Genomic DNA, 71,672 nt, shown 5'->3' with positions numbered 1-71,672 from the left:
ACATGTATTTTCTCACAGCTATAAAGGTCAGAAGTCAGAAATGACTCTTAAGGGTTGAAATTAAGCTGTTCCCAGGGCTGGTTCTTTTTGGAGGTTGCTGAGAAGAATCCAATGCTTCCCCCTTCCAGCTTTCAGAGGCTGCCAGCATTCTTTGGCTCATGGCGGCATCACTCCAATCTCTACTTCCATCATCACATTACTTTCTCCTCCTCACTCTCACTGCCCTGTCTTCCTCTTATGAGGACTCTTGTGATTACTTTGGACCCACCTGAATAATGCAGAATACTCTCCCATCTTAAGATCCTTAATTAAATCACATCTGCAAAGTCCATTTCCTATGTAAATAACATATTTATAGGTCCCAGGATTTAGGGTGGACACCTTTGGGGAGCCATCCCTGTGCCTATCACAGAAGTCAAGAGAGCAATGACTTCAAATGACATTTGAATTTCAAGTGGTAGCAATAGCTAACATTTATTGGGTCTTCACTCTGTGCCAGGTACCACTAAGTATAACACATGTACTATCTTATTCAATCTTTACACTAGCCCTTGGAGGTGGTAGTTATTATCTCCATTTTATAGATGAGAAAAGTGAAGCTTGAGAGGTTGAATAACTTGCTCAACATCCTAGTTAACAGGCAGAAGACTCAGGATTCAAATGAAGGTGTCTGACCTAGAGCCTTTGTTCCAAAGCACTATGTTGTCCTGATAAAAAGAGGAATGAAGAAGGGCATTCCAGGACAAAAAACAAACAAGCAATATATTTAAAAGCATGGAAGCTTGAAAGAGCACAGAGCCTGCAAGTTATAACTGGCATGAGGGTGTGAGGGGGGAAATGATGGGAAGGGAGATAGGGATTTGATGGTGTGGACGCCATAGGGGAGGGGATTTTTTTTTCTGTCAACAATGGTGAATCATTAAAAGATGTTAAAAAGGAGAATAACCTAATCAGATGGTTGTTTGACCAGAAATATAACAGGCAGCAGCAAATAAATTAGGAGCAGCAAGGAGACCTACTATGAAGTTATGAAGATCCAGATAAGAGATGATGGAAACCTGAACTAAAGCCTGGAGTGGAAGGAGAACCCATCATGGAAGAGGAAGAATCTACTGGTCTTGCTGACAATATTAATATAAGTGTGAGGGAAGCAAAGGAAGAAGAGTTAAGGATGTTCCAAGCTTCTGGCATGGCAACTGGGTGTTAGTAATTGAGATGAGTAACAGAAATTTCACATATTAGACTGCATGGAAAGCCCTGTTTTGATTGATAAAGTAATTAAGGGCTTTCCACCTTCTGAGAAACTGAACTCATGATGCAAGGAGGCAACTCACACACAGTGGTCAGTCACAGTTACACAGATCCAACCGCCCAATCAAAATGTCCCTACATCCTAGTCACCTGGCCTGAACCTGTTACCACAACCTAATGGAACTGAAAACAGTGATGGCAACAAACCCAACTGCCTACACACTATTACATTCAAAACCTGTGTGGTGTTGCTCTATGGGCCAGTGGATATTCAAAGAGACTAAAGCCTTTTCTCTCTCCCCTTGGAGGGTTTAGGCTAACTGAGGATATAAGACAGGGGTCCTCAAACTACGCCCCTCGGGCCACATGCAAATACAAATATTGTATTTGTTCCCATTTTGTTTTTTTACTTCAAAATAAGATATGTGCAGTGTGCATAGGAATTTGTTCATAGTTTTTTTTTTTAAACTATAGTCCAGCCCTCCAACAGTCTGAGGGACAGTGAACTGGCCCCCTGTTTAAAAAGTTTGAGGACCCCTGATCTAAGACAACCACCACATGAAACCATGAGAAAAAATACAAGAGAGTCTGTAAGTGCTAAATTGTGACATGCATTTCATTCAGAGGAAAGGGAATGGGATTTTTACTCTCCTAAATAGCCAAGAACAACATTAATTTTTATTAAGCATGTAATGCCAAACCACCACCCTGAGAAGTATTGTTGCGTTTCTGGAGAAGGTAAAGGAACTTCCCTGAGTCACACAGTTGGTTAAGGGGCAGAACCAGGGCGTGAACTCAGGAGCGATTGCCTCAGAGCTGGAGCTCCCTGCCCACCCACCCCCAGGCACAGCAGGAGCCAAGACTGGGAGGTGCATGGGGTCTGGTTTGGTCAGGCCACCTCTGCAGCATGGAGTGGGGAGAATCACGTGAGGAAAAGCAGGGAGGACGGACTTGGCATAAGTTGTTAATTATTGCAGAAAAGAGACATTTTGACTTGAGATTTTCAGATTGCCTATCACTGCTGGGTGTTTTAAGCATTTCTGTTTGGCAATAAACACTGTAAGCTTAGTAACACAGTTGTTACTAAACCAGGAATATTCAGTGACTGCTCACTGCCATGAGTAATAATTATTACAAAATACAATGTGAGAAGATCATGAGGCAGCGGGCCCCACGTCAGTGCACTTGTCCTAGCTAAGAGCTTTCCATAATCTGTAGAAACCAGGCCAGCTGAGCATTCCAATTGCTGCTCCAGTCACACTCCAGATATGTAGATTCATTGGTGGGAACATTGACCTAACTAGCAGACTGATTTACACGCAAGTTCTTACTTGGCCTTTTCCCTGTCAGCAAAATTTACATCTCCTAGCTATCTTCCCACTGTAGTGTTAAAAATTGTTAGACTTCTGGCAGTAAAACACACCCAGCAAAGAAATTTGAAGAGAAGCAGAGAGGGGGGAAGGAGGCTGACAATAAGGTAGATGCAGAAGAGGAGGAAGGTGGGAGGGAGAGGCTGGAGATGGAGATGAGGAAACTGAGGCAGCTAAGGGCAAACAGGCAGCTGAAGATGATGAGGATGGTGATGTTGACACCAAGAAGCAGCAGACTGATGAGGATGACTGGACAGCACAAACCAAAGAGTTCAATTTAAAAAAAACACAAAAGGCCACTGTGACCTATTCACTCTCCACTTCCCTTCTTAGAATCTGGTCATTTTCACGTAGGAAGTCTCCCCACTCCCCTCCCCCATCAAAGGCAGCGTCACCCACAGATGACATGCTCTCTCCCCACCCATCCAAAACCACAATATGAATTTACAAGAGGAGGAAAAGACCAAAACTTCCAAGGTCTTGCTTTTTTAATTCTTAAAAATACTTTCAAAAGAAAAGTCTTGTTTGTGTTTTTTACTTACATTCTATATTTTTGTACAAATTGTTAGGGGATCAGCGATTTTTAATGATCTTGGATGATCAAACTAGCCTTTGGAGCCTCCTCTGTCCTACTTTACCTGTGTGCAACCATGTTCATTATAATCTGAAAGGAGAAAAAAAAGCCAACCTTGTAAAAAAAGCAAAAACAACAACAGCAAAAGTTTTATTCCAAGCATTCCAGTAACATTTTGTATGTGTGCACCTAGTTGTACTATAAGTAGTTGGTTTGTGTGAGATGGTTGAATAGGCCAAAGATAAAAGCACCCCCCTACCCGCCCCATTTTTAGTCTATGAAGTTGCTGTTTGTTTGTTTTGGGCCTGTTTGACATCTGTGTAAAATAATGTTGTCCAACAAACAAAACAAAAGTTTATTTTGTTGAGTTGTTCTGAGAGAGAGAAGTACGTAGACAATATGGACTGGACTTTGCCAGGAAAAACAAGAGCGCATACTGGCCAAGGAGTGTTGCAAGGAAGGGATTTCTAAGCCTTACACAAACCCCTGTTGTTATCCTGGGCACTGTTGCAGTTTCACTTCTGGTTTATGTTAACTCATAATGAGTGACCTAATTCTTTTCCAATGGATTTTTCTTTTATCAGAACAGTGGCTTGGTTGGCTGCTTAATTTAATACGTTTAAAAATCAACACTGTGAACTTACAGAAAGAGAGACTTTAAAAAATCCTATTTACCGTCGCACCAAAAAAAATTAAGCTACCTATGAATAAGTTTATCTAAGGAGGTAAAAGACCTGTACTCGGAAAACTACAGGACACTGAAAAAAGAGATAGAAGAAGACACAAACAGATGGAAGAACATACCGTGTTCATGGGTTGGTAGAATCAACATCATTAAAATGTCCATACTACCCAAAGCATTTTATAGATTCAATGCACTCCCCATTAAAATACCAACAGCATATTTCACAGACCTAGAACAAACTCTCCAAAAATTCATCTGGAATGAAAAAAAGACCCCGAATAGCTGCAACAATCCTGAGAAAGAACAAAGTAGGAGAGATCTCAATACCAGATATCAAGCTGTATTACAAAGCCACTGTTCTCAAAACTGCCTGGTACTGGCACAAGAACAGACATATAGACAGACCAATGGAATAGAATAGAGAACCCAGAAATCGATGCAAACCACTATGCTCAATTAATATTTTACAAAGGAGGCAAGAACATACAATGGAGTCAAGACAGTCTCTTCAATAAATGGTGTTGGGAAAATTGGACAGATACATGCAAAAAAAATGAAACTAGACCACCAACTTACACCATATACAAAAATAAACTCAAAATGGATAAAGGACTTAAGCATAAGATGGGAAACCATAAAAATATTAGAGGAATACACAGGCAGCAAAATCTCAGACATATGCGAAGCAATATCTTCACTGATACAGCTCCTAGGGCAAAGGAAACTAAAGAGAAAATAAACAAATGGGACTACATCAAAATAAAAAGCTTCTGCACATCAAAAGAAACCATCAACAAAACAACAAGAAAGCCCACTGCATGGGATAACATATTTGCCCATGTTATCATCGATAAGGGTTTAATCTCCAACATTTACAGGAACTCATACTACTTAACAAAAGGAAGATAAACAACCCAATCAAAAGATGGGCAACAGACCTAAATAGATACTTTTTGAAAGAGGACATTCAGAAAGCCAAGAGACATATGAAAACACGCTCAAAGTCACTAATCATCCGAGAGATGCAAATCAAAACGACAATGAGGTACCATCTCACACCTGTCAGAATGGCTATCATCAACAAATCAACAAACAACAAGTACTGGAGAGGATGCGGAGAAAAAGGAACACTCGTGCACTGCTGGTGGGAATGCAGACTAGTGCAGCCACTGTGGAGAACAGTATGGAGTTTCCTCAAAACACTAAAAATGGAACTCCCATTCGACCCAATGATCCCACTTCTAGGAATATATCCCAAGAAATGGATACCAATCAGAAAGGATATATGTACCCCTATGGTCATAGCAGCACAATTTACCATAGCTAAGATTTGGAAACAGCCTAAGTGCCCATCAGCAGATGAGTGGATTAAAAAACTGTGGTACATCTACACAATGGAATACTATGCTGCAGTAAAAAAGAAGGAACTCTTACCATTTGCAACAGCATGAATGGACCTGGAGAGCATTATGCTAAGCGAAATAAGCCAGTCAGAGAAAGATAAATATCACATGATCTCACTCATTTATGGCATATAATGAACAACATAAACTGATGAACCCAAACAGATCCAGAGACAGAGAAGCATCGATCAGACTGTCAAACCTCAGAGGGAAGGTAGGGGAGGGTGGGGGTAAAGGGGAGAGATCAACCAAAGGACTTGTATGCATGCATATAGGCCTAACCAATGGACACAGACACCAGGGTGGTGAGGGCATGAGTGAAGGTGGGGCGGGGGGGGAGCAAGGAGGAGGTAAGAACACATAGGTAATACCTTATCAATAAAGAAAAAAATAAATATTTAGAAAAAAATAAAAAGAAAAATCAACACTGAGTACTATGTTAAGTGTGACCCTGACTTAAATTTTCAAATATGGCATTCCAATATTTAACAAATATAAGTTTAGTTTTTAAAAGTTTTTTGAGGTGTCATATTTTATTCCATGAAAATCACCCATTTTAAGTGTACAATTCAATAACTTTTAGTATAGTTATAGTATAACCATCACCACAATAAGAATTTATTTTTAGCTTATTTTCTAATTTGAAATTTTCTATAGATGATTATTTTCAGGATTAAATGATAAGGTCTGCAAGTCTAAGTAACTGAATTTTTATTGAGTTTTATTTGAGTAGCCAGAGAAGTTTCCTACACTGCACTTTCAGATTCCTGTGTTTGGAGAGAAACACTGTGTCCAGATAATGTGGTTTATTATTCCAGTTCATCCTGTGGTTCCACTGTTACTGGATGTCCCCCAAAATGAATGACTACTCAGTAGTCATTGTCCTCTCTAGGAAACCTGCATCTCCTCATCACACATGGCAGCCCGTTAGCAAACATCTCCCAGCTTTCTCCCCCTTCAGGTAGTTTTCCTATGTTTCCTCCTTAATTCCAAAGGCATAAAAGAAACTGTAAAACTGTCATTCTTGGAGCATGTGATATCTTGCTTCCCTACAATGTCATCAGTTTGGCTCAAATAAACGCATAAAAATTCTCTACCGATTCTGAATTTTCTTACATTGATAAAGGCATTCAATAAATATTTATTGAATAGCTACTGTGTCCTATTTTAGACACTGACAACATAAGAGTAAACAAAAAATGACAAGGTCAAACAAATATTTGATAAATGAACATAATATACTAGTATAATGACCAGTAGTGATAAGTGCTGTGGAGAAAATAAACCATTTAAAGGGATAGGGAGTTTGGGAATGCCATTTTAAGTGGCATGTGAAGGGAATCTTTCTGAACCACTTGACAAGAGTCTTGAATATAAAGTACAAGAGTGAGCCCTGCAAAGGCCCAGAGGGGAGTATTGTCAGGTACAGAGTCCAGCAAATACAAAGCTCCCAAGGCCAGGCCAGCATGGCACGATCAAGGAAAAGCAAAGCCAGTGTGTGGGGCTAAGAAAGAGTGAGAGAGGGTACAAATGGTGAGAGAGGGTGTCAGAGGCCATGGTGAGCACTTGGCATTTTTCTCTGAGAATCTGGGAAGCCATTAGAGGGTTTTGAGTAGGGCAGTACTGTTGGGGGCCAGATGTAAGCTGGCAAGGTCCTTGCACCTGTAGGGGCTAGCAAGGCTGGGATCCTTACCCACACAGTTTTCCCAGACTTGTTTGGATGGCATTTATCAGTAGAATAAGAGCAACATTTGTAGAATGAGAACAGCCTTTCATAGCTTACCAAGAAGTCTATAACTATTTACTGATATGCTGTACTGAGAACTTGTCCTTCTGCTGTGTCCCTCCCTTAGAGATTAAGAGGAACAAAGAATACATTCCTCTTGATAGACCTCCTATTCAGTGTGTTGTGTATAAATAGTATTGTGTGGCTAATAAAGTTGCTTCAGTTCATCAAGAGAACTGGGGTCCTCCCGACCCCGCTTTCCTGTCTTTCTTTCTTTTCTCAATTCCCACCTCCCTGCCTCAGCCCGGCTCAACCCTGTCAGGCTGGCCCTGACACAGTAATAGGATCTAATTAATAATTTTTTAAGGATCTATGTGTAGAATAGAATGTTGGAAGGGTGGACATGGCAGAGGGAGCCCGATTAGGAGTCTACTAAAGTATTAGATGAGAATTGAACTTAGGTAGTAGCAATGAAGATGGGATAAATGGTCAGACTTGAAAACACATATATCTCAGATTTGCTGATGAATTAAATAGGACATTGTGAAGAACAAGATTAAAGGACTGTCCAAGGTTTTGGCCCGAGCCAACGAAAGAGTGTCATTTAGTGAAATGGGGAACATGCAGGGATGAACCAATTTGAGGAAGGTGATATTTAAATTAAGATCACCTAAGAAGTGGGATATAGATAGAGAAATCCAAGGATTGAACACTGGAATGCTAAGAAAATGAAGAGGATTAGGCAAAAAAAATGACTAAGAGAGGTAGGACAAGGTGGGGAACTAGAGACCAAAGCAGGAATAAGGAGAGGTGTTTAAGGAAAAGGGAGTGGTCAATTTCAGTAGTCCCCTTACCCACAGCTTCCCATTCTATGGTTTCAGTTACCCAGGGGCAACCAAGGTCCAAAAATATTAAATGGAAAATTCCAGAAATAAACAATGCATACATCATAAATGGCATGCCATTCTGAGTAGCATGGTAAAATCTCTTGCCATCCCAATCAGAATGTGAGTCGTCCCTTTGTGCAGTATCTCCATGCTGTATGTGCTTCGTTACTTAGTAGCAGTTTGGGTTATCAGAGTGACTACTGTGGTATCCCAGCGCTTGTGTTCAAGTAACCCTTATTTGACTCTTACAATAATGCCCCCAAAGCACAATGAGTTATCCTCCGAATCTACTCTTTTCTCCTCTGCCACAGCCTCAGAGGAATCCGCCATCATTATGCTTTCCCCATATCTATGCTTTTGTGTCCTCAAGGACAGCAAGAACTTAACAGCACTCCTAGTTCACATTTTTCACACAGGGACATGAAAGCCCGAGATGAACACATGAGGTGCTGATCAGAAGCCATGAAGGTCCAGTCCAGTGAGGCTGGAATGAGGAACTGGATCACTTGGTCTCCAGGCCAGTTCACTTCCACCACTCTGTGCAACTGTGCAAGGCTGCAATCAGTCCACCCCCAGCATGTCTGGTTTCCCACCTCTAAAACCACCCTATCTGAGAGGGTGACTCTATGACTCTAAAGAGAAAGTGTCACCAAGTCATGGAAGGGTTTTGGACAAGGAAGAGAGATGTCCAGAAGCAGTGGGAAGAGAAGGTTTAGCATTTGTGCTCAAAAGGGTACTTTCTGGAACAAAAGTATACATTTGTACTCAAAAGTTCTGAAACAGTCTTTAGATCCTAGTTCTTGGTGGAAATCCCCTGTCCAGTTTGAGGTAGCTTACTTCCCCCATCTGTGTGAGAAAAAGCTGTTCCTTAAAAATAAAGCACAGCCTGTGAACCACGAGATGGTTTTGAAAGATAAGTCTGCGTTGGGCTGGTGGGTCACTTCCTCTCAGAAAAGACAGGGGAGAAGGCCCCGAGGTTGAGGAAGGAGCTAATGTTCAAAGACTTTCACTAGAAAACAGTATTACAAAGTGCCAGGGTAGAACCTACAGAACCACAGAGCAACTATACAAGTTGTACAAATTGGTACCAGAGTAGTGTGTGCACCTGGATAGATTGGTTAACATGTCTTTGACAGAAACCCTATCTTGATCTTTTTAAAAAAACAAAAAAAACAAAAACTCCCAAAAGGTCATCTTATCTAAAAATGTTACAAAGTGAGTGTTGACTTTCTCTAAAATACATATTTAAGATCTAGATTGCAGTCAGACATAAATCCTTTTAGAAAGATTCTAAGAGCACTGATTTTACCAATAATAACAAAAGTGAAAGGTTCAGAATCACATATGGAAAGTTAAATGAGTTATTTCCTTTTCTAGTTCTATCTGGTTTTTTATATTAGGTTCTATCTTTTTAAAGAAAAGGTGATGTTGAGTATCTTTTCATACATCTGTTGACCATCTGTATGTCCTCTTTGGAGAAATGTCTATTCAGGTTCTCTGCACATATATTTGGTTGGATTGTTTGATTTTTGATGTGGGGTTTGGGGGAGTTGGGTTTGTGGGGTTTTTTTGGTGTTAAGTTGTATGAGTTCCTTGCATATTTTTGATATTATCCCTTTATCAAATGTATTATTTGTGAGTATCTTCCCCCATTCAGTAGGTTGTCTTTTCATTTTGTTGATAGTTTCTTTCACTGTGCAAAAACTTTTCAGTTTGATGTAGCCCCATTTGTTTATTTTTCCTTTCATTTCCCTTGCCTAAGGTGACATAACCAAAAAGATATTGCTAAGAATGATGCAAAGAGCTTACTGCCTATGTTTTCTCCTAGGAGTTTTATCATTTCAGGTCTTACATTTAAGTCTTTAATCCATTTTTAGTTTATTTTTGTATATGGTGTAAGGAAGTGGTCTGATTTCATTTTCTGGCATGTATCTGTCCAGTTTTCCAACACCACTCATTGAAGATATTGTCTTTACCCCATTATACTAGTATATCCTTTGACATACACTACTTGACCATATAAGCAAGGATTTATTTCTGGACTCTATTCTCTTCCATTGAGCTACATACCTATTATGCCAATGCCATACTGTTTTGATTATTGTAGCTTTATAATACAGTGACCTCTTTCTCATAAAACTGTTAAAGAATAAAAATTAATTGAGTAAATTTGTCCATCCTGTTCTCTTAGCCTTCTGGCATCTCTTTTCACTAGCCCCCTATCTCCATTTGGCCAACTGCGAGTAACATTTATCTCTAGAAGGAAGGTCTGATTGAGCCATTCTTTCCAGAGTTCCCTCCTCAAAAGGTTTCACACACAAGCCCAACAACAATAAAATGTTAATGCAGCCAGATTGAAATTGTATCACACAACATCACTGATGTGCAAAGAAAGTGTTGGAAATGAAACTCAAAGTGACCAATTAAAGTATGTCACTCTCCTAACTTAAGACAGTCTCATTCCAGGTAATTGCTCCCTATTAGAGCTGTTTCTCTTCCTGTTTTGTCGTAAGAGATGGTATCTGGAAGGTGGTGCTTAGGTGACCTCATGGTGGCTCAGAGCCCGTGCTCTTCTCTGGATTGTCACAAACCTGTGCTGCAAGTATGCTAGTGCGGTCTTGTCCTGGAGCTGCCAATCCCAAGGTGTGCTCCCCTGGGTCTCTTCCTCCCCCCACTCCTGTGGTTGACAGGAACTTTTCTTGCATCATATTTGCCTCCTTACCAAGATGAAATCTGTAAACTCCTACTTCCCGGAGGCCTACCAGCAGAATGGCTAATGGACAACATAATTTCTAGGCACATACAGTCACACACACAATCTTTGTCACATTATTTTGCTTTCCTTTTTCATTGTCCATTGTCTGAATAACACCTTTGGAAACCTTGTGGGAAAAGGATCCTGGAATTTGGGGTTATCCCAAATACTTTCTAAAGCCAAGCTCTTACAGATAATTTCTTATAATACTTCTACATATGGCTTTATTTCTCATTATACTTTACTAGTAGCCCTGTGCACGAATCCGTGCACCAGTAGCTCACTGCTGCCCTCCTGTAGCTCTCCACCTGCTGCCCCGCCCTCCTGTAGCTCCCCCCACCACCACCCCTCATAGCTTGCTGCCCTGCCCCCTCCTGTAGCTCTCTGCTGCCTGCTTGTAGCTCGCTGCCCCACCCACCTGCTGATCCATGATCCGGTCGTTATTCGGTCAGTCATTACGTAACAACCACTTGCATATTACATCTTTATTATATAGGATTATACTCTCCCAACAATACCCCAGTAGAATGTTCGGGAATTTTCTGTTTTGCTTATTCCAGTAAGCCCAGTGTCTACAATAGTACATGGCACAGGGAAGGCGCTCAATAAATATTTGTTGAATGAGTGAAAGGCTGATCACATCTGCAGTGTAGGGATTTATCCAGTTCAACTCTCAGGAGCAGTCTTGATTGCCTTACCTCCAGGTGCTTGCAGAGCGGCCCACAGAAATTCAGGTGCTGCCCTCAGCTTGGAGGTGGTAGTTGAAGCAATGGATCATGGGGTGGTATCTTGGGAAGAGCAAGAAAGAGAACAAATGGGGGCCAAGAGCAGACCTAGAGCAGCAGTTCCCAAATTTTTAAATATCAGAATCCCTTTATACTTTAAAAATTGTTGAGGACTCCAAGGAGTTCTCTTTATATGAGCATGTCAATATTTATTGCATTAAAATTCAAACAAAACTTAAAAATATTAATTTACTTAAAAATAGCAACAAAAAATACATTACATGTTAGCATAAATAACATTTTTATTTAAAATGTAGCCGTATTTTCTAAAAAAAAAGTTAACAAGAGGAGTGGGATTTGCTTTTTTTCAAATCTCTTGTGTCTGGCTTAATAGAAGGCAGCTGGATTCTCTCATCAGCTTCTGCACTCAATCTGTGGAGATATGTTTTGGTTGAAAACATGTATTTGAAAAAGGGAGGATCCTGGGGACTCAAATGTACTCTGACCATAGGGAAAAAAGTTCTCTGACCACACTCTGAAAACTGCTTTCCTACAGCGACAGTTCTTACAGAGCCTCCAGCCCTCCAGAGACCCCAGGCCCTGATATTAGAACAGGATTCCTGTTTCTCTCTTTCTACCTCCAGCCTCTTTGCTTAGGATTGTGCAAGTCACCACTAACGGATGAAACAGCTGGTAGCCCTGAGCAGGAAAACTGGGTAAGTTCCTGAGGGAGTGTGCTGGTCTTGGGTAGAAGGGAGTGGACTAGCCCTCCTAGAGAGGGGCTGAGGGAAAGAAATCACATCATGCGTTTTCAGGAAGGAGAAGAGGTTACAAAGTTCAGGCACATTTATGAACAAACATGTCTCAGTGCCAGGGCTGCAAAAAGGAAACAAACAAAGAAGCTCAACCTGCTGGGGTGAGTCCAAGGAGCGGGTTCTCAGAGGGGGAGGAGCTGGTGCACGTAATTATATCTCTGCCTCTGCATCTCCTCAGGCCTAACTGGCAGGGTCACAGCTTTGTCAACATTGAGAAACTGATGGAAAGATGGCAGAACCCACCAGGTGCAGCTCTAAGACTTGTACATTCTCAGCAGGTTGGAGTGGCCTTGCTACCATGGTGGGAAGGCTTCAGGTAAACACCTGTTTATAAACACTTCCCCATGAGCCAGCACCACTACTAACACCTTCACTGTGTACCTTGCTTACTACCTGCTTTATAGAGGGAAGGTACAGGCAGCCAACTGTCAGTAGCCCTGGCCTGGCCCCAGATAACACTCATCTTCCATCACAAGCGGCCCAGCTCTACCTGAAAAAGTGTATGTATATATAGACATGAGTGATCTCATGGTCATCAGTGAGTGGACTGTGAGCTGTTGTAATTAAAGGCAAGAGCCACACCCTTGAATCTTTTAATAAACAGATAACAAGTCCAAACTTTGTGCTTACAACTTCCCAATGCTATTTCTCAAATACTAAGGAGTAACTTACCATTTCTACTGCACTTAGTGACTGTGACATCTTTTGCATTATTGCTCTGTGTTGCTATTTAGGTGGCCTGGGACCACTATCTTGTTTAGCACAGTAATCTCCATGTTTCAAATAGCATGTGGTACCTAGAAAGCACTTTAATAGTTTTTAGTGAATTAATTCTGGTGGTCTTATTTAATATGTGCCAAAATCATGTGCTTTTCATATTATATCATTTAATTAAACAGTTCATGTAATGCTTATCTTTCCAAGAAAGTATACAAACTTTTTGAAAGCAAGGAAATGAATGCTTGTGGTTATTTTTAGACATTCTACACAGCACCCTATGTCAACCTACTTATGGGAATGTTCCTCAAATTCATCTAAAAGACATGTTTTACAGTTTTAAAAGATATATCTATTTATCATATTGCTACAAGGTGGGACTGGCTTATTTTTTTTTCTTTTAAACCCCACTAATGGTTTTAGGGTAGAGAAAAGTATTAGTTTATGGTCTAATAATGGCCCCTATTATTCAGCAAAGGTCCCAGCTAAAAGGTGTATTTCACTATCTATTATGTAACAAAATTGGGCTACATATAAAAGTATGTGTTTAGCATACTAGGTCTCCACATCATTTCCAACCAGAAAAACTCTGCTTTTATCTGTTTACAATGTAAAGGGTGCCACAGATTTTTACCTAAGTCAGGGCAGCAATGCCCACCAAGGAAGATGTGGTATTTCAATGAAAACCTTGACAGACATTAAAATAGCAGATGAGTTCATTAATGGAGAACCAGACAGAGAAATTTCCTACCTAGAAACAGAAGAATTCTATGTCTTTCCAAGAACTCACTTTACCTATCAGCTCAAAGGAAAAGTATAAGTTTTTTTTAATACAGCAGCTTTACTGAAGTGAATTCACACTCCATAAAATTTACACTTTTAAAGTTTGCAATTCAGTGGATTTTAGTATATTTATAGAATTATGTAACCATCATCTAATTTTAAAACATTTTTATCAAAACAAAAACTTAGTTTTTAATCCCCAAAAGAAACCCCATGCTCATTAGTAGTCACTCTCTATTTCCTATTCCCCCCAGGCCTTGGTAACTACTAATCTACTTCTTTCTCTAGGAATTTGCCTTTTCTGGACATTTAATATAAATGAAATTATACAATATGTGGACTTTTACATCTGGCTTCTTTCACTGAGCATGTTTTCTTTTTTAAAAATATTTTTTTATTGATTTCAGAGAGGGAGAGGGAGATAGAGACATCAATGATGAGAGAGAATCATTCATTGGCTGCCTCCTGCACACCCCCTACTGGGGATCGAGGCTGCAACCCCAGCATGTGCCCTTGACCGGAATCGAACCTGGGACCCTTCAGTCTACAGGCTAATGTTCTATCCATTGAGCCAAACCAGCCAGGGCTGAGCATAACGTTTTTAAGGTTCATCCATTTATTGCTTATATTAGTATTTTATTCCTTTTTACAGACAAACACTATTTCATTGTATGGATATGCCAAATCTTGTTTATCCATCCATTAATTGATGGACATTTGGCTATTATAAATAATGCTACTCTAAACATTTATGCGTCAGTTTGTGTGTATAGATATGCTTTCAATTCTCTTGGTTGTGTACTTAGGTGTGGTGTTGTTGGGTCATAAAAAACTCTATGTTTAACAAGTTGAGGAATTAATAAACTGTTTTCCAAAGCAGCAGCACCATTTTTTGACCCCACCAGCAGTATATAAGAGCTCTGATTTCTCCACACCCTCACCAGCACCTGCCATTCTCTTCTTTAGTCTAGCAAGCCTAGTGAATGTGAAATGCTATCTCTTACTGGTTTTTATTTGTATTTCACTAATAACTAATGACGTTGAACATCTTTTCATGTACTGATTGACCACTTGTATATCTTCTTTGGAGAAATGTGTATTAAAATCCTTTCCCCATTTTAAAGTGGGGTTATTTGTCTTTTTATTGTAGAGTTGTAAGAGTTTTTTATACATTCTGGATATGAATGCCTTTTCAGATATGTAATTCACAAATAATTTCTCCATTCAGTGCATTGGGTTCTATCCTTAACTCTAAACCTTGGCAAATTATTTCATTTTTGTCATCTGGAAAATGAATGGGTTCAGAAGATTGCAGGATTTACAAATTAGGGTGCATGTACACTGGGAGCAGACATCTGTAACCCAGCAGTAGAAGACACCAAGGATTCATGTAGTTCATCTTCTAAAATGCCAATATTATTTAAAGATTTTAGGGTATGCAGAATCTTGATTTTTCCATATGTGAAAATATAGAGAGAAGAAAAACTGTGCTGAGCAAACAGAAATGTTGATATTTTTAGAACCCGGTGGCATGATATTGCAGTATGTCAAAGTAATCTGGGAGAGTGGACTTTAGAAAGATAAATTGTGCTTGATCATTGGAACCTGAGAGCTGAGCCTTCAAAGGTTTTTAAACGTTATTTTATGGCTTTTAACTTTTGATCACTTAAAAATCATTAACTCACAGCCTTGGCCAGTGTTCTCAATGGTTAGAATGTCAGCCTTCACACCAAAAGGTTGCAGGTTCGCTCCCCACTCCTGGTAGGAGTGCATGCAGGGTGCATGTAGGAGGCACCCCTCCCTTCTTTCCACTCTCTCTGAAAAAGCAATGGGAAAAATATCCTTATGTGAGGATTAACAAAAAAATTTTTTTTAATCATTAACTCACACAAATGAGCTTAACTTCCTGCTGCCATTATTTTTTTTTAATTTTATTTACTAGATTGTGTTTAGTTCCACTTCCTATCATGATCAGTTCCCTGAAAATACAAATAGGTTAAAGATCATGGTTTTCTTTATTGCTAGTATCATTTTTTTAAATTTACTTCTCAGAGTAGAATAATTTTGTAAAACTAAACGATCTAGAGTGAACATTTAATCTACACCAAACATGAATAGGTAGTTAAAAACAGGAAGTTGAAGTAAAACAATTAAAAGGAAAAAACAGGCAAAATAATAAGGGAATTTCAGAATTACCTGAAATGACAGACAGTTGAAACAAACATTGCATTGGTTGTCTGGGGCACCCCGAGATGAATTTGAGGGGACAGATGATGATAATAAATACCACCTCTACAGCCACAACTACTGAATCATTAGGAAGGAGTATAGGTTTTTCTCAGCTATTTATTTAAAATATGGGTTTTAACCTGTGGTTAATGTGTACAAAGCAAAATCTTATTTATTTTCTGCCCTAATACTTTAAATTTTCAATAGCCTTTTATATATTCTTTTCTTTTTTTTAATAGCATCTTGATTTGTTTCATGAATGTACTGTCCTCCTAATGTCCTGAGGCTATTAGAGGTTTTTAAAACTTTCCATTCTGTCTCCGAGTCCTGAAAATTCTTTTTATTCCTGTTTGTTTTGAGCCTCAAAAATCTGGTGATCCTTGCCTGACTGCAGACACTTTAGTATAGCAATAAGAATCTGATTGTAAGCTCTGTGTGCATGCATGTGTTATTGGCTAGTGAGCATCAATATTGGATGATATGGCTGGGTTATGTCTTAAAGAATCCTGGTGTCAGTATTTAACCTAATCACATTATATGCACTTGTTGTACATGTGAAGAATAACTGTAATATGTTTATTAGTTAAGCTAAAATATCACCTTTTTTTCTCCCCTGAAACTCAAAAAACTAATTATATCATTTTAGATATAACACTTATAGCAATGAGTCATATTTGGCTGCAAGTCATAATCAATATCTCAGAGAAAATTTGGCAAAACATCAACATCAAAACTTCATTTTGAGCTTCTCTGTGAAGGTGGTTGCAGTTGTTCTTTAGCTGTGCATTTCAAATATTCTTTTGGCCTTTCTCTGTATGTTCAGGAATATTTTAAAATGACATAGCTCAGGGAATATTAGTTTTATCTTCTTGTACAAATCTTAAGTTTTTAAGGATAAAATAAGAACATGGTAAAGATAACTCAGGCAATGTTGATTTGATTGTTTTGTAAAAATCCTCAATCTTTCTGGGTGTTATAAGGACATGGAAATGTTCTTTCTTAAGAAGAATTAAGAGAAAATCATCAGCCAAATCTTTCATTTTTATGTTCTGGGGTTTTAATCTACCAAAAAAAAAAATCTCTACACAATTTTACTTGGGCTTGAAAATTATAATTACTTCTCGAAAACAAGTATTCATTTTGTAACCTGTTAACATCATATAGTAGAAAGAGCCCATAGTGGCTTAAATTTTACTTTATTATATCACCCTAAGTCCAAATACTGTAAAAATTGGAGGACTTCTTTTGAGTGGCTAAGTGGTTGAGCATCGACCCAAGCACCAAAAGGTCACCAGTTTGCTTCCTGGTCACTGCACATACCAGACTGCAGGTTCGTCCCCTATACCAAACAGGAGGGATCCCCAGTTTCCATAGGTTATCTCCCAACTCTTGGATTCCTGGAATTGCAAGGACAAAAAGAAGAATGCTTTAAAAATTATGCAATGTACTGGGTTGGCCAAACTTCTCAAAGTAGTCCCTGAATTGGTCCTCAAACACTCCTTAGGTGCCTCACCCAACGGGGGTCATCATCATAGTCAGGTGCCACCCAGAGGAGTGTCCAGTGAGACAGTTCTGTTGAACGAGGATGATGGTGATGAATCATCTATTCTAGACCAATTGAAACTGCACCTGTTCTCTCTCTGGACTTTGAACTTTAGAAAACAGTGAGTTAATTGATAGTGACAGTGGAGGTGGAATACACAAAAGCACAAACAGAAAGAGTGGTTGAGTCATAGCAATGACAGAGCATTACAGTAAGGATCAACAAATATCTGCTAAAGAGTCACAAAACAGAGCCAGCGCCTGCCTCAGAGCAGCAGCAGCACCGTGGCTGCCAAGGGTTTCTCTGGCCATTGTTTCTCCCTCTGCTCTACAGCATGGGAAATATCTTTGCAAATCTCTTTAAGGGCCTTTTTGGCAAAAAAGAAATGCGCATTCTCATGGTGGGCCTGGACCATGCAGGGAAGACCACCATCCTGTACAAACTGAAGCTGAATGAGGTCGTGACCACCACGCCCACGATAGGTTTCTTCCTGGAGACTGTGGAGTATAAGAACATCAGCTTCGTCTTATGGGACGTAAACAGCCAGGACAAGATGCGGGTTTTTTGGAGCCAATACTGCCCAGGCAGACATGGTCTCATCTTTGTGGTTGACAGCACTGACCAAGAACGCATGGATGAGGCCAGACAGGAGTTGATGCGGATGATGACAGAGCTCAAGGATGTTGTCCTGCTAGTGCTTGCAAACAAGCAGGACCTCCCCAATGCCATGAGCACAGCTGACATCACAGACAAGCTGGGCCTGCACTCTCTGCACCACAGGAACTGGTACCTTCAGGCCACCTCTGCCATCACTGGGGCTGGGCTCTATGAGGGACTGGACTGGCTGGCCAATCAGTTCCAGAACCACAGCTGAGCCACACTCCTCTCTTCCCCCTCACTCCCTCCTTCACCCTTGCTTTCCTGTCCATGTGGCAGATGTATCCCTGTGGTGTGAGTGCCAGAAGCTGTCCCCACGGTTGGTCTCAGTGTGCTCCATCATGCTGTGCATGTGCAGATGCAGCCTACACCCGGGTTTTTATCTAAATAATTCTTGTTTCTGGTACTCACATGCATTATGCAACGGAGGCAGCCAATCAGCCAATCCATGTTTCTCTTTCTCTCTCCAAAAATCAATAAAAACGTATCTTTTTAAAGTTAGAGCACTGCAGTATATTCTAAAAATGAACTGAGCTGTCTTTCTCATGGGATTTTAGCTGACTGGAAGAACAGGATTTAATTGACTATTCTGCATTCTGAAAATAAAGATTTGACATGGTATTTTTCAATCCATTTTCTTTAAATTCCTTGCAAGTAATTTGTCTGATTTTCTGAAATTGTCAAATGAAATAACCAAAGGTAAACAGATTGATTGGAGGCAGTGATTTCCATGAAGGTAAACAAATGTCCATGTTTTTATACTGAACAAGAGTAAGAACACTTTTTCTATCAGGAGTTCATGAGCAAGTAAAAAACAACTTAATTATTTGGGGGTTCTTTTGTTTTTGAGAGACAAACAAAACTTGCAATTAATTTGGCTTTAAAATTAGGAACATCAAAAATAAAACTTTACTAAACCATGGAAATAAATTTTCTTTTTAAATTGCCCCTTTTGGATTTTCATATTCCTGTCATTTCTCTCCAAATGATCCAGCTTAAAACTCTGGGAGCCATCTCTTTTATTCTGCCTTCTTCTTACACCTCACCTTTATACTTCTAGCTTATCTCAACTATACTCATGCTGTCAGTCACAAAATCTCAGGATTGTATTCCCATGTGCACCATTCCATTTCCTCTGAATATCTTAGCCTGAGTCTTCAGGTGTCTCACTGCTAAGTTATTGCTATTTGTCTCACTGCCTCCAATCTCTGGAGGAGTTTCAAGCTTATTTGCCTAAAGAGTCAGGAAAGTAAAGAGTGAAATGAGCTGAATGAGCACAGGCCTCTTTAAATTGTTCCAGACAATTGTTGCTTCATCAGGGATGAGGGGGCAGTGTTGAGAGAAATCCAACTTTCCAAGAAAAGCCAGAGATTCCCAGAGTTTCCACAGGCCATCTCACTTCCCTTGGATTCCTAGAATTGCAGGGACAAAAAGAAGGAGGCTCTGTGCCTGGGAGATAGGTTGTGCAAGGTACTGTGCTGGCCAAACTTCTTGAAGTGGTCCCTGAAGTGATCCTCAATGACTCCTTATAGATAGGTGCCTTGCCCCCTGGCTCATCATCCTGGCCAAGTGCCACCCAGAGGAGAGTCTAGTAAAACAGTTCTGTTTAACCAGGATGATGGTGACGAATCATCTAATCTAGACCAATTGAAACTGCACCAATCACTTGCTCTCTCTGGACTTTGAACTTTATTTTTGTTGTTGTTTTGTTTCCACTGCATTTATTACTAATGTAAAAATACATTAAAAAGAAACAAAATTCATTTTCAGTTCCCCAGCGGCTCTCACCCTCCCTCTTGTCCTCACAACTCCTGACCAGTCCTCAGGGCCAGTTCAAGACTGAGTCCACTCATTGCCGTTTTCACAGAAAACAACCAGCAGCAGCGACGGAGGTGGGGAGAGGGCGGCAGGACTGTCCAGGTGGAGAGTCACAGAATTCACACGGAAGGCCTGTGGCCTCCCAGGGCCTGGGCTAAGGAACACGGCTGTGGAGAAAGAGGGTGGGCCCACCAGAGGCTTAGAGCACACCTCATGGGCCCGTGTCAAACCCAGAAAAAGGGACCCCAGAAGAACGGGGGGGGGGGCCAGGGAGGCCGTCTCGCGGGGAGTTCCCAGTGCTCCCTGTTGGGGTGGGGGGAGCCGAGAGGCACCAAGAGCCTCACTGGTTTGGGCGGAAACTCCAGTGTGGAGAAGCCACAGACAGGCCACGGACACTGAGGAAGGCTCCGGGGGTGCGTTCACCAAGCACAGCGATCACAGCCACGCGACTGACGGCGAAGCTGCGGGATCCAAGAGCAGGCGAGCGGGCTTTCAGGAGGGACTGTCCGTCATCCGAACTTGACCCCCGGCCAGACAGCCTGGGAGTTCCTCGGGGCAGCTGCCAACACAGGGGGCGGGGTTCGCACATGGGGGATCTGAGACAAGCAGCCGGAGGGTGGGAGGAAACCGCTCCAGGCTCCGGACTCAGGGCAGCAGCGGGCTGCTGGGCTTCGGGACAGAAGCACGAGAGGCAGCCCCCAGCGCGTCTCCTGCTCCGCCATCAGTGGCGAGGCGAGAGGACCCAGGAGGCAGCCGAGATGGGGGCCCGAAGGCGAGGCTCTGGAGGCTGGATCCGCACAGAGTGCCCACCTCCCCCCAGGGATGAAACACAGCTCTGAACCCCAAATGGCGGAGGTGACGGAGGGCGGTGGGAAATGCATGGCCTCCGGGTCTCCAGGGCTCCCTCCAGCTCCGCGGGGAAGGCAGGCTCACAGAGGAGGTCCGTTGACACCTGGGTGGTAGAAGGCACAGAGGTCCTCACATCGACAGCGCCCTTTTTTGGCAGACCGGGCGATTAGATTTGTCTTCCATAACCTGGGGTTCATCCTCGAGGGGGCAGGTCTTCTTGACAAGCGACCAGCTCTTGAGCCTTCGAGGATGTCTCTGTTCTTCGTGAAAGCCTCCCCTGCGGGGACTACCTTGGTCCGGCCCAGGAAAAGGAGGCTCAGCACTGACCACCCCCCGCCCCCCAACCGTGACCATATGGGCGAGACCTGGGGCCGAAGCCTCCCCACACCGGACCTCTGCTCCGGGGAGCACGTGGGAGACTCCGCAGTGGTGGAATCATCAGTCCCCTTGATCCTGGGGGACCTCTGCGAACAGCTGACTTGGGGTCCCCAGGATGTTCATTGGCCATGGGGGCAGGGCCCAGAAGGCTGGGTGGTGCTGGGGCGGCGGCTGCAGCTGAGTCGGTTCTTCCGTTTCAGCAACATGGCAGAGGCCAGGAGGGGAGGTGGGAGGGGGACGGGAGCGCGGACTTCTGTTTCCGTTTCCGGGGCGTCGGCGGGGGCAGAGGCGCCCCGTGGAGTTTCCGGGAGGCTGCGGGAGCCTCTGTGAAGTTTCTCAGGTCACCCTCCTCTCGCCTCCTCCTCCACTGCGCTCGCGAAGGTCCGGCCTCCTCCCCGCAGGACGCCCAAGGCTCCTCGGCTCCTCGGCGCGGCCGCGGACTCTCGCGCTCGACCCCAGGGCTGTCCCTCCCGAAGGTCGCCACGTCCGGCCCCGGTTACTATGGTAACACCAGAGGCACCACGGCGTGACCTCTGACCTCCCTCCCAAACCGGTCAGCAGGCTTCCCTCCTCGCCAGCGCTGAGGACCTTGGCCGGCTCCTCCTCAACCTTCGCCAGGAACCAGGTCCGGCCGGGCGCCCGCCCTCGCCCGCGGGGGTAGGACCGCCCCGTGCCCAGGTGCGCAGCAGCTCCTCCCCGGCGCGCCAGGTGGTGCGGACGGGCGTTCCCCCCTCCGAGCGCGCGGTGGTAGCGCCCGTGAGGGAGGGCGCGAGCCTCCCACCAGCGCCCTGGACTTTGAACTTTAAACAGTGAGTTAATGGGGAGTGACAGTGCAAGTGTCAGAGCAATGAAAAGCATTAGAATAAGGGTCAGCAAATATCTGCTAAAGAGTGACAAAATAGAACCAGGTCCTGGTTCGGAGAAGCAGCAGCAGCACAGTGGCTGCCAAGGGTTTCTCTGGCCATTGTTTCTCCCTCTGGTCTACAGCATGGGGAATATCTTTGCGAACCTCTTCAAGGGCCTTTTTGGCAAAAAAGAAATGCGCATTCTCATGGTGGGCCTGGACCATGCAGGGAAGACCACCATCCTGTACAAACTGAAGCTGAATGAGGTCGTGGAAACCGTGCCCACGATAGGTTTCAACGTGGAGACTGTGGAGTATAAGAACATCAGCTTCGTTGTGTGGGATGTACACAGCCAGGACAAGAGCCGGGTTTTTTGGAGCCAATACTGCCCAGGCAGACATGGTCTCATCTTTGTGGTTGACAGCACTGACCAAGAACGCATGGACGAGGCCAGACAGGAGTTGATGCGGATGATGACAGAGCTCAAGGATGTTGTCCTGCTAGTGCTTGCAAACAAGCAGGACCTCCCCAATGCCATGAGCACAGCTGACATCACAGACAAGCTGGGCCTGCACTCTCTGCACCACAGGAACTGGTACCTTCAGGCCACCTCTGCCATCACTGGGGCTGGGCTCTATGAGGGACTGGACTGGCTGGCCAATCAGTTCCAGAACCACAGCTGAGCCACACTCCTCTCTTCCCCCTCACTCCCTCCTTCACCCTTGCTTTCCTGTCCATGTGGCAGATGTATCCCTGTGGTGTGAGTGCCAGAAGCTGTCCCCACGGTTGGTCTCAGTGTGCTCCATCATGCTGTGCATGTGCAGATGCAGCCTACACCCGGGTTTTTATCTAAATAATTCTTGTTTCTGGTACTCACATGCATTATGCAACGGAGGCAGCTAATCAGCCAATCCATGTTTCTCTTTCTCTCTCCAAAAATCAATAAAAACATATATTTTTAAAATTGGAGCGCTGCAGTATTTTCTAAAAATGAACTGAACTGTCTTTCTCATGGGATTTTAGCTGACTAGGAGGACAGGATTTAATTGACTATTCTGGGATCTGAAAATAAAGATTTGACATGATATGTTTCAATCCATTTTCTTTAAATTCCTTGCAAGTAATTTGTCTGATTTTCTGAAATTGTCAAATGAAATAACCAAAGGTAAACAGATTGATTGGAGGCAGTGATTTCCATGGAGGTAAACAAATGTCCATGTTTTTATACTGAACAAGAGTAAGAACTGAAGCAGGGGGTCCCGCGGGGGTGAGGCGGACGGAGTCCTAACGAAGCATGCCCGACTCCGGAGACCAGGTTCAGTGACGTAGATCCAAGTTTATTTTGTGAGTGCAGCAACATATATAAGATTCCAGACCAATTAGAAGTTTACAACATCCATAGGGCAACCAATAGTAGGAAAGATCAGGGTACTATGTAGGGGCTCTTCGGGGTCTGCTCAGGCGGGCGATGCCACTTCCTGGTGTGCCGAGGAAGCTTGTATAGGCGGAGTGTGCTCACGCCATTGCATCTGCCACTGCACTGAGATAAATCTCCTGAGCTCTTCCTACAAAGAACATTTTTTCTATCAGGGGTTCATAAGCAAGTAAAAAACAACTTAATTACTTGGGGGTTCTTTGTTTTTGAGAGACAAACAAAACTTGCAATTAATTTGGCTTTAAAATTAGGAACATCAAGAATAAAACTTTACTAAGCCATGGAAATAAATTTTCTTTTTAAATTGCCCCTTTTGGATTTTCATATTCCTGTCATTTCTCTCCAAATGATCCAGCTTGAAACTCTGGGAGCCATCTCTTTCTTATTCTGCCTTCTTCTTACACCTCACCTTTATACTTCTAGCCTATCTCCACTAGACTCATGCTGTCAGTCACAAAATCTCAGGATTGTATTCCCATGTGCACCATTCCATTTCCTCTGAAAATCTTAGCCTGCGTCATCAGGTGTCTCACTGCTAAGTTATTGCCATTTGTCTCACTGCCTCCAATCTCTGGAGGAGTTTCAAGCTTATTTGCCTAAAGAGTCAGGTAAGTAAAGAGTGAAATGAGCTGGATGAGCACAGACCTCTTTAAAAGTCTCTACTCGGCTCCAGTCAATTGTTGCTTCATCAGGGATGAGGGGGCAGTGTTGAGAGAAATCCAACTTTCCAAGAAAAGCCAGAGATTCCCAGAGTTTCCACAGGCCATCTCACTTCCCTTGGATTCCTAGAATTGCAGGGACAAAAAGAAGGAGGCTCTGTGCCTGGGAGATAGGTTGTGCAAGGTACTGTGCTGGCCAAACTTCTTGAAGTGGTCCCTGAAGTGATCCTCAATGACTCCTTATAGATAGGTGCCTTGCCCCCTGGCTCATCATCCTAGCCAAGTGCCACCCAAAGGAGTGTCTAGTAAAACAGTTCTGTTTAACCAGGATGATGGTGACAAATCATCTAATCTAGACTAATTGAAACTGCACCAGTCACTTGCTCTCTCTGGACTTTGAACTTTAAATGGTGAGTTAATTGGTAGTGACAGTGCACGTGACAGAGCAATGAAAAGAATTAGAATAAGGGTCAACAAATATCTGCTAAAGAGTGATAAAATAGAACCAGCTCCTGGCTCAGAGCAGCAGCAACAGCAACAGCAGCAGCAACAGGACTGCCAAGGGTTTCTCTGGCCATTGTTTCTCCCTCTAGTTTACAGCATGGGAAATATCTTTGCAAATCTCTTCAAGGGCCTTTTTGGCAAAAAAGAAACGTGCATTCTCATGGTGGGTCTGGACCGTGCTGGGAAGACCACTATCCTCTACAAACTGAAGTTGGGTGACTTCTTGACCACGATTCCCACGATAGGTTTCAATGTGGAGACTGTGAAGTATAAGAATATCAGCTTTATCGTGTGGGATGCAAGCAGCCAGGACAAGATCCGGCCTCTGTGGCGCCACTGCTGCCCAAACGGACAAGGTCTCATCTTTGTGGTTGACAGCACTGACCAAGAACGCATGGATGAGGCCAGAGAGGCGCTCATGCGGATGGTGGTGGAGTTCACAGATATTGTCCTGCTAGTGTTTGCAAACAAGCAGGACCTCCCCAATGCCATGAACGCAGCTGACATCACAGACAAGCTGGGCCTGCACTCTCTGCACCACAGGAACTGGTACCTTCAGGCCACCTCTGCCATCACTGGGGCTGGGCTCTATGAGGGACTGGACTGGCTGGCCAATCAGTTCCAGAACCAGAACTGAGCCACACTCCTCTCTCGTCCCTCACTCCCTCCTTCACCCTTGCCTTCCTCTCATGTGGCAGATGTACCCCTGTGGTGTGAGTGCCAGAAGCTGTCCCCACGGTTGGTCTCATTGTGCTTCATCATGCTGTGCATGTGCAGATGCAGCCTACACCCGGGTTTTTATTTAAATAGTTCTTTTTTCCAATGAGGCAGTTCCTGATACTCCTATGCAATATTACCCATGCAATATTATGCAAAGGAAGGCAGCCAATCAGCCGATCAATGTTTCTCTCGCTCTCTCTTTCTCTCTCCCCACTCCTCTCTCTCTCTCTAAAAATCAATAAAAACATTTTTTAAAAATTGGAGCATTGCAGTATTTTCTAAAAAGGCAACATCCTGTTTTTCTCATGAGATTTTAGCTAACTAGAAGAACAGGATTAAATAGACTATACCGGGACCTGAAAAATAAAGGAGATTTGACACAGTATGTTTCATTTTCACAGAAATGTTCCATTTTCATTAATTTATTTTAAATTTCTTGTAAGTAATTTAAGTCTTATTTTCTGAAAATGCCAAATTAAGTAGCCAGAGGTAAACAGATTGGAAGCAGTGATTTCTATGGAGGCAAACAGATTTCCATGTTTTCATACTGAACAAGAGTAAGAACACTTTTTCTATCAGGGGTTCATAAGCAAGTAAAAAACAACTTAATTATTTGGGGGTTCTTTTGTTTTTGAGAGACAAAATAAAATTTGCAAATAATTTGACTTTAAAATTAAGAACATCAAAAATGAATCCTTACTAAACCACGAAAGTAAATTTTCTCTTCGAATTACCCTTTTGAATTTTCATACTCCTGTCAAGGCTATCATTTCTCTCCAAATGAACCAGATTGAAAGTCTGAGAGCCATCTCTTTTATTCTGCCTTCTTCTTACACCTCACCCTTATACTTCTACCTGGTCTGGTCTCTCCATTAGACTCATGCTGTCAGTCACCAAGTCTCAGGATTGTATTCCCATGTGCACCATTCCATTTCCTCTGAATATCTTAGCCTGACTCCTCAGGTGCCCTTAGCTCTTTTTCCTACTCTTTAATACGTGGTTTACTTTTCAATTAAAACAAAAACAAAAAGAAACTCCTCTAAAGAAACTGTTGAATTAACAAAAGTAAGACCAAGGCATGCTCTCGAACCAAAAGCTTTAAGAGCCCTGAGGACTGCCCAAGATTTACTTCAGCCTTGAATGTCTTGCTACCTCCATGATTGGCCCTTTGGGCCCAGACAAGAGCATCGGACCTTTTTCTTTATATCATATAGCACAGATGAAACCAGGTCTGAATATTAAAATGAGACTTTACTAAGGGCCTATAGGAATTAGAGACAAAGAGTAACACAAAATCCAATAATCTGATTCATAAAACCTGGATTGCTCTATTCTGGCAGTTCATTCCAGCTCATGGTCTCTTGGTGGCCACCATTTATTCAGGTGATAAGATTACCTTTCTTTTTTTTCTTCTTTTTAAAAATATTTTTTTATAAAAGTTTATTTGAGCCAAACTGAGGACATATACTGGGACGCAAGATTTCAAATGCTCTCTCAAGGTTACCTTTCTTAAAGTACAGAATCCATGGTCTAACAGGAAGCTTACCATTCAGGCCTCAAAAGAATACACTAAATACCACACACAATAACTTACAATAATAGGTGTCCTTGATTAAGGGCCTCACTGAACTGACTGCAATTAACAGCCCCTGGAAGATAAATTATTCCCCAGGACAATGTGATGTTACCCCTAGATAAAGTCAAACGTTAGGCCTTGGGATATAGTAAAAAGAGCACTGGACTAGGCATTAAGAGTTCAAGTGATTTAGTCCCTGACTCACTGTGTAACCCTTAGCCAAGGTACTTCATCTTTAGCGGCTTTATCTCAACCTATTTTTTAGGATTAGAGTAATCCTTTAGATTAGAATAAAATGAGAGAAGAGACGAAAAGTGCCTTGAAAAAGTAGAAACTGTTAAAAACAAAAGAATTAATTCATTCCAAAGGTTTCATAATCTTTGTCTACTCTTCACCAACTCTTGCCAGGCCATTCTCCTCACCAGGTCCTAATTCAATTTGTAGACCAGAAAATTTGAATTAAAGGCTCTCTAAGATCTTTTACAGCTCTTGAAGTATATGATTACCATTCATCCAATGAACAGAAGCACTTACTATGTATTAAGCGTTGGAAACACACAAAAAATGAGTAAATCTAGCAAATATGATAAAATCCAACAATCATTAATGATGGGCTATAGTATTAAAAGTTTATGTAAAGTTAACTGAGAATCATTATTCTGCATATTACTGCTGCCAAACCTTGACATCCTATATAATAAAAGGGTAATATGTAAATCAACCGAACGGTGGAACCAACAGTCGCTATAATGTGCACTGACCACCAGGGGGCAGACACTCAACGCAGGAGCTGCCCCCTGGTGGTCAGTGCGCTCCCACAGGGGGAGCACCACTCAGCCAGAAGCCCTGAGCCAGGCTCACTGCTGGCAAATGCTGGGCTGAGACAGTGGCGGGAGCGCAGGCCAGGCTGAGGGATCCCTGGCCCCAGTGCACAAATTTCATGCACCGGGTCTCTAGTTAATTATAAAACACTTATCAAGCACTACAAAGCTGAAAAGTATTGGTTAGAAACTGAGGATACAGAGACGTATAAGATTATTAGGTTCTAAAAACCTACCATCTAGTATGGCAGGCAGTATGGATGTTAAATCTCTGTTCTTGCCAAACCTAGACTGGAGTTCAAGTTCTGATATTAATTTACTGTATGATGTTTGACAAGTACTTCTTGCCTCTCCAAACCTGTTTCCTGTCCTATAAAACGAAGAGCTATTCCTTAGCGTTGTGCAATTCGTATGAGATAATTTACGTAAAGAACAGTTCCTGGCACATCAGCTCTTGTTTAAGTCGCCACAGTTCTTGTGTGTGTGTGTGTGTGTGTGTGTGTGCGCACACACACACACACGCACGCACGCGCGCGCAGTGCGGGCACCTGATGAGAGCAGAACATTGTGCTGCAGAGCTGTTTCACTTTCTCGGGGTCGCAAGCCTCCTCCATTGCTTCCTATTCGCTCTTAGGCGGCGTTCTGTGATCCCAAAGTCTCATGGTCCTTCAAGTACGAAGGCAGTAATATTCCCAACGCCCAATTACGGATTTATGGAAAACTTTTTCTCTATTAAGGGGCAGATTTCAATCACTTAATTTCACTCCCTTAATTCTTACTCCGATTACCAATGGCTAACGAGCAGCGTTGCTCAGCCGGGTAAATGGAAAAGAACGTGAACCACGACTGATTTTCTTCACGGTTGCTAGGAAAGAAATCCCCATAATGTACTTTGAACTCTTAAAAAACAACAACAAAACCCGAACCGATAATGGGCTTGAAATAAGACATTACTTCCCCAAGGTCAGTGGCCTTGGTGCTTCCGGATTCTTTCTCCCTTCCTCCCGCCCCCCAACCTCATAACCCCGCAAGCCCATTTCCAAACTCAGCCTGACCTCTGCCTGCAAGGCAAGGTGCGGGGAGAAGGAAGGAAAAGGGCGGGGGAGGAGCGGCGAGTGGAACCTCATTGTTCGCCGGGCCCACTCTCCCCGACAGGGCCGGCGGGCGGCGCCTGCGCAGTGCGCGCTCTTTGTGCCCCGCTGCAGCAGGCTGCTTGTTTGTGTGTGTGTGTCTTTCAGAGGCGCTGGAGGCGGAGCCGCGGGCGTGGCGTGCCCCGTCGGGCTCTGATTGGGTTTTCTCGGGGAGGTGGGTGGGTGATGGGGCGGAGCTTCCGATAACAACACTCGGAGCTGGAGCGGAGGCTGTTCGTTGCTGCGCCGCCACCGCCCGCGTCCTCGTCCGCGCTCCGCTCGCCTCTCGGCAGCAGCCGTCGCCCTGTCCTCCGGCTTCGCTTGCTCCTCCTCCTCCTGCTGAACCATTTTCCTCCCAGAGCTATGACCGTCGTCTCCGTCCCGCAGCGGGAGCCGCTGGTCCTGAGCGGCCGCCTGGCACCCCTCGGCTTTTCCGCCCGCGGTTACTTCGGGGCCCTCCCGATGGTGACCTCCGCTCCGCCGCCCTTACCGCGGATTCCGGACCCTCGGGCACTGCCCCCCACCCTCTTCCTCCCTCACTTCCTAGGGGGGGACGGTCCGTGTCTGACCCCTCAGTCTCGAGCCCCAGCACCTTTGCCCAACTGCAGTCTCGCCCCGGCGGGGGGCACCCCTCGGGCCGCTCCAAAGAAGCGGCGAAAGAAGAAGGTGCGGGCCAGCCCGGCGGGGCAGCTGCCCAGCCGCTTCCACCAGTACCAGCAGCACCGGCCGAGCCTGGAGGGCGGGCGGAGCCCCTCCGCGGGCCCGAGCGGAGCGCAGGAAGTCCCGAGCCAGGCCGCCGCCTCAGCCCCGGGTCCTGCGGCTGCAACCCGAACTGAGGAAGCGAACCCTTTCCCCGGCCCGCTGCCCCCCGCGGCACCCGGCCAACCCTCGTTACGGAAGGAGGTGAGTGCCGCGAGGGGGCAGGGGCCGTTGGGGAATTCGGTCCTTAGGCGGCCGCAGCCGGGCCCTGGGGCTGGGGCTCTGCTCGTAGGGGGGTCGGCCTGGGGGGCGGCTGTTTACTCGGGAGGGAAGTTTCCGTGACGCCTGCTCTGTTCTTGCAGCGGGGGCCGGGGGGAGGGAGAGGCTCGCGGTGGCGCCGTTGATTGGCTCCCGAAGGCCAGCCAATGAGAGGAGCGGCTGCGCCCCAGCAACAGCCCCGATTTAGAAGCCTGGCGGCGTTCCAGGGGGTTTCAGCGTTCGGGGCGCGCGGTGGGGGAGGCGGGATGGGGCCCGGGGGTGACGTCAGCGCGCGCTACGTGCGGAGCGCTGGGGCGCTGATGAAGGAGGCGAGGCCGGGAGCGGGTGGCCGGGGGAGGGGTGGGGGGCCGCTTGCTTGTTTTCCCGGCGGTGGGGACCTCCGGCGCCGGGCGCGCACACTCACGCCGCTCGGGTGCGCCGTTGGGAATGGGCCGCGCTGGCTCGAGTCCCTGGGGCTGGCTCTCTGCTGAGCTGTGAGGGCGCCCATCCAACTGGGGCCCTGCCCCTCGCGGGGCCGCCCTACTTAGCTGTGCTGTTTAACTTCCCAGAGTTGACTGCCGCGGCGGCGCAGTTCCTCTTGCCGCTTTGAAACGGTGTATTTTGTGCGCTAGTGTATCCGATGGACGGAATTTAACGATGTCTGCCGTGTACTGTACGGGACTTCTTAGTGGAAGATGTTTTACTGTGTCCAAACTGAAATTCTCGGAAGAAGACTTATCCATTGAATCGACGTTATGCTGCCCAGTTGTCATGCCCCTGGACTGCTATAAAGTTGATTGAAAACCTCAGTGGGATTAAATCGTTAAAATGACTTGAAATTCACCTTTATATCAAAATAAAACGTTTTATTGACTCAGTTTCAAACTTTTTCACATTAATGAAATGAAAAGTCACTGCCATTTGTTGAAAGGCTGTTGCACTGAGAGATTTGCAGCTTATCTAGCGGTGCCCTTGGAAAAATTAAATTTGTTGGCGCCAATTCCTTAAATTATTTTAGATTGCTTTCAAGTTTTAAAATCCGATGGCTGTTCTGAAATATTAGTGATAATGTAGCGAGTTTTTGTGCTTTGATTCCAGGTCAGTAAGACCCTTTCTCTTCCAGAATGATATTCAAGTAGGGACTCTATTAGCAGCTTCCCTTACGACATGGAATATGTTAACCAGTTCTTTCTATATTTGTGTCCTGCTTCCCTACCATATTTCAAGTGTTGGAAGGGCAACGTGATTAATGGGTTACTTTATACTTTCCATCCAGCCATGCCTTCCTAGAAGGATCACTTGAGTTAAGAAAATAGAATTAGTGTGGCAGCGTTTTTGGAGCAGCTGTGAAACCAGAAAGTGTAGGGGACAGGCAAAAAACTTGGTTTTCTGATTTGCTATACCTGGAAAAGATGACAGACTGATATTATTTTAGTATTTGAGTTTTTATTTTAGTATTTAAATATCTGAAAAATTTTGTTTTCAGAAGCTAGTAGATAGTTTTTCTGGATACTTAATAACCATTATTCAGAAGCTAGGAGATAGTTTTTCTGGATACTTAATAACCATTATCAGAACACTTCCTCGCCTAAAATCTGACTTCTGCTAATAAAATTTTTATTTATTCTGAATTAACTTTTTGACAGTACCTGTCTTAAAGGTAAATAGTATACCTATTAACATAGTTTTTATTTATTTTTTTTTATTTTTTATTTTTTTATTTTTCGCTTAAAGTATTACAAAGGGTATTACATAAGTGTCCTTTTTCCCCCCCCGCCCTTGACAAGCCCCTGCCCTCCCTTACCCCCCAGTGTCTTATGTCCATTAGTTATGGTTATACATAGTTTTTATTTTTAAACAGACTCTCAACCAACCAAAATGAAAGCATTAGAAAATTTTTCTTGGCAGCATCCTATTGTAAAAGCACTGACCTTTGTCAGAAACAGGTTGGCATTACTCTTCCTTACAGTTATAGAAAGATGGACTGGGGGTTACTTTGGGTTTTTTACTTAGACATTTTAGAACTGGCTTATACATTGCATACTGGTAGCAGTGGTGATCAACTATATTTTTAGTGGTATACAAACAGATATGTGCATGTTTGAACATCCAGTGATAAATGCAGCAAACATACGGTTTTAACCAAGACAGTGAACTAAAAGTTCAATGTAACTAAATATGTAACTATTTAAATATATATTAAATATATAATATGAGGCTTGTGACTGGTTTCTATCATGAGACTATATTCACTTTTATGTTCCTTGTCTTTATAGGTTTTAAAATCAAACATGGGAAAATCGGAGAAAATTACCATTCCCCACGGGCAGCTTGTTCATGGTATGCATTTGTGTGAACAACCAAAGATAAACAGACAGAAAAGCAAATATAACTTACCACTAACCAAGATCACCTCTGCAAAAAGAAATGAAAATAACTTTTGGCAGGATTCTGTTTCGTCTGATATAATTCAGAAGCAGGAAAAAAAGCCTTTTAAAAACACTGAGAACATTAAAAAAAAGCATTTGAAGAAATCGGCATTTCTAACTGAAATGAGCCAAAAGGAAAATTATGCTGGGGCAAAGTTTAGTGATCCACCTTCTCCTAGTGTTCTTCCAAAACCGCCTAGTCATTGGATGGGAAGCACTATTGAAAATTTCAACCAAAATAGGGAATTGATGGCAGTACACTTAAAAACTCTCCTAAAAGTTCAAACTTAGATCTCGGATTTCAATATGTATGTAAAACATAGAGTTTCCAAAATCCCTGAATTCTTGAAAAGAAAATTGGTATAGAAATGGAAATTTGCCTTGTTGTAACCTAGGAGGGCAAAAGATGGGTTTTAAAAAATTACAAACAGCTTGTATTATGTTTTATATTTTGTAAATACTGTATACCATGTATTATGTGTATATTGATACTTCAGAGGTACATTATAGTTTTGTTATGAAAGTATATGTATTTTGCCCTGCCCAAATGGTAGGTGTTTTGTATATATACAATGGAGAAAATTTTAAGTGTGTGCTAAGGCACATGGAAGACCAATTTATTTGCACAAGGTACTGAGAGATTTTTCAAGAAACAGCTGTCGAATCTCAAGGTGAAGATCTAAATGTGAACAGTTTACTAATGCACTACTGAAATTTAAATCTGTGGCACAATCATTGTAAACATGAGTTTGTCTGTTTCTCTAAATTGATTTCTGCCTTCTAATCTGTAATTACTGGAAAACTTCTCACGTTTACTAAACTTAATTTCTGGAATTTGGTTTATATCCATATCCAAATTTAAAATATCTCTTAATTTTAATGCCAACAAAATCGGTTGTAATCAAATTCTAAAATAATAATTTGGCCCCTTCCTCCCCCTTTTATAGTCTTGACTCTTTGTGTGTGCCTGTTTTTCATGTTTGTGTGACTAGGAGGTGGACTTTCACTTTACTGGCTAAATGTGTTTAACTTTATACTAATTATCCATCCTCCATCTGGAATTTAGAGCGTTCCATAATAGTACCTCTTAGGGGAGGAATTCCCCATTTTACAAATGGAAATGGTTGTGGTCAAAAGTAAAGCTGATTAGTTGATAACTTAGAATATATTTATATATGAACTGTTTCATAAAGTACTATTTCAGTTGACCATACCATACGTTTTTAGTGAAAGAAATGACACTTGTTTGGTTTGCTGGATTTATATTGGTGGTACTTGAACCAAAGCAAGCATAATTGATGTTAAAATAATAGATGGAGATTTGGATTCTGAAGCTTGCTTGAAGATAAATATGGCAGCTAACGTATTTTTGTTACAATTTAAACTGTTCTTTTACTTCGTAGTATGTAGTTTTTAGTTACAAAAAACTAAAGTTTATCTCAAAAAGGAATGTTTTTTTTTGAATGGGCAATATTTAGACATGAAAAGGAAAAAGGTGTTAAGAGAGTATATAGAGGATTCTATAAGGTAGAATAAAGGTGCTACCGTCCTTACATTTTACCCTCAGACTATGCAAAACCAACAAAGGATGTTCACATGGCCTGCAGAGTCAGGTCTTACCCTCCTGTGCCATTTGGTTCACATGGGAGAGGAGGAATTCACTTAACTTTCTGGCTGTACAAAGGTTGGTAGTGGTGTGGGCATCTTAACTTAGAATCACTATTGACTTGAGTAGTGAGAGTATAACGTGTTACAGCTGTCACAAAATCAGAATTAATAATTTGCTGTCTTGTAGATGCAGCTCATATATAATTCAGCCAACCATTATTCTTTAGCACTGGCTTTGTTTTTTGTTTTGGGTTTTTTTGTTAATTACCCGAGGGTATTTTTCCATTGATTTTTAGAGAGAGTGGAAGGGGGAGAGACAGAAACATCAATGTGAGAGAAACATGGATGTGAAACACTTGCCAATTAATTGGTTGCCTCCCACACATGCCCCAACCAGGGCCAGGATTGAGTCTACAGCTGAGGTATGTGTCCTTGATGAATACAACCTGGGACCTTTCAGTCTGAGGGCGGGTGCTCTATCCACTGAGCCAAAAACCAGCTAGGGCTGGCTTTATTCTTTTATGTATGTAGAGAAAGCTATACTTCATTATGTGTGTGTCACACACACATACATAGCTATATATAGCTGGCTTTAAAAATGTATTTAGAGAAGAAAGATACTCTTTTTTTTAAAATCTTTATTGTTGAAAGTATTGCATGTGTTTCCCTTCTTCCCCCATTGACTTCTAGCCCACCCCAGGCCTTCACCCTATTGTCAGTGACCATGGTTATGTATATGTGCATACAAGTTCTTTAGTTGATCTCTTCCCTATCTGCCACCCTCCCCGGCCTTCCTTCTGAGGTTTGACAGTCTGTTCAATGCTTCTATGTCTCTGGATCTGTTTTTGTTCATCAGTTTATTTTGTTCTTTGATTACACATATGAGTGAAATACTTCTTTCTCTGACTGGCTTATTTCACTTAGCATAATACTCTCTAGGTCCACCCATGCTGTTGCAAATGGTAAGAGTGCTTCCTTTATTACAGCTGCATAGTATTCCATTGTGTAAATGTACCACAGCTTTTTGTACCCACCCACCTGTTGATGGACACTTGGGTTGTTTCCAAATCTTAGCTATTTTAAATTGTGCTGCTATGAACATAGTGGTGCACATATTCTTTCTGATTGCTGTTTCTGATTTCTTCGGGTATATTCCTAGAAGTGGAATCACTGGATCATGTGGGAGTTCCATTTTTAATTTTTTGAGGAAACTCCATACTGTTTTCCACAGTGGCTGCACCAGTCTGCATTCCCACCAGCAGTGTACTAGGGTTCCCTTTTCTCCACATCCTTGTCAAAATTATTTTCTAGTTGGTGAGCTTTCAGCCTTGTAAAACACTTTCTAAGGGAAGTGTTAACTGGTAAAAAGAAAGACTAAAATTCTTGAAGGCATGACATAAGGAAATAGACAAAGACTGAAATTAACCGTACCTCTGCTACGCTTCCCATTGGCTAATCAGCAAGATATGCAAATTAACCACCAACAAAGATGGCGGCCGGCAGCCACGCAGCTGGAGCGAACAGGAGGCTTGCTTGCTCCAGTGATGGAGGAAGCCAAGGTTCCCCACCTGCCACGGCCCGGCTCTGAGCTCTGAAAGCAACTAAGTTTCAATTATAGAAGCTAAACAAACCCCAGATGCCTGCTTTCAGCCGGCTGCGGCCTCAGAGCTGGGAGCGCCAGTGACGGCAACAATGTTTCAATTATAGAAGGTAAATAAATCCCAGAATAAAAGAAAAAAAGGAGAGGCTGGGAGCTTCAGCCGCCGGCAGGCTTGGCCAGCCTAAAAACTCTCAGCCCCTCATCCAGACTGGTCAGGCACCCCAGTGGGGACCCCCACCCTGAAGGGGGTGTGACCAGCTGCAAACAGCCATCAGCCTGTCACCCACGCTGGCCAGGCACCAAAGCGGGACCCCCACCCTGATCTGGGACACCCTTCAGGGCAAACCAGCCGGCCCCCACCTGTGCACCAGGCCTCTATCCTATATAGTAAAAGGGTAATATGCAAACTGACCCTAACAGCAGAAAGACTGGGAATGACTGGTCACTATGACACACACTGACCACCAGGGGGCAGATGCTCGATGCAGGAGCTGCCCTCTGGTGGTTAGGGCGCTCTCACATGGGGAACTCTGCTCAGCCACAAGCCAGGCTGATGGCTGCCAGTACAGCAGTGGTGGTGGGAGCCTCTCCTGCCTCCTCAGCAGCGCTAAGGATGTCCGATTGCAGCTTAGGTCTACTCCCCACTGGCAAGTGGACATCCCCCAAGGGCTGCCGGACTGCCAGAGGGATGTCAGATTGCCATCTTAGGCCCAATCCCTCGGGGAGCAGGCCTAAGCCAGCAGGTGGTCATGCCCTGAGGGGTCCCAGACTGCGAGAGGGCACAGGCCGGGCTGAGGACCCCTCCCCCCCCCCCCCCCAGTGCACAAATTTTTGTGCACCGGGCCTCTAGTCTATGTAATAAGAGCCTAAGCAGCCTTTACAGTGCGATGACCAGAACGACCAGTCGCTATGATGTGCACTGACCACCGGGGGGCAGATGCTCAACGCAGGAGCTGCCTCCTGGTGGTCAGTGTGCTAAGCGCTGCTCGGCCAGAAGCCAGGCTCACAGCTGGCGAATGTAGCAGTGATGGCTGGAGCCTCTCCTGCTTTTGCAGCAGAGCTAAAGAGCAGGCGGACATCACCCAAGGGGTCCTGGACTGCAACCGGGCCTCTAGTAAAGTAATAGATTTTATAGTTTGAAGAGTGAACAAAACGAATTAGGCTTCAGATAATATTTGGTGAAAAATATTAAAAGTTGAATAGTTTTGGTGTTACAGTAAAATACTATTTAGCAGCCTTAGTCCCTTCTAGCTGCTGTCACAAAATACTAGAGACTGGGTAGCTTATAAACATTTGTTTCTTACAGTTCTATAGACAGGGAATTTGAGCTGATTTGGAGTCTGGTGAGAACTCACTTAAATGGCGTCTTTTCATTGCATCCTCACATGGCAGAAGGGTGAGGGAGCTTTTGGGGGACTGATTTTGTACGGCACTAAGGCCATGCCTGAGGGTTTTGCTCATGTCCTAATCACTTCCCAAACGTTTCACTTCCTAGTAATCATCACCTTGGGGTTAGGTTTCAATATAAATTCGAACCATAGTGCAACCCAGTTATTATTCAGCCTTTATTTTTCTCCCATTGAAGTCTCTTGTAGAATTGTTCCCAATGTTTCTATGATTATATTGGGTATTTTTGGGGGTGTAAAGCAAACATTGCGTTTGCAGTCACCAGCTTCAGACCTAAATTGTAGTAGCCTGAAAGGGGGCTTATAAGAGGTGAAAGGTTTGTAAGTCGAGTATGTGAGTAGAGAAAATTGTTTTATGAAGTGGCACTTCAGTCTAGAACAGTGGTCCGCAAACTGCAGCTTGCGAGCCACATGCGGCTCTTTGGCCCCTTGAGTGTGGCTCTTCCACAAATACCGACTTCTGCGCATGGGCCACGAAGTTTCAATTGCACTGTACCTGTGCGCCCGCACGTGGTATTTTGTGGAAGAGCCACACTCAAGGGGCCAAAGAGCCGCATGTGGCTTGCGATCCGGTTTGCCGACCAACAGTATAGGTGAGTAGGCTAAATAAAGTACAGGCCGTATCCCCCTTATCCACAACAAAATGTCTGAAGAGGTAAATCAAAAGTAATTTTTTTCTCCCAGAAGGTAATGACTAATTCTGGTTAAGTGTTGTCTAGTTGGGAATATGACACCATTGAGTTGGACCTTAAAACATTCAGTAGTATTTGACATGAAAAGAACAGGAAAATTGTCAAGAGGAAAAAGTCGGAGCAGACAGTTGTGTGAAAAGATGTAGACTAGTTAGTTCGAGAACTGCAAGGAAGGAAGGTTCAATGTATTGAAAGGCATGAGGATAATAACATGGAGGGCCTTGAATGTCATGCTAAAGAGTTTCAACTTTATTCTGTAAGCATGGTATAGCCATCAAAGGTTTGAACAAGGGAATAAGATTCCTGCTTCAAAAGGAAACAAGTGAAAAGACAGGGCAGGGCAAAAGTAGGTTTACATTTGTGAGTGCATGAAACAATGATTAATTATTGTATTCATTATTTTCCATACAAACAACTGTAAACCTACTTTTGTTCCACACTGTATAAACTGCTTGGAAAAGGAAAGCTTAAGACAAGACAACCACTTGAAGATATTTCAGTAGTTCGAAAGAGAAAAGAGCCTAAATGACATCAGAGGAAACAGGCATGGACTTTGGGAGATGTTTTGGAGGTAGAATTAAGAACTGAGCAACTGAATGGAGGGTAAGAAAAAAGTTTTTAAATCAAGCAGTTAAGATAAAACTAGCAATTAGGGAACTCTGGAACAGGGTCATAATTATAGAGGAAGATAATTTTTATTTGCATGTTGAACTTTTGAGGTGAACGCAGGATATCCACTTGGAAAGACATGGCAAGCAGATAGAAGATAGGTTAGGCCAGAGATAGACCTTTGTTAATTAGAACATGAAAATGGAACGGAAATATTTTGTTTTCCTACATGCTTTTGTTTTTCCCTTCATAAGGCTTAACACATTTACCAGTGCTCTTGACCCCAATCTTCCTGCTTCCTATAGACTCACAATGTCATCTGTGATAGTAAATTAGTTGTTGAATTAGAAAGTATTTCCTCTGAAAGTGTTAAATGGTGGTTGGTTCTCTGCCTACCTGTAAAAGTCTGTTAGTGGACAATTCTAATTTAAGTTCTGAATTCTGATAGTAGGGCCCCAGAATTGATAAAAAGGAGGACTAGAGGTTTTCTTAGTCCAAAATTCAAAAGTGGGTAAAACTATAATAATAAAAGCATAATATGCTAATTAGACCAGACAAAGCTGGGGCTGTGAGGGAAGCCTGGGTCCCAGGTGCCTGCAGGCGGCTGGAGGGAAGCCCGGGTCCTGGATGCCAGAGGGAAGCCGGTGCGGCAGCCGGGAGGTGGGGGGGGGGGGGGGGGGGGGCAGGAATTTCGTTCATCGCGCCTCTAGTCATTTATAATTGTTTTTTGAACCTCTCCCTTCTCCTAATTACCCTCCCATCACATTGCTGAATACATTATCCTTTATTTAGAGGGCGGGAAGCCCTCCAACTTCCATGTCCTCTATGCAATTGATAGGTGCTTCACGTTGAAGGAATCAAACATTCTTATACTTGGATATGAAAGGCTGATAGTCTCATCCTCCTATATATATTAAAAATTTTGAAGGGCATTGCTGAACTAAATATATTTTAAAATCACAGGTCTGCCTTGCTGAGCATCTGATTCCTGAGCTAACTCCAAGTTTTTTGTACTTCATTTCTTACTCCTGAATCTATAAATCTTTCAAAAACTTCCAAATACAAGTTTTCAAATGGGGAAAGAGAATGTCTGATGCAGAATTCTGTAAGCACAAATCATGTAATTCAGAAACGACTTGTTTTTAAATCTGAAAGGAAATTTGCGTACATTTTTCAGAATGCTATTTTTTTTTAATATATTTTATTGATTTTTTACAGAGAGGGAAGGAGAGAGATAGAGAGTTAGAAACATCAATGAGAGAGAAACATCGATCAGCTGCCTCCTGCACATCTCCTACGGGGGATGTGCACGCAACCCAGGTACATGCCCTTGACCGGAATCGAACCCGGGACCTTTCAGTCCGCAGGCCGACGCTCTATCCACTGAGCCAAACCGGTTTTGGCCAGAATGCTATTTACAAACATAAAAAAGTTAATTTTTGAAGCTTTCTTGAAAATTTTAGATAGCATTCTCTGAAGGTATGGGGTGGACGAAGTTTTGTTTTTTAAGAGTTTAGAAAATATTTTACGCTTAAATTAAACCCTTTAAATCTCTTGGATGAGACTGTCTTCAATTAATCTCTGACAGTTTTCAGATCACTTTTCATATCTTTTGTAATTTTCTTGGAGTTCTAAATTAAATATGCTAAAATGTATAAGTAATGTTTTGAACACCAGGAATTATATTTGTCAAACTTAAAACTTGTATTATAAAAAACCCCAAATTAATTACAATTTAAGGTTTATAAAAGGTGTTAGTTACATTTACTGAGAAGGGTTCATTGTTGAGGTCTTAAAATTCCTTTTCTAAGCAGCGTTTATAGTAGTGCTTTACTGTAGAACTTGTAACACAGATTTAAAGTTCCCTTTGTTAAAGGAAGAATTTATGGAAGTGTTAGTCTCTGAATAAAGTAGATATAAAGGGACAAAATGGGAGGATTGACAGAAGCAAGCTACATCAATAATCATGGAAAATCAGATGCACATTTGTCAAAGGAGGCTACATAGTCAAACTCCATTTAATTAAAAGAGACTATGTATCTGTAATGTATAACAATAGCTTAAAAGATGAAATGACATTCTTTCTTTTTTTTTTTTTTTTAAATATATTTTATTGATTTTTTGCAGAGAGGAAGGGAGAGAGATAGAGAGTTAGAAACATCGATGAGAGAGAAACATCGATCAGCTGCCTCCTGCACATCTCCCACTGGGGATGTGCCCGCAACCCAGGTACATGCCCTTGACCGGAATCGAACCTGGGACCTTTCAGTCCGCAGGCCGACGCTCTATCCACCGAGCCAAACCGGTTTTGGCAGATGAAATGACATTCTTAAACAATAAAAATACATCATTTTTCTAGTCATTCACACAACTTTAATGTATTTGTAAGAAAGGATTCAGGAAAGTTAGTAATTTTTCCAAGTGGCAGAAAAATATCTGGTTGTAAATAGGTACTAACCAAATTCCTCCATATACATAGCTACTCCTAAATTATTACAGATGGTCCCTTTATTCTAAGATTAGAGATTAACCTGACTAGTTGTCTAAACCAAATTACAAATGTGTTTTTGGCAATCTAGAATTTTGGGAAGGGGATGGCAGGGAGAAGATATTTTGATGACTTATTTCCAACATGCAAAGGTTGATTTAAATTGAACTCAAAATTGCCTTCTTAACAGTAAGCTCATTAAACAGGAAAATTACACTTTGCTTTGCATTAAGGAATCATAGAGGGCTTTGGTTCTTTGGAGAGATCTACAATTTGGGTTATCTTGCTATAAAATAAGGCCTCTCAAATGGTCCCTTCCAAAGTTTGAAATTACTTTTCAAGTAATCAGGCATTTAGAACTCTCAATTTTTAGAATGAAAAGATTAATATCAGAGATTGGACTACTCTTTTCTATCAGGATTCCAAGAGCCCTTAGTCACTGCATTCAGTCTAGTCTCCCTCACCATCCGTGTCTATTAAGTTCCTGTATCATCTAGTGCTTAAGACCAGATCCTGAATTTCAAAACTAAGAAAACAGATTTATGAAAGATATTCAACCAAGGTTTTCTGATCATTCTTCAGCTAAATAGAATACCCCATTATAAACATTCCAGTTTTCAAAAACTTACTGTGTTAAATTCAAATTAGCTGGGGAAGGAATAGATAGGTGTGCATATGTGTGATAAAGTATAATTTACTGTTAATTGCAGACTCTAGGTAGTGGGTATATGGGTGTTTACTGTACTTTTTGTTACTAAAGACATAACAATGTTAATAGAATGGGGAGAAATTAAGGCTGCTTTACTAGTTCACTGCAACATTATATATGAGGCATTTGCCAATAATTCAATAGGCTTACTTGTAGCATATAGCACAAATACATTAATCTTTTGAGGTGGTAAACTTGAGTCTCCTGAATGTTTTTCTTTGCATTTTCAGGTAGGCTGATTAGTTATATTTCTAAAACAACAGAAAAACTCTAGTCAATGACTTAAACACCAAAGCCATTGTAAATAAGAAATGAAATTTTAGAGAAATGATAATGTATTTAAGCATTGGTTTATTCAGGAAATATGACAGCAGACACTTAATCTATACTAATAAAAGGGTAATATGCTAATTAGATCGGATAGACTGGACGTCTTCTGGACGTCCTTCCAGACAAAGTGGCGGGGGCAGAGGCAAAGGCAGAGGCAGTTAGGGGCGATCAGGCCAGCAGGGGAGCAATTAGGGGCGATCAAGCAGGCAGGCAGAGGCAGTTAGGGGCGATCAGGCAAGAAGGCAGTGGGGTTAGAAGCGATCAGGCAAGCAGGCAGAGGGGTTAAGGGCGATCAGGCAGGCAGGCAGATAAGCAGTTAGGAGCCAGTGATCCCGGATTGTCAGAGGGATGTCCGACTGCCAGTTTAGGCCCAATCCCGCAGCTGGACATCCCCCAAGGGGTCTCAGATTGGAGAGGGTGTAGGCCAGGCTGAGGGACAACCCCCCTCCCATGCACGAATTTTGTGCACCGGGCCTCTAGTGTTAACATAAATGTCAATGCTTAAAGAAGCTTTAATTAGGGGAGGATGAAGACATAGGTGGAGACTATAAAGATTCTGAAGGGGATTTATAATAATTGCCCATGGTTTTAGAGGACAATGAAAGAAATTACCTAAGGTGGAATAACTTGAACTCCAGTGAGTGTGATTCCCAAAAGAGAAGAGGATGGCTGAAGAGCTGGTTAGCAATGAAGTGACTAGGGAGTAGGAGGGCAAGGCAGTGTGCAATTCTTAACACTTGGCTGGTTCCTTCTCTTCAAAGCCTTTAATACTGAATACCAGTGGAGCTAATGGAAAGCTAAAAGTGTTTAACATTATTCCTTAAGTGATGCAGTTCCACTTTCCATGACAGATACTCATATACTAGTAAAACCACAACCTGTTAGTCAAAATAGATAAGGGTAGACAAAGTGTGGTCACCAAAACTTCTTAAAGACTATCAGTATATTGGACTAATTAGCGGCAGCTCAGAGCTCTATGTAAATTTTTCATCCATGTTTTTAAACAAACGTTTGAAATTATACAGTATAAAACAAAAAATGGTTAGACTTTATAAGTATTAAAAATTATAGTGAATATCCTATAAAGCTAGAATATTTCTAATTAAGCTACATTTAACATTTTAGGGTCAAATTTTAAGGTTTACTGACAATGATGAATATTAATGTTTTTCCTTAACTAAGGTTCTTATGAATTATATATTTTGCAATGTGTTAAAATAAATTTAAATAACATTCCCTCTCATTTTAAAAATATTAAACTACTCAGAAAGAGTCTGACCAGTCATATAGCTTAAGTTGATTTTGAAAAGGTCAACAACAACGTACTTTTTCTCAAGGTGTAAAGTATTACCACAAAGCAAATACTGTGTCACAAATATGATTGGAATGGTTAATTACCCCCCAAAATCCATTGAAATTTTTCTTACTATTAAAAGAAATACGCTATCACTTGGGTTTATGGCTATTTTGTATTAATTTTTGTTGAAATTAAAATCAACAGCATTGTAAATCCTATTATTAGGAGTAAGCTAAAAAAAAAAAAAAAAAACTAGAATATAGTTATTTTAGAAAATGGTTGTAGCAAAGAATTCTGGTTTTCCTCAGCCTACCTCTATGAAGCTATTTCTAAAAAGCATTAGTACTTAGGCATTTAGTTCATCAAATTATACTCCTAAACTAGAGTAGTAATTTTTCTTGTTTCAATTAAATAAGCTGTAATACATTTAAAAATAGAAATGAACGTGCAATCAATCCATTTCTACACTAACTAGCTAGGCATTCTCTCATTTAAGAGAATGACCCTTGAAATTTTCTAAATGCATTCTGAAAGAACCTGTCATTCTTTATTTTAATTTGTAATCTATTTTATAAGCTAGTTTATAAAACAACAGGTATAGGTTAAATATTGAATTATGTGAACCAAATATACACTTAAAATCACACTTAAAAAATAGTAATTATCAACCAACCCACTGAGCATCTATCTACCTCCACAAATTGGTATTTATGTTCATAAGTTTAGGTTGCGGTATATTCCTAGAATATAAATTCAGGAAAGACTATAAAGCAATTCAGGGAAAAATACTACTATCAAAGTACTGTTTTAACTAGAGAGAAGTTGAATCAACGTAAAATATCTTAACACTTCTATCAGGGAATACTACATTTCTAATATGGTTTATAACTCCATTATCTTTATACTTAATTTGTGAACACCTTTTAAAAGATATACAAGATATAAATTTTCCAGAGGGCCTAAATCAATCTGGTAGGCCAATACCCAAGTTAATGCAATGATCCTAAATACCCTATTTTTTTTAATTGAGAGTGATTTTGATGTTAAGTTGCATAATCATTTATTACTTGAAAATGTTTCCTAATCAAATACATATGAGTTCTGACTCAAACCCACACATCTCACTGAACCACTGATTCTTAAACTCTTGGGAGCCGTGGACTTGTTTGAAAATCCACAGTGCCTAAACCTGAAGGTTTGGTTTCATGACAGATTATGATCCTCTGCACCAGAAGTAGCATATATTTATCTATATAAGACCTCAAATATGCTCCCACCGTTTGGAAAATTAATTTTTAACTCTAAGAAATCACAATTTTAATGTAGTTTAGAAGTATTACAAAAATATTTCTAAATGCTTATTCCTTTAAACTTTTGACTAATTTTGCTTTTTGCAATGGGATTAGAATAAAGGCAGGAATTCTTATTTGTAATATAACAACAGTATGTCTTAGAATAGTTGTATCTCAAGTAAACACTACAAATAATATCTAAAGTCCTGAAATAAGATAATTCACATTTAAAAATAAATTAGCCCAGTGGCATAAGATTAAATCCTAAACTCCAAATAAAAAATTTGGCATTATCTCCCATTATCTGTTTGCAGATGCAAAATATCAGCTGCTATATAGAAACTGTATATTATTCATGGGGAGGAAGAAAACAAGCAGGGGTAGTGGCCATCTTTATTTTCTTTGTCATTAACTTACCCTCTATCATTATAAACAAATGGAGGTAGGTAGTGCCCTACACTAAACTTGGGAAGTAACTGAGTCAACATATTATCTTTAAAGGAAATTATTACAGATGTGTAAAACATTTGCTTTATTTATTAACAATCTTACACTAAGTATCCTTTCTTAAGTACTCCAAGAAATAATTCTGTAACAAAAGTGAACCCTAGAGTAGATATACCCAAAAGATAATTTTCCTGGGTACCAGTACAATTTGTAGTCAATTTCCACTCAGAGTCACTGAACCTATTTTCATTAAAGCCTATAACAATTTATTTTTAACTCTCTTTTCCATCTAAACATTACCTTAGTTTAGCATATATCTGTCAAAGACTATTATATTCCAAAAAGGAACAGCATAGTAGTCAGGGAGAGGCAGTCTAGAGCCCAGCCACCCACCAGCTCCAAAGTCTTAATAGCTGTTGACCTTATGCATGTCCTTTAACTTCTCTGCATCTCACTTCTGTATCTGCAGTGGTATTTACCTCATAAAGCTATTGGGATGATGAGGGAATAATGTAAAACTTACAGAAGAGTGCCAAGTGCATAGTTATATACTCAAAAAAGTTTGAACTACTATCATTCCAGTTTTTCCATCAAACCAAATAGCATCCTCCTAACCAGCCGAGGGATCACAATTTGGAAAACCAAATGAGATGTAAATCTAAGGATTCAGCATGTTCAGAAACATTGCCTTATCAAATTATTAAAATAATGGCTAAATGCTTAGTAAAGACACTACAATCAAATCCTTGTATTTGGTATCCCTGTATATGTAAACCCAAACATTTATTTAGAAAATATAAAAAGTTACTATTAATAATTGTCTTGCTCTTTTTTCAGACTGTCTTTTAAATTTTCAATAGTGCCACATAATTTTGAAACTAAATTTTATTACAAATGAACATGAACTTCAAAGAGTTGTAGTACTGAAGTAACTTCTGCTATGATTAGAGAATTTCTACTCAGGAAGTACAGTATACATGAATTTGTGGTACTTGCCCAAATATTACAAGTATATAAATCATTTTGTAAACTTGTTTCTTACACATAGGATCTAAAATTCAAAGAAAAATGGAATTTGTATTCAAAACAAATAGAAGCAACACTGGCTTCTATATGCTAAATCTATAAGACAAATTTTTTTCTTAAGCACTCTAGATACAAATATTAACTGTATGGGCTGAAACTTTTTAATTTTCAATGTAATTCAACAAGGTACACAAGTAGAACTCTATAAATATATCCCCTATAAGAATCATATTTATCACAAATACTACCAAAACCCTCTGAAAAACATAAACTACAAACACATTTTAAAGAAATTCTCATTTTTAACAACTACAAAAGCAATGAATAGCAATAAAGTTATTTGGTTTAAAAACCGAAGGGCAGTGTAATGTAAATACAAATACTGGATTGTTTTTGAGGATGCAGTCTTGAGTTTCTTAATACAACTAAACACTTCCAAAAGTAGTAAGACATACTCTATACAATTTAAAGGCTTAACCTAAAGCTCTAAAAAGAAAAATTAAGCAGTAGATGAAAAGTAGGTATGTAGAAATAATGGTATAAAATATTATTTTTATACAATGGGTACCACCCTTTAAAGAGATAAGGCTTAATATGATTATTTTTGGATTATGAGTGTTGCCCACAATTTTTATAGTAGTCTCAAACCATTCAAAATTCAGTATTCAAAAAATGTTTTGCTATTTCTGAAGTGACTGAATATAGTACAGGATGCAATTTAATGTCAACTTACCTATGCTTTTCCACCCAATAAAAAATAAAACCTTTTTTGAGCTTAGGAGAGAATCTATCTTTTGAATGATATAAATTCAACTTTTAGGGATGTCAGAATTTTGTAATATGAACTAATCTCCACCGAGAATTGGCCCAAGTTTAAACAGAAGACACAAAAGAGACATAGGTGTCAAACAGTTTAAGTCTGACTTATGCAATTATATAGTCATAATTACTTTTTACATGAAAGTGATTTAAAGTAAAAAATATTTTTATAAAAGGTATTATTAATATTACTAATACAGTAGTCCCCCCTTATCTGTGGTTTTCCTTTCCACGGTTTCAGTTATGCATGATCAACTGTGATCTAAAAATATTAAATGGAAAATTCCAGAAATAAACAATTCCTAAGTTTTAAATTACATGCAGTTCTGAGTACTTCATCTCATCATGTAGGCATTGTAATCTCACAAGAGTGAGGCCAGTACAATATTTTGAGAGATCACATTCACATACCTTTTATTATAGTATATTATTATGTCTATTTTATTATTGTTGTTTATATCTTACTGCGCCTAATTATAAATTAATCATGATCATAGGTATGTGTGTATAGAGGAAAACAGTCTATATAGAGTTTGGTACAATCTGTGGTTTCAAGCATCAAAGGGTTTTGAACATATCTCCATGGAGAAGGGGGAACTACTGTACTTATATCAAAGTAGAATTTTCTAAGTTAGTTCCATTTTACCCATTTCCTTTGAAAAGTACCCTTCTGCCACAATGTAAACAAAAATGGTCCATAAAATGGTAACATTAGACATCAAAATTTGTGGTGTGGGCCCTTAAATGGAGACCAAATCTTTATTAACTCAAAGCTAGAGAGGTTTTGTTTCTTGTACATGCCCAGAGGTAACTAATATTAACTCACATTTTCTGTAAGCCTTGAAGAATTTTTATTTAACATAATGAGAGGTTTAATAACTTAAAGACTATCTTGCACTCTTCTCTTGTTGTTCACCAACTGTTTTTATGACGATAACTCCGAGATCTAGAATGTGATCGAAAATGAGAGTGTTTTGCTGTCTGTGCTTTTGTTTCAGAATTGGTATACCCTTTAGGAGATTTACATGGGGATCTTACTATGGAGTCAGAATGTCTTCCATGTGATCTTGATTTTGTTCCTGAGCTAGTCTGCTTTTGAGGTGAACTTGATTGTGATTTTCCTATTGATTTTGATCTTTTTTCTAAGGACTTGGACCTTGACCGTCCTCTAGAACCAGAATTCCGTCTTGGAGTTCTTGACTGCCTTGCTGAGGTAGACCGCCTTGGTAGTGACTTGGAGCGAGACTTAGACTGGCTATAAGAAAGTCGCCTGTGTCGAGACCTGCAAACATCCACAATGTTAGAGTATATATTTCACACAAAAGCAGTTAATAGATTAGGAAAAAACACTTGCAGGAAATTATATACTTCAGATAATATTAGTTATGTTTTTATTGGCTAAGTTAAAAGAAATAATTCTAATTTTATTATGCATGCTTTTGGTTCAAACATAACAAGTTTGTAATACTCGTTATATAGAATATATAACCAAAAGGTATTTACTTTGCTACATACTAGTAATTCTTATGACATGGGTCAGTTCTGAAAAATACCCTGCATATTTAGTATGGGTTACACAACTCCCAAGAAGTATGAAAATCTAAAGAAAAAAATGTAAAGAGAGAGGGAAAGAAAATAATTATTTAAAGTTTATCAAATAATGCTTATAACAACAAAAATTTAGATGCAGGACTTCTGAATTCTACCATGATAAAACAGCTTGTACTAGATTAATCTTCCCATAGAAATTAACTATATAAAAAAGGTAGACAAATGATGATGGAAGGAGACTTAACTCGGGGTGGTGAACAAATGATACAATATACAGAGATGTATTATAGAATTACACACCTGAAACCCATATACTTTTATTAACTAATGTCACTCCAATAAATTCAATTTTAAAAAGAGTAAAAGAGCTCCAGCCAGTGTGACTCAGTGGTTGAGCACTGACCTATGAACCAGGAGGTTATGGTTCAATTCCAGTCAGGACACATGCCCGGGTTGTGGGCTTGATCCCCAGTAGGGGGCGTGCAGGAGGCAGCCGATCAATGATTCTGTCTCATCACTGATGTTTCTATCTCTCCCTCTCCCTTCCCCTCTGAAATCAATAAAAATATATTTAAAAAATAAACAAAACAATTAAGAGAAAAAAGTAAATAACATTTATAAAACAACTGTGGGGAATAACCAACACAAGCAGAACTTGAGGGGTTGTAAGCCATGGTTTGTTTTTGTTTTATTTTGTTTATCCTTCTATTGATTTTATAAAGGAAGGGAGAGGGAGAAAAAGAGGGAAACATCAATGATGAGAATCATTGATTGGCTGCCTCCAAAACGCCCCACAGGGGACTGAGCCCACAACCCCAGCATTTGCGCTGACTGGGAATAGAACCGTGACCTCCTGGTTCATAGGTTGTCACTCAACCCCTGAGCCAAGCCAGCTAGGCAAGCCGTGGTTCTCTTACTCAGACCATTTTCTTAATAACAGCATTGGAAATAGAGCCCAACTAGAAAATGGTTATCTGACTAAGCTGAAGAGACAGAGGTTAGCATTCAGGGCTACCAAAGTGGCTGAGACTTGAGAGGCAAAATCCAAGAGATGAGAGAATTACAGACAAAAACAAAGCATAAAAAACCCTAAATTCTGCTTACAAATTCTCAAGTCACTGGCCATCTTCTAAACTGTGCATGCCCAGGATGAGACTCCCAAGAGGTCAGAAAAACTGCAGCTGCACCCTAGCCCAGTGATGGCGAACCTGCGACACGCGAACTCATTTTTTTGGTTGATTTTTCTTTGTTAAATGGCATTTAAATATATAAAATAAATATCAAAAATATAAATTTTTGTTCTACTATGGTTGCAAATATCAAAAAACTTCTATACAGTGGGGCCTTGACTTACGAGTTTTTTGAGATATCAGCTGTCTCTCGGCCGATTTTTTGCATCGGGTTGGTAGAGTAATTTGAGTTAACGAGCTCTTTAACGAGCTCGGTCTCCGAACGAATTAAACTGGTAAGTTAAGGCCCCACTGTATGTGACACGGCACCAGAGTTAAGTTAGGGCTTTTCAAAATGCTGCCACGCCGAGCTCAAAAGGTTCGCCATCACTGCCCTAGCCGGTTTGGTTCAGTGGGTCGAACGCTGGCCCACGGACTGAAGGGTCTCAGGGTGGATTCTGATCAGACCGGGCAGCAGACTCAATGCCCCGCCCTGGTCGGGGCATGTGTAGGAGGCAACCAATGGTGACACGAGCATGTTTCTCTCTCTCCCCTTCCCCTTCCATTTGTTGTAAAAATCAATGTCCCCATATATGTTAGTTACTCTTTCACAATTGCCTCTCTCTGTTCAACCTAATTTAAAATCATGTAGGTGCTGCCACTCATTTGGTTCTTCATTTTTTAACCAGGGCGCCTGTGTCAGGTGAACTGGGTTAAATAAATGTGAATGCTTTTATACTGTGAAACCGGATCTGCCAATTTTCTTCTCAGGCCCGGCCGCAGGCCCGAACAGGCAGAAGAGTTTTGCCTCTACATACACCACCAACGCCCGTGATACTACAATTGCTGCAGAGTTGTTTTGCGCAGAGGGTCTAGCCAAAAGGGCAGAAACGGAAAAAAATTATTCGTTCTCTAAAAGAAGGGAGGAGCACTCGGTTTCTTAGGAAATCCAGGGTGAACGCTGCTCTCCTTTATGCCGAGAGCTGCAGGCAGTCGCGGTGAAGCCCGCGTGGAGACCCCCATCTCCACCGGGCACCCGCCCCGGAGCAGAGCGGCCGGGATGGGGGGACACTCAGCCCCTGGGCCAAGCCGGCCGTGGTTCTTCCACTCAGACCATTTTCTTAATAGCAGCACCGGGGGTATCGCGCACGGAAGACTCTCATAACAGATCCACGCCAGGACCAGGGCCCGCCAAGGCGAGGAATTTAAAACGCCCCCAGCTGCGACTGTCTTCCGGTTGGTCGCCAGGCCTAAGTAGAGCGAATGTATCTGCTTCAAGTATCAGAGTGACGTAGGTGACCAGAGGCGGGGATATGTAGATGAGCACAGCGCGGTGACTGCTGGTTCGAGTGTATTAACGGAGCAAAATTTCCTCTGAATATCCAGAAGAACGTATCTTAGTTTCTGTCATATAAATAACACTGCAACTTAGAGTCGAAGGGCAAAAGAATGCTCAATATAATTAACCATGACGTTAAAGTGTGTTGAGGATGATGGTGACGTGCCAGGCAGGGTCCTGCTCTCATACTTACCTGGCAGGGGAGATACCATGATCACGAAGGTGGTTTCCCCAGGGCGAGGCTTACCCATTGCACTCCGGGCATGCTGACCCCTGCGATTTCCTCAAATGTGGGAAACTCGACTGCATAATTTGTGGTAGTGGGGGACTGCGTTCGCGCTCTCCCCTGGTCAGCTTGTTTCACAAAGATAGTGTTTGTGCCCAATAATCTTCGTTTTTCTTTTGACACAAGAAGGCTGTATAGCAATGATTACTGCTCCTGTTGGCTCATTTACATGTTCCCCCGGGGAGAATGCTCCAACCAACTGAGGTACCTTAGTGGATTCCTATTTAAGTTTTCACTCTAATTGTGAAATGGTTGTCATGTAGAAGAACTATTGAGTATGAAGTATTGAAATGTGCTTGTAGCTAAAAAGCCCCGTGGAAACCAGGTGTTGGTGAAAAACTGGAATTCCTGTGCACTGATGGTGGGAATACAAAGTGGAATGACGCCTATAGGAAATGTATGGCAGTTCCTAAAAAAATATATATAAGTATGCAGTTTTCATATGATCCGGCGATTTTACTTCTGGATGTATACACAAAATAATTGAAAACGGACTTGAAGAGCTATTTGTACATTCCTGTTACTAGCTGGCAGCATTATTCACAATAGCCAAAGGTGGGGGTAAAAAGAAATAAAAATAAATGGAAAAATATCCTCAGGTGAGGATTTACCAAAAAAAAAAAAAAAAAACCTGCAGCTGAAAGACTGAATAACTGAGCTGAAATTTTATCAGAGACATACTGCTGGGGACAGACTGGAGTTCAAGACTCCGAAAGGTCAAGGAGTCTTAAGTAAGAGCCCAGCTTTCCAATGAAAAACCCAGAAGGGCAGTATCCTACAGGTAAGGACCAGGCCCTAGGAATAAACATGAAGCTAAATAAATCAGCCTTATCAATGCCTCAAACTAAGCCTTGAAAGGGTCAAGGTGATCTGCCAATACTCTGCCTGCTAGAAGAAAACAACTTTCTTTGGAGGATGGTAGCATCCAAAGTTTCTATAATTTTTCATTAACAATGTCCAACATCCAATACAAAATTATAAGGTATGTGAAAAATAGATTAAAATGATTAAAAACTAACAAAAAAAAAAGATAAAATAACTACACCCAAAACAATTTGGTATTATTGTTATTCAGACAGGAATTTAAAAAATTACTATGACTAACATGTTTTAAAAAAATAAGAGAAAAAGACAAAATAGATGAAAAAGATAGAAAATTTCAAAAGAATTTTGGAGTCTATAAAAAGAAACAAATGGATATTTTAGAACTAAAATATATATATATCTGAAGTTAAAGTCATTAAATGGATGTAACAGCAGTCTAGATACAACAAGAAATAGTGAACTGAACTGAAAAACAGATTATTAGAAAAATATTATACTGAAACACAGTAAGAGAAAAGGAATTTTATGAAATCCAGAACAGAACATAAAAGATATTTAGAACATAGTCACATGGCCAAAGGACAAACTGAATAAGGCAGAAGTATATCTGAAGAGGTAATGTCCTAAAATTTCTGAAACGAATAAAAAGCATCAACTCACAATTTTGAAAAGCTCAATAATCCAGGTAGAATAAGTACAAAGAAAACTACACCAGGTATCTTTATATATAAAACCCTAATATGCAAATAGAACAGCGGAACAACTGAACAACCAAACAACCGGTCGCTGACCACCAGAGGGCACATGCAGAACATGGCAGGCATCAGATGCAGTGGGATGGTGAGTGGGGCAGCCAAACCAAGGCCAGTCCCAATTGCCCCTGAGGGCTTCTCCATTTCCCCCTGCTCCTGAGGTGCAATCAGGGCTGGCAGCCACCTCTCGTACCTGCTGCCAGGGACAGCCCCACTTGCACCTGCTGACAGCACTGGCCCCACTCACACCCACTGCTGGCACTGGCCCCAGTCGCTCCACACTGTCAGCAGGAGCAGGGCCGGCGCGATCAGTGAGTGGTAGCAGTGGTGGCAGAAGCGGGGCTGCCGGCAGATGGGACTGGGGGCCGCAGCGGGAGGGGCCAGGCGGGGGCACAGAGGGTGGGCCAAGACCCACCCCTGTGCCCCACCACAGCCTTGCAGCCCACAGTTCCTTTCAAGGTGCACAAATTCGTGCACTGGGCCCCTAGTATCACAATGAAACTGCAGAAAACAAAGCCACAGAGAAAAATACGGAACTCTGCTAAAGAATAAAAGACATTACCTTCAAAGAAGCAACATTAAGAATTCCAGCTGACTATGGATATTAGAAAAACAATGGAATGATATTTAAAAAGAAAGGGGGGAAAAAGTCTTTACCAACCTAGAAATCCATCCCCAGCAAAAATATCCTTCAAACATTAATATGAAATGAAGATGTTTCAGACAAACAAAAGCTGAAAGAATTCATTGCCAGCAGACCTATACTATATATAAAATATACTAAAAAATTTTTAAATGAAGAAAAATAACCTTAAACAAAAGCATGGAATTACAGGAAAGAATATAGAGCACTGAAAAGTATGAATATATTGATCTAGAATATATTCTGGAATAAGAGCAGTCTTTTAGAAATTATTAAATTTCATTCCTGTGGTACATAGTTCTAGAAAAAAAATAAAAAACAGAACACTGTCCTTGAAAAAAAAACCTAACATGGAAAAAAAAAATGCTATTTTAACATTCTTTGAGCTAGGGACTACTGCTAAATGCTAGGGATATAAGGCTGAATAAGACAGAAGTCCTTGCTCCTCAAAGAGCTCATAGTCTACTAATAGCAACAAACTAGCTTCCCCCCCGCCCCAACCCCACATTTACTAAAGGCAAAATAAGAGACCTGTTTTTAGTCCAAAGTAGTATCACATATACTGTATATATGTACAGTGCATGTTTGGTTTATATGTATTCTCTCTCACATGAACACACACATGTAAAATCTGATCTTTGTGAATACTTTGAGAGCTAGGTAAGATATACATTCTCTATAATATAATTTTACAGATTAAAAAAACCGAGGTCGGTGAGGTTAAGCAATGACCTTATAACTAATACAAAGCTACTCCATCATGATTTGGAACAAAAGACGTTTTTTTGTTTGTTTGTTTTTCTCCAGCTAAGTATTATACTTTACTTCAACTAGAAGATGGTTAACTAAGGCTCTAATGTATTTGGAAATAACTTATATTCTTAATGAATGAAAATGGACAACTTGTTTTCTTTTATAAACTAAGTCTATCTACCAAGACCACTGGATATTCAGTATGTCAAGACAAGACAGCGCTGCTTTAAGCACAATATTATATCTACTTTGAACTTTGATATATAAGACTTTCATTTTATGTGAACACTAGCCACATCATTATAAATGTATGGTAAATTATACATGTATAGTCTATATATAGTCTATACATGTATAGTATATATAATAGTATAGAGAGATATATAAAATTCACAGTGAATGAACTGTTGAACATCACTCCCTTACACTATTCATGTCCCCTGTGAAGCCAGAAGCAATACCAATGGTATTAGTTGTGGATGTAGCTCTCTCTTCCTATTTTCCCTTCCACTTGGCTGGAAGGATTGGTGCCAGGCCACTTGGAGCGAAGACTCTCTCACCAGCTCTAGTACATATATCCTATTTTGAGCTTTTTTTTGTCTAGGCTCTTAAGAGTTGAGGAATGGAGTCCTGGCCAGTGTGCTCAGTGGATTGGAGTATCACCCTGTACACCAAAAGGTTGTGGGTTCAATACCCTGTCGGGGTGTGTATGGGACATAGCTGATGGACGTTCTCTCTCTCTCTCTCTCTCTCTCTCTCTCTCTCTCTCTCTCTCTCTCTTCCCCATCTTTAAAATCAATAAACATATCCTCGGGTGAGAATTTTTTTTTAAAAAAAGAGAAAGAAATGTAGCTAGTGTAATGGAGAGACTGAATTTTAGAAAGAGTTGAAGAATGGAGGGACTAGAGTGAAAGTGAACAGCCCTGGTGATCATCTTTGATTTGAAATTCAGTGGGCCTATATAGCTTAGGTATATTATATACAGTCCAGGAGAGCTAACTCTTATTTACTAGAGGATACAAGTCTAAATATTGATCATTCTTTAAGAACAGAATTCACGGCGAGGCCCTCAGTAGACAGAGAAGTACAGACGGAATTGGAACCTCCTGCTTCAGCGAGATCATGTTTCTCCAGTATCACCTCAATGAACAGGGAGACCGGGTCTATACCCTGAAGAAGTTTGATCCTATTGGACAACAGACCTGCTCGGCCCATCCTGCTCGGTTCTCCCCAGACGACAAATACTCTCAACACCGAGTCACCATCAAGAAACATTTCAAGGAAGGTCCCTTAAATTCCATGTCTCTCCTGCCACCTGAGACACCTCTGAGACTTTTCCGAAACCAAGCTTTTCAGTCTGTGAGCCTTGAGGGCTTCTTACCACCCTTGCTCTTTGGAATCGGTGTCATCATTACCCTAGACCAGTGATGGCGAACCTTTTGAGCTCGGCGTGTCAGCATTTTGAAAAACTCTAACTTAACTCTGGTGCCGTGTCACATACAGAAATTTTTTGATATTTGCAACCATAGTAAAACAAAGACTTATATTTTTGATATTTATTTTATATATTTAAATGCCATTTAACAAAGAAAAATCAACCAAAAAAATGAGTTTGCGTGTCACCTGACACGCGTGTCATAGGTTCGCCATCACTGCCTTAGATCATGCTTGTGTGAAGCAATCATGGTAGCACCCCCCCTTAAAGAAAACAAGTTTGAGTCTGCTTTTCGTATTTTGACTGCCACGTTATTAAAATGATTTGAAAGAGAAAAAAAAAAAAGAACAGAATTCACTTGAAAATTTCTATAAAAAATTCTCTATGAAAAAATTTCAGCATTAAAACTCAGATAAATAGTACAAAGTTTTAAAAACTTAGGCATGCTAATACAATTTGTTATTATTTAAATAATTTCACCAAGTAATTAATTTCCATTGTGATTTACTATTATTCTAACAGAAACAAACAACTGGATAGCAAAATAGGGAACCTGCAAATATCTTTTTCTGAAAAATTTACTATTCTTACGTCTTCCTATAATACTACCATACTTGGAATTTATTTTTAAAATCACTAACTTTTTATAAATATATTTATTTACATTAATTTTAATGTCAACCACCATCCCTTCTTATGAGCTTTTAATCACTAGCCACATATCGGTGTGAGAAAAACATTCTTTAAATCACTTTAAAAATATGTTTTTACTAATTTTTAGAAGGGAGAGGACAGAGATAAGCATCGATGTGAGAGCGTAACATCAAACAGCTGCCCCCTGCACACCCCATGCCGGGGATCAAGCCTGTAATCTAGGCATGTGCCCTGACGGAATCCAAATGGCAACCCTTTGGTGCACAGGACAACGCCCAACCAACTGAGCCACACCAGCCAAAGGAGAACTTAACATTCTTAATTGTTGGATTCATTTAGGAAATTTTTATTTAGTTAACATTCCTCATTTCTATTTGCCAAATATGTATTTTTTAATATGTTGCTTTTTTCACTATGTATTACCTTTCCATTCAAAAAGTTGAGTCCCGAGAAGAAACAGAAGAAAAAAATAAATGAAAAGCTTAATATTGGGAGGTATTCAATAAGCGTAAATTAATCTTTCTATAAAAGATGATTCTTTATGAATATTATTCTGGTGGCCTGGTTTTTCTGTACACGTGTGTGTTGTTTTTTTAAAATAATATTTTATTGATTTCAGAGAGGAAGGAATAGAGAGACAGAAACATCAATGATGAGAGAGAATCATTGATCGGCTGCCTCCTGCAGACCCCTTATTGGGGGATCGAACCCGCAACCCAGGTATGTGCCCTGACCGGGAATTGAACTGTGATTTCCTGGTTCATAGGTCGATGCTCAACCACTGAGCCACACTGACCGGGCTCAAAGCTCCTTAAAAGGTTTTCCAGCCTGGGCTGATTTGGCTCAGTAGATTGAGCATCTGTCTGCAGGCCAAAGAGTCCCGGGTTCAATTCCGGTCAAGGGCACATACCTTGTTTGCAGGCTCCTCCCCAGCCTGGGCCCTGGTTGGGCACAGGCAGGAGGCAACCAACCAATGTGTTTCTCTAACATCGATGTTTCTCTCTGCCTTTCCCCCTCTCTTCCACTCTCTCTAATAGATCAATGAAAAAATATCCTTGGGTGAGGATTAACAAAAACAAACAAAAAAATGTTTTCCAGAAAAAGTAGAAAATTAAGTTTTCAATACTCTTGTATTTGATACTCACTCTTTAAGGCTATCAGACCGCCTCCTATTTCTTCCCCATGAAGAACTTCTACTTCGAGTTCTCCGTTGGCTGGGGCTTCTTGACCTCCTATGGTCACTTGGAGAACAAGGGTGACGTTCTTTTGATTTCATTTGGCCTGGCGCTAGAATATGAAGTGTAAGACCTCAGTCACAACCACTCAAATCGTATTATTTTCTAAAAGAATTTTAAACTAAAAAATCTATCATTGCTAAAATTCATTCTGCTGAATAAACAAGATCTAACATTTAGTCACACTTACTTTTGCGGTCACCTTGTGCAAACTGTATTTCAATTTGACGGCCACATACCCATTTTCTATTGAGGTTATAAAGAGCATCTTCAGCATCTCGAACATCTTCAAATATGACTAGCTGTTAAGGACACTTTGAATGTCAGATATTAAGTAAAAATGTTATTTTAAAAGAATTATTTAGGTGACAGAAAATTAATAGAGAAAACAAGTTCAAGTTATTAAGCTCACATCTACAATATAATATGAATCAAAAAAATTTTTACTTTCATTATGAAAACAAATGCTCATTATGATTTAAAAGAATGAATCTAAAAATAAAAAACATGCAACTATATTTTAAATGTATACATTAGTATAAATGTATAATTTATGCTGTATAAATGTATAATTTCAAACATGTAATGAGAACAAAATACTAGTAAGTCCAACACTGCCCTTCTCTCAGGTAAAAAATTCATCAGGTTTTTCACTAAAAGAAATCAGCATGCAGAAACCTGTATTCTGAATTTAAATTACTCTTTTCAGCAAAAAGCTTTTTAATTATGATATTTTGGAGCAATTATTTATAAACAAAATGCACACACATAACTGAGCTAAAACACATTTTCAAAACTGATTTAGTTCTTTAAAAATGATATTTACCTTTGAACCTACTGCTTTAAAATACCTTTATACTTTTATTACTTGGGGTATAAAAACATAGAAGTAATCTGTAAACATATGGAATTACATATATTGGTTGGTAATAACCCACTAAACTCCCTTATCTATGTAAATTATATATTAAACCTAACTAAAATAGAAATAAGCTATATAAAATGAAGAGCCGTATTTTAGGAGGTTATTCACTGGTTTAATTTTTTTTTAATAGAAAACAGAAAAAGCCAAGAAATGCAATACAATATGAGACTTTGGCAATTACCTCAATGTCACTTGATCTTGAACCTTGACCTTTACTCTTTAAGGCTTGCAAGATGGACTTTATAAGAGACGAAGAACCAACAAAATCAGACTTGGCTTTGACTCTGGAACTCTGAGTAAATGTAGGAAAGCCGAAGTCTCAACCTGGTGTTGGCTTTGTCTTTTGCTTGATAAAGACTTCCCTCTTCCAGGTCTTTATCTCTGTGTCCACCCTCCCTCTTTACTCCTTGATGCTTGAACTTTAGGTGCCTTTTGTCTCGCCTGCTCGGTTTATGCTCGGATTCTAGCTAACAGGTTGGTTCAAACTGGGGGGCTCTTGCCAGCTACTGTGGACTGCTTTAGATTTTCTGAGATAAAGAAATAAACACATTTAATTAGGCAATATTAATCTCATACCATATGCTCCTGAATACATATATGTAATTTGCACATGTATGTAGTATATTCAAATGCACACAGTAAAATAAAGGATATTGAACATAAGCAAATCCTCTTGGGCGGCGGGTGTAGAAGTCAAGTGGAATGTAAACGTCTACTATAGGGCCATACCGACCAAACTCACGACGCAAGTCCTCAGGCCTGAATTGTTTTAGAAATAAGGCAAAGAAATATGAGTAGCTGGATTAAAATATCATGCCTACAGAAATCCAGTTGAAACCCTCAAAAGAAAGTACATTCTCTGTACTAGCATTACCTAAAATTATCTCTCAGAAGACTCACCCAGGGTTCACAAATGAAAGAGGGAAAAAAAGAAGAGAAATTCTCTGGCCTCCCTTTCAGAGATTCTGGTTCAAGAAGTCTGGATTGGAGGCTGGAAAGCTATATTTTTACAAGCACTCCAGGTGGCTGTCATGGCTACTCAGGTTGGAGAAACAATGACCCACATCCACCCCAAAGTTATTCCTATTACAAGGTTTTTCAATGGTCATATAAACAGCCCTAACTATTAACTATTTCATTAGGAACACACTCAATTGCTTCATTAGAATTTCATGTTTATGTTAGATTGTTTTCAGAGCACAAGAATTAAAATTTAAAGAAGTCCTAAAATCTCTCGGCCACTGAACAGTGGTTGAACATCAACCTATGAACCATGAGGTCACAGTTCAATTCCCAGTCAGGACACATGCCCAGGGTCGCAGGCTTGATTCCCAGTATGGGGCGTGCAGGAAGCAGCCGATCAATGACTCTCTCATTGATGTTTCTCTCTCTCTCTCCCTCTCACTTCCTTCCTGAAATCAATCAAAAAATATATATTTAAATAAGTCCTAAAATCATTTCTCAGGTTTTGAAGAAAAATGGGTATTTTACATTAAGCATAAAGCAAAATAACTACTATGTTCTCAAATTTGACAAGTATTTTTGAGCCTCCTATATGCCTTTTACTGTGACAGATATTAAAGAGGGGATACCCAAGAAATACATAGCTTATTTGTCTTCATAGAGCTACAATTTAACTGAAGAGACAAAATACTTAGCATTGATATCTGACAGTTATGGTGCATTTATATGCTAGCTTCTGCTTGCCCTAACACCACTAATTCTCACAGCTCCATGGTTGTTTACAGATGAGGGCACAGACAGATTAACTCACTATGGTCACTGAGCCAGCAAGTGACAGAACTGGAATCAAACTCCCACAGTCTGACACTAGTCTGTGTTCTTTCTATCTATCTATCTATCTATCTATCTATCTATCTATCTATCTATTTATTTATTTATTTTTATTCATTGACTGATTTGAGAAAGAAAGAAACATTGATCTGTCATTACACTATTTGTGCATTCACTGGTTAATTCTTGTATGTGCCCTGACCAGGGAGGGATTGAACCTGTAACCTTCACATATCAAGACAACACTCTAATTGAGCTAACCAATACTGTGTATTTCCTCATGGAAACCTTAAGAAATTCAGCATCAAGCTATGGGCACAAAACATGGCTTTTATTTTTTAAAAATATATTTTTATTGAGTTCAGAGAGGACAGGAAAGGGATAAAGAGAAACATCAATGATGACCCCAATACAACACTGTTCCTATAGTAACAGCAGAAAGAAGCAGCTGTGAGGATCTGAGCTATGTGCAGGAACTCCCATTAATTGAGACTTTTCATTCTGTTTTATCAGAGCGCATATAGGTCTTATTTCAGGAAAAGTAAAACAGTCATTTACAAAAATCAATCTGTATCCTAAGCATTTTAATAAAAAGTTAAAACAAACAAAAATAAATTAATTTTTTTTTAAAAAAAAGAAACATCAGTGATGAGAAAGAGTCATCGATTGGCTGCCTCCTGCATGCCCCTCACTGGGGATCGAGCCTGCAACCCCAGCATGCATCCTGGCCAGGAACTGAACCAACAAACTCTTGGTGAATGGGTCAACCCTCAACTACTAGGCCACAGCTGGACCCTTTATAGTTTTATCTTTTACACTTCAACTGATAATCCAGTTCAAATTGTGATGTGAACTAGAAGTTACAGTTAATTTTTTCCCTACTATATGGATATCCAGTTATTATGGCATCATTTGTTAAAAGACTCCTTTCTCCACTAAATTGCTTTGATGCCTTTGTCAAAATCAATTGACTCTGTAAGTGTGGATTATTTATGGAGTCTCTATTCCGTTCTATTGATCTACTTGTATGTCCTTAGGCCAGTATCACACTTTCTTAATTACTGTATCACTTAGTAAGTCTTTAAGTCAGTAGTATAAGTCTTTCAGTTTCAGTAAGATTTTTCACAGACAGCAGGCCTGGATGGTGGCAGGGCAGGTGGGATGGCGGTTAATTTGCATATCGTGCTGATTAGCCAATGGGAGGCGTAGCGAAGGTACGATCAATTACCATGTTTGTCTATTATTAGATAAGATGTCTTATTTATTTTTCTTGCCTTGCTGCACTGGTTAGGATCTGCAATAAAATGCTGAATGGAGGTTGTGAGCATGGGCATCCTTGTCTTGATCTGATATTAGGGAGAAAGCATTCCATTTTTACCATTAAGTATGGTGTTAGCTGTAACTTTTTCATAGGCTGAGGAAGTCCCCATTTATTTCTAGTTTGCTGATACTTGTTGAATTCATAAAATCTTGTTGAATTCTAATGCTTTTTTTACATCACCATCAATGTTAACATCAATATAGTCTCATATACACTGTAACCAAAGAATATTACTAAGTATGTCCAAGAGAAGTACAGTGGGGCCTTGACTTACGAGTGTCCCGACTAACGAGTTTTTCGAGATACGTGCCATCTCTCGGCTGATTTTTTGCTTTGAGTTGCGAGCTAAAATTCAGGTTACAAGCCAGCTTCAGATACCCCACCGCTAGTTGGCGCAGCGAACATCACAGTGAACGCCACAACATCAGCCCAGCATCACGTGTCTCACTCGTTCACTTTAATGATTTGACATACGAGTAATTTGAGTTACGAGCTCGGTCACGGAACGAATTAAACTCGTAAGTCAAGGCCCCACTGTACTGATCATTCCTCCCCAACCTAACATGATATTATACATCAAAATGGTAATGTTATATTTGGGATTTGACATTACTTTGTTCCATTAGAAAACTGTATCGGAGATTTTTTAAAAATTACTCTTCTACACAATAAGAAAGCAAAGATATTAAAATTAATATCTTCCCTAACCAGTTTGGCTCAGTGGATAGAGCGTCGGCCTGCGGACTGAAAGGTCCCAAGTTTGATTCCAGTCAAGGGCCTGTACCTTGGTTGCGGGCACATCCCCAGTGGGGGGTGTAGGAGGCAGCTGATCGATGTTTCTCTCTCATCAATGTTTCTAACTCTGTATCCCTCTCCCTTCCTCTCTGTAAAAAATCAATAAAATATATTTTTTAAAAAAATTAATATTCTTCCTGATCCACCTCTTGTTTTACTAGTGAAAAGAAATTTAACAAAATTTTCAAGTATATATATATATATTTTTATAATATATAAAATATAAAAATATATAAATATAAATATATAAATATATAAATATAAAATATAAAAAGAAAAAAAGCTCTACTTTCAGAGCAAACTTTAAAATATAAATATGTAAATCTTTTCTTTTTATATTTTTATTGATTTCAGAGAGGAAGGAAGAGGGAGAGAGAGATAGAAACATCCACGATGAGAATCATTGATTGTCTGTCTCCTGCACACCCCACACTGGGGATCAAGCCTGCAAACCAGGCATGTGCCCTGACTGGGAATTGAACCGTGACCTCCTGGTTCATACCTCGACGCTCAACCACTGAGCCATGCCAGCCGAGCGTAAAAAATATTTTTAAGTCTTTCTTTAGTTCTTATGTTCAACTGCATTCCTAACAAATTTTATACTAACCCATAGTGACTTGTAATGTCTTGTCCATTATCACATATTAAAATGGCCACTTCAAAGAAACATTTTAAATAAATTTTGGCTTTGTTATAAACACTTTTACTAAAGAAAATTTGAAAACAGGAAAGAGAAAAACCAGTCAAATAGATTTCTTTCCAGGCTCATTTTTTATATGTAGTTTCTCCTTTCCTCATTTTTAGGTAATTGAAACCATACTGTATCTATCATTTTATAACCTGTTTGTTTTGTTTTCACATTTATCCCAATGATTTTCTTTATAAGCATCCTAAATGTCAAAGCTAATTTTAATGTCTAGGTGTCATACTGCTAGTTAATTTACACTATATGCCACCTTGTACAAAAAAGTATAGGTTACATGTGTAGCATAGGTTACATGTGTGATTCTACTTTCATAACACTACTCAGCAGCTGTGCAATCTTAGGCAAGATACTTAATCTCTCTAAGCCTAAATTTCTTATCTGTAAAATGGAATTATTAAGAAACATATATTACAGATTTATTGTGAAAATTTAATTAAGATAATAGGGGTAGTGTTTAGTATAGCATCAGGGACATAGTGAGTACTCAAAAATGTGAACAATGATTATTTAATACAGTCCTCCTAGATTTTGACTGTCCCCCAGTAGCAGAGTTAAGAAGTGGTGAAAAATGGAAAAGAAAATCAATAAACCTCAATTATCAGTCTTGATTACTCAGAGGTGGATTATCTAGATTAGAGGTCATGTGTCACCTGCAGATCAGGTGTCACCTGTAACATGCGTTTTATTTGGCCTGCACAATGTTTAAACAGTAAAAAACAAAACAAAACAAAAAAAAACCCTGTTGAAACAGGAAACTGCCAATATTTTACATCTTTAATTTTTTTTTTAATTTTTATAAGGTGTTTCTGCCAAACTGAAGACAACTGCCAGGAGGCAAGATGTCAAATGCAGTATTTTACAGCTTTTAAATCTACAACAATTGGAATTTCATATGCTTTAACTTAAACAATGCTACCATTTTGAAACAGAGCACTTACACAAAATACAAGTTTCTGACGTGTTTTGAAAATCAGGAAGATATGGCAACAGGTCTGTATGTCTAAATACTAGTTATCAGCTGGAGCTTAGTAGCAGCTGCTGTCCCCAGGAGATGGCACATCTTGTTTTCCATTTGCTACAGTCCATACCACCCTATTGTGTCTTATAACCTGACAACCTCACTCATTCCTATTACCCTGGCTGGCCCCTGTGGCCACTGGAATTGGAAACCGCTAATTTCTGAAGACACACACTCTGGGCACACACACGATGCTTATTCAGTATTCAAGGGATCTGTTTAACTGTGGAATTTTTTATTTTTATTTTTTTACCTTACCCAAATTACAAATTGTGCTTGTTTTCTATGTAATGAATTGATAAACGGGTTGAGAGAAGAACTGTAAGCACACGCATCTTTTAGAGGCCAATTAAGGTATATTAACTCCCCGTCTACAGTTGTGACATATATAAAAGTAGGGCCCTAACCAGTTTGGCTCAGTGGATAGAGCCTCGGCCTGCGGACTGAAGGGTCCCAGGTTCGATTCCAGAAGTGTGCAGGAGGCAGCTGGTCCATGTTTCTCTGTCATCCATGTTTCTAACTCACTATCCCTCTCCCTTCCTCCCTGTAAAAAAATCAATCAAATATATTAAAAAAAATAAAAGTAGGGATCAAATTAAAAAATACTTAACATTTACCCCTCAGAGATAAACTGTGATTTCCAGAGATGGCTCTGGAGTCGAGGATTCCAATATATTTTATTTGTATCCGGGAAGCGCCGGGTAAGGCATTTAAACTCTGGGCTCAGCTCTCCCTTCTGTGCAGTCAGGCAACACCGCATCTCTCTGGAGGCCGGGGCAGGGAGGCCGGGGCAGGGAGGCCGGGGCAGGGAGGCCGGGGCAGGGGGGCCGGGGCATGAAGGCCGGGGCAGGGAGGCCGGGGCAGGAAGGCCGGGGCAGGGAGGCCGGGGCAGGGAGCCCGGGGCAGGGAGGCCGGGGCAGGGGGGCCGGGGCATGAAGGCCGGGGCAGGGAGGCCGGGGCGGGGAGGCCGGGGCAGGGAGGCCGGGGCAGGGAGCCCGGGGCAGGGAGGCCGGGGCAGGGGGGCCGGGGCATGAAGGCCGGGGCAGGGAGGCCGGGGCGGGGAGGCCGGGGCGGGGAGGCCGGGGCAGGGAGGCCGGGGCGGGCGGGGGCACATTCAGCCCCGCCCCCGCCCCTCGCCGTCCCCCTGGCTCCTGTGAAGGGGGAAAGGGCCGTGGGAAGAAGTGACTTGCTAAGTAAGCCCTCTGTCTGGGCACAACGTGGACAGGATCCTCCAGGCGGGGTGGTGGGTAGACAGAACATGCAAAACCGACCGGCGAAGCCCATGCCAATCACGAATAACGGTGTTTGCACTGTATTCAGAACTTTAAAGAAAACCACAGAAACCTCATCACTGAAGTTACCCCTGCGTATAGTGCAAAACGGAGCGACGGAGGCAGTTTAACTGCACACCTGTCAGGAGGCCGACGCGGGAGGAAAGCCGAGGCCGCGGTGCGCGCTCCCGGCCGTGCGTCCGCCCATCCCGGGCCTCCGCGTCCAGGAGGCGGCACGCGCGGCTGGATCCGGGCGCGGCCACAAAGCGCCGGAGGCGGGAGGCCCCGGGCGGCCGGGAGGGGGCGGCCCGCGCCCCGCGCTCCCCCGGGAGGGATGGGCACCCGCCGGGCGGCGGAATGCGGGCCGGGCGGGCGGCGGCGCGGGCAGCGCAGGGTTCCCTCCGCCCCGGGCAGGGCGCCCTCACGGGGAGCGCGGGGCAGACCCGGCGGGTCCCCGAGATGCGGCCGTGACCCCGCCTCTTCCCCGCGCCCCAACCTGCGGCCCCGCCGCTCACCTGGTGGCGTCCGCGACGTTCCTGACGAACAGGGAGGTGTTGGGGGGCCTCGTGTAGCGAGACATGTCCGCGTCCTGCGTTCCCTCCGGGCCTGCCCGCGGCCACGTCTCGCTGCCGCCGCCGCAGCTCCGCCGGCCCCCGCGCGACCCCCTCCCCGCGGCCTCGGCCCCGCCGCGCGCAGCCGCAGAGGCGGGCGTGGGGGGAGGGGGTGCACGGCGCGAGCCGGTCCGAATGGACCGCGGGTGGGGCCGGCCGGGAGCCTGGAGCGGGGGAGCCTGGAGCGGGGGGAGCCTGAGGGGCGGCGCTGCTGGCCCTGGGCCGCGGGATGCGGAGTGGGGGGCACCGGGTCGGGAGTGTGAGGGGATCTAAGGCGGGGCCGTGCGGGAGTCGGGTCTGCGGGGATGCTGGAGGGGGCGGAGCTGGAGGCCGGGTCTGGGGGAAGGGAGGGGGCGGTGCGGGAGTCGGGGTCCGCGGGGATGCTGGAGGGGGCGGTGCGGGGTCCCAGTGTTCCGGAGCGTCTGAGAACAGGGCGGCGTGGGAGGCCCGGGAGGAGTGGGCCTGGTCTGGCGGCTGCCCTGTGTCCTGGGCCGATGGTTTCCGGGGAGCGGTCTGCAGGCCTGGTCCCGAGGAGTCTGCGTGGGGCAGTGGGTGTCAGAGGGTGCAGGAGGGGAGGCCAGGGGTCCTGGGTGCTGAGGTGTTTATTAATCTATTATTTTCATATACATTTTACTAATTTTCTTTCATCTCTGACACTTCTATTATAAAGGGCGAATAGCGATATTAAAATATTTCTTCCAATTAATTTCCTTTCAATGTGCATGAATCCGTGCACCAGGCCACTAGTAGCTAATAATAAAATAGACTGTAATAAAAGTTTTGTGAATTTGCTCTCATTACTGTACTGTACTCACCCTTCTTGTGAAGACAATAAAATGCCTACTTAGTGAAATGAGGTGAATGAGGTAGCATACAGCTGCTGTTGACCTTCTAACCATATGTCATGTCAGAAGGAGGATCGTCTGCTGCTGGTGGTCCTAGAGCTATGAGGATGTCATGATTGGCTGTTAGGAACAGATGATATGGATGGTTGGGAATTTTTAAATTCTCACCCTAGGATATATTTATATTTTTTTAAATATATTTTATTGATTTTTTACAGAGAGAAAGGGAGAGGGATAGAGAGCTAGAAACATCAATGAGAGAGAAACATCGATTCAGCTGCCTCCTGCACACTCCCCACTGGGGATGTGCCCGCAACCGAGGTACATGCCCTTGACCGGAATCGAACCCAGGACCCTTCAGTCCCCAGGCTGAGCCAAACCGGTTAGGGCCCTAAGATATATTTTTATTTTTTTCCAGTGATATTTTTTAGAGAGAGTGGAAAGGAGAGGATGGGGGAGGGGAGAGAGAGAGAGAAACATCAATGTGCATTGATTGGTTGGCTTGGGGAATCAAGCCTGTGACCCTTCGGTTCACAGCCGATTCTCTAACCATTGAGCATCCAGACTGGTCATTTAGAATCTAAGCACTTAGGTCTTTCCCTCTCATTCTCCATTTTCTATTTTCAGCCGGCTGCATCTTCTACTCTTTTTGTCACTCTGGAGCCTCTATTCCAAACGGTAGACAGAAGAAACACAACCCTCTCAATTTCATCAGTAGATTTTTGGGGAAAAGAGTTTGAAAATAGAAAATTACTGTTTCTGGGTTATTACTAAAGTATTTAAAAATATTTTTATTAATGTTTAGAGGCTGGTTTATAAGACCAAGCAACACATATTTGTTATTCTAAAGCAATACTGTAGTGTAAGTGGCTGCATAGCATAACTAACTTTTCTTCCATTTCTTAAATGTATATAAGTAGGCTAATTATCAAGTCTAATTAAGGTGTCAAATCATGAAAGACTAGTATGTTTTAAATTCATTAACTAGTTTTGTTTTTTACTGTCATAGTGGAGAACTAGAACTGATCGAAAATTCAATTGTATTTGGGTATGCATGAGTGTCTTGAAATTTGTGTAATGAAAAGTATTTTGAAGGTAAAAATTTGAGATTAATAAATTTTTCCCATATTTAAGTCATTTTTATATATCCTGATAGTGAATATCAACTTATGCTATGAATTCACTCTCCAACAGATGGCGCTAGCTCTCCTCAAGTAAGAGCTGCTCTGGTCTACTCTTTTTTTAAAGGTACCATGATCTTGAAGATGAAAAGTGATGTGGCTGTATAGAATGTATTGTAGGCATGCTTCTATTGCCCCTGCACTTTGGTTTATTAGACATCATTCCACACAACCCAGTTGGAGAATCTATGGGGTACCTTCTTATGAATTTGATTTCTTTCACTGTAGCTATAGCAAATAATTTTAAAGTTCATTTATATGGTAATAATGGATACTATTTAGCTTTTTCATTAAAGTTAGTTTAGAAAAGGCCTGTCACTAAAAATGGCAGTGGAAAAAAGAAGAAAAAAGAAATAAATTAAAAATGACTTTGGGTCTTGAGAATTTGGAGGTGGGTGTTTCTTCCTAACTTAATTTGACAAGTTTAGTGATGATGTACTGTTGTTAAACATAGCACTAGGAACTGGGAATGAAAAAAAAGCTATGCATGCCTCCTAATTCTGAAGGACCTATCCCAATATTTCCCATATGTAAGTCATTTTTATATATGCTATGAGATTTTTGCTTATTCTTTAAATAAGCTCACTTTTACATTAAAAGAGCTTTTTAAAACCAAATATCATGTGGAAAAAGAAAGTATAAGTTCTGGCCAATTACTTTGATCCGTAAAGTTTCAAATCCTGAGACCTGCTCTTTCTTTTAAAGGGGAAATTACTGGGGTGGTAAACACACAATGCAATATACAGGTGATGTATGGTAGAATTGTATACATGAAATCAGTATAGTATAATTTTTTTTAACCAATGTCATCCCAATGAATTCAATTTAAAAAAATGAAATTAATCACACAACAGGAAGCTACTAAAGCTATCCTAGGACCAAACTAAAACTTTCTCCCTAATGTAAAAGGGGAGTAACTTTTATACTATGTAATTCAATATTTAATGCTTCATCAGTGTAACATATAAAACCATGGATAGTACGATCATCAATGGTAAGTGCCCTGTACTTTTGGGAGACATTCTAGTTTGAAAGAGACATGCATGTTAACAAATCATTATTATACAGTTTCATTAGTGCTACATAAAGATATTTCAGAGTACTGCGTAGGGTATGATGGAAACAGATTAGTTTTCTATGGGAAAGGGAGACTAAAAGTCATTTTAGAGAAAATTGATATCTGGGTTATTACTAAAGTATTTAAAAATATTTTTATTAATGTTTAGAAAATTGAAGGATGGCTATAAATACCAAGAAATAGAAAAAACATGGCATTTGAGGGAAAGTGAACTAGATGAGAAAAGGCACAGAGTAGTGGAAGTAGTATGGTGTGCTGAACTATAGGGGAAGGAAGCATGAACGCTCACAGGGTTGGGATGGAGGTTAGGAGCTAAGTTTTGAGAGGCTCTAGATGTATACCATGCCAAGGAGCTTTGGCTTAATTCTTTTGGTAACGGGACTCCATCAAAAGTGTTTAAGCAGGGTATTAGGAAGATCAGATCTGTGTTTTATAAGGATGATTTTGACAGAAATGCCAAAAATGAATAGGAGGAAGTATGGTACAAGTAGAGACTGGTACAAGCAGATCAGTTCAAAGGTTCTTGTATGTGATGTATTTTTCTCTTTAAAAAAATGTTTCTTAAGTCAGACAGAGTAAGACAACTACTGTATAATTGCACTGATATCTGGAATCTAGGAAATAAAAAGCCCTGGCCGGTGTGGCTCAGTTTGTTGGGAGTGTCATCCATGCACTGGAAGGTCTCAGATTCAATTCCCAGTCAGGGCACATACCTAGGTCCAATCCCTGGTTGGAGCGAGTAAGGAAGGCAACAAATAAGATCCATGTATCTCTCTCACACTGATGTTTCTCTCTCTCTCTTTCTCTTGCTTCCTCCCTCTCTAAAATCAATAAAAAATAAAAAAACAAATTTTAAAAATTGAAGCTCATAGATGCAGAGAGCTGGTGGTGGCCAGAGGCGAGGTTGGGGTGTGGTGAGAAGGGGAGGGATGAGAAAAACGGGTGAAGCTGATCAGAAGATACAAACTTCCAATTATAAGAAAATAAATCCTGGGATATAATGTACAGTATGGTGACTATAGTTAACAATACTGTAATGTGTGATGACCCACGTCCTGCGTGATTCAGGGTTTGGGATCTGGAGAAGGGCCACGCGCAAATGACAGAGACGAGACAAGAAATAATAACTTGAAAATATTGGGGGCCAGGCGGGAAGCCCAACGCAAAGGGAAGGACTTCCCCTTGTGCCCAGGCCTTGCCAACCTTTTATTCAATCTTGGATACACACCTAGCCCTTAGTCCGACAGGCAATTGCGGTAACAGACTATCTTAAAGGTCAGTAAATATTAGAAAGATTTACTCTGAGACTATTTGGTCAGGAAGTAGCTTGAGCCCCCATTGTCTGGACTGAACAATCGGTGCATAGCTCTGGCCATTGCCAGGGCTCAAGGTTCACCAGCGTTCTGGGCTCCTTGTTTACACTTCTCTGATAGTGAAGACGGTGGGTGGCTTCCCACAGTAATGTGTAATTTAAAGGTGCCATAAGAGTAGAGCTTAAAAGTCCTCATCACAAGAAAACGAAAATGTGTAACTATGTGTGATGATGAATTTTAACTGTGGTAATCATTTTGTAATATATACATATATCAAATTATTATTTTATACAGTGAGTCCTCACTTATATCCTTAGGTTCTGCAACTTTAAGTGAAACAACACATAACAAAACCAGTTTCATCATAGGCTAATGGATATGAACAGGAGTTAAGTTCCTATAGCATCTCATTAACATTATAACAAGATGAAGTTGATTGAAACAAGGAAACGATGTTATTCCAGGACCTGCTCTATACTTAAAATTAATACAATGTTATATGTCAATTATATCTCAATTTAAAAAAAAAAAAAAGAAGGATATTTCTTACCTTTGTCTACTGAAAGGGCCTAGAAACAATGACCAGTCCAGTAGCATTTGGCACCCTTAGAGCCTAGGCCAGGGGTGGGCAACCTTTTTGTGAGTGCGTGCCAAAACCAGCAAAATCTCTGACTCAAAAATTCTTCTGCGTGCCAACCCTAATTTTTTGAGAACATGTTACGCCTACTTGATATCTCTTAAGGTGTATGTATGTGAAGAACCTTGAAGAAATGATAAAATTCATTCGAGCCACAAAAATACAGTATATGATGATGAAAAATACATTTATTCTTTAATGTATACATATACACTGATAGTCTGACAGAAAACTTTATGACTCCGTTTGATATTATCAGTGGGACTTTTGCTGCTGCATCACTGATGACAGAGATTTTACATCAAGTTTATATTTCGTGACCTTCAGAGATATGCACAAGCTACTACTTTCATCCGTCAGGCTACTCCTATTACAAGACTTAACAAAATTCATCACTGAGAACAAAGATTCACAAGCATATGTGGATGAAATCAAAACACTGGTCGGATCTAGGAAAGCAGGGAGAGTTAAGGCAGAGGCATAGAAATTGCTCTTCCCCTCTCTCGTCAATCCATGTCTATGGTCTTTAAGATAACTTGTTATGTAAAATTATTTATTTATCTAAGATGCATCTACACTAAATTTACCTGAAAAATAAAAAAGTTGATATTAAGAAAAAAATTGTAAATGGAAGATTATAAGAGAGGGTTTCGCGTGCCAGCAAAAGTTACTGGCGTGCCATGTTTGGCACGCCTGCCAGGGGTTGCCCACCCCTGGCTTAGGCTATGGTCTCTAATATCATTTTTTCCTAAAGGGAATCATGACTTTGGAAGAGTGAGTAAGAAATATCTTGTCATATCAGAAAGAAAGAAGCTATCAAAGGCTTCTGGAGTCATGTTAAAGGATCCAAAAGACAATACTGACTAAAGAGAAGACAATTGAGTATCAATAAGAATAATAAGTGCAATGAAGTAAAATATAAAATACTTTTAATTGCACAAATTCATAATTATACTAAAAAATAAACCTAG

The 71,672-nt window shown here is 41.2% G+C and overlaps 2 protein-coding genes, 1 non-coding gene and 3 pseudogenes across 6 annotated transcripts; 5 read left to right on the top strand and 1 right to left on the bottom strand.

Annotated features, from left to right (window-relative positions):
* Nucleotides 1-17,678: 17,678 nt before the first annotated feature.
* LOC139012338 (ADP-ribosylation factor 1 pseudogene) lies at nt 17,679-18,621 on the top strand (annotated as a pseudogene).
* A 2,850-nt stretch (nt 18,622-21,471) lies between these two features.
* Nucleotides 21,472-22,979, top strand: LOC139012336 (ADP-ribosylation factor 1 pseudogene; annotated as a pseudogene).
* Nucleotides 22,980-24,001: 1,022 nt separating this feature from the next.
* LOC139012337 (ADP-ribosylation factor 1 pseudogene) lies at nt 24,002-25,566 on the top strand (annotated as a pseudogene).
* Nucleotides 25,567-29,069: 3,503 nt separating this feature from the next.
* PNRC1 (proline rich nuclear receptor coactivator 1) lies at nt 29,070-34,745 on the top strand. Of its 2 annotated transcripts, none has more exons than XM_070418105.1 (2): nt 29,070-29,758; nt 30,445-30,689. In XM_070418105.1, the coding sequence occupies exons 1-2, from the start codon at nt 29,219-29,221 to the stop codon at nt 30,499-30,501; spliced, it is 597 nt and encodes a 198-aa protein (XP_070274206.1). In that variant the 5' UTR covers nt 29,070-29,218; the 3' UTR covers nt 30,502-30,689. The 2 variants fall into 2 exon arrangements, with proteins under 2 accessions (XP_070274206.1, XP_070274205.1); XM_070418104.1 differs by lacking the exon at nt 30,445-30,689 and adding an exon at nt 32,089-34,745 and having other exon boundaries at nt 29,084-29,758.
* A 4,595-nt stretch (nt 34,746-39,340) lies between these two features.
* On the bottom strand, nt 39,341-65,658 carry SRSF12 (serine and arginine rich splicing factor 12). 3 transcript variants are annotated; one of them, XM_070418102.1, is made up of 5 exons: nt 65,552-65,658; nt 58,769-58,890; nt 57,397-57,504; nt 57,117-57,258; nt 39,341-47,846 (listed from the first exon to the last, which is right to left on the bottom strand). In XM_070418102.1, the coding sequence occupies exons 1-5, from the start codon at nt 65,614-65,616 to the stop codon at nt 47,477-47,479; spliced, it is 807 nt and encodes a 268-aa protein (XP_070274203.1). In that variant the 5' UTR covers nt 65,617-65,658; the 3' UTR covers nt 39,341-47,476. The 3 variants fall into 3 exon arrangements, with proteins under 3 accessions (XP_070274203.1, XP_070274201.1, XP_070274202.1); XM_070418100.1 differs by lacking the exon at nt 58,769-58,890 and adding an exon at nt 58,313-58,658 and having other exon boundaries at nt 57,397-57,520; nt 65,552-65,633; XM_070418101.1 differs by lacking the exons at nt 58,769-58,890; nt 65,552-65,658 and adding an exon at nt 58,313-58,448 and having other exon boundaries at nt 57,397-57,508.
* Nucleotides 50,809-50,972, top strand: LOC139013383 (U1 spliceosomal RNA). Its single transcript, XR_011472032.1, has one exon. It is a non-coding gene; the product is annotated as a U1 spliceosomal RNA (small nuclear RNA).
* Nucleotides 65,659-71,672: the final 6,014 nt, after the last annotated feature.

This window comes from Myotis yumanensis, unplaced genomic scaffold (genome assembly GCF_028538775.1).
Source record: "Myotis yumanensis isolate MYYU_CA2020_CCGP unplaced genomic scaffold, mMyoYum1.0.hap1 SCAF_6, whole genome shotgun sequence".
In the NCBI taxonomy this organism is placed as follows: domain Eukaryota; kingdom Metazoa; phylum Chordata; class Mammalia; order Chiroptera; family Vespertilionidae; genus Myotis; species Myotis yumanensis.
Note: the sequence above shows the minus strand (reverse complement) of the source record. Positions and strands in the feature narration are given on the sequence as shown.

Coding starts and splice junctions, on each gene's coding strand:
- PNRC1 (XM_070418104.1), top strand. CDS start 29,219: ATGACCGTCGTCTCCGTCCCGCAGCGGGAGCCGCTGGTCCTGAGCGGC. Junction 29,759..32,088: donor AACCCTCGTTACGGAAGGAG/GTGAGTGCCGCG, acceptor TTGTCTTTATAG/GTTTTAAAATCAAACATGGG.
- SRSF12 (XM_070418102.1), bottom strand. CDS start 65,616: ATGTCTCGCTACACGAGGCCCCCCAACACCTCCCTGTTCGTCAGGAAC. Junction 57,259..57,396: donor TGCACAAGGTGACCGCAAAA/GTAAGTGTGACT, acceptor TTCATATTCTAG/CGCCAGGCCAAATGAAATCA. Junction 47,847..57,116: donor CGGTCTGATAGCCTTAAAGA/GTGAGTATCAAA, acceptor GGATGTTTGCAG/GTCTCGACACAGGCGACTTT.